The following is a 72,089-nucleotide window of genomic DNA, read 5'->3' on the forward strand; positions in this document are numbered from 1 at the left end:
CGGACGTCAAAGTATAAATATGGGAAGGGTTTGCGCCGATTGTGCGTCAAAAATTTTGACGCACATTCGGCGCAAACAGAGTATAAATATGCCCCTAAGTGAGCGCTATCAACTTCTGGAAAGACTCAACAGGATTTCCACCCCCATACCCTAAAAGAAATGGTTTTAAAAAATGTCAAACAGTATATTTTAAAGCAAACATTTAATATAAATGAGCTAAAAATCATAGACTCTGAAATGGCGCTCATTTGGGGGCATATTTATACTCTGTTTGCGCCGGAATTGCGTCGTTTTTTTTTACGCAATTCCGACGCAAAACTAACTCCATATTTATACTTTGGCGTTAGACGCGTCTAGCGCCAAAGTCCATGGAGTTTGCGTCATTTTTTAGCGTGGACACCTACTTTGCGTTAATGATATGCAAGGTAGGCGTTCCCGTCTAAAAAAGTGACTCCGAGGCATGTGCGCCGTATTTACACTCCTGGGCAAAAATGTCACCCGGGAGTGGGCGGGTCAAAAAAAATGACGTCCAGCCACTTTTGCGTAGTTTTTTTGCGCCTGGTCAGGCCAGGCTTTAAGGGACCTGTGGGCTCGGAAGGAGCCCAGAGGTGCCCTCCCATGCCCCCAGGGACCCCCCCTGTTACCCTTGCCCACCCCAGGAGGACGCCTAAGGATGGAGGGACCCATCCCAGGGAACAAAAGATAAGTTCAGTTAAGTATTATTATTTTATTTTTTTGTGGCATAGGGGGGCCTGATTTGTGCCCCCCTACATGCCACTATGCCCAATGACCATGCCCAGGGGACAGAAGTCCCCTGGGCATGGCAATTGGGCAAGGGGGCATGACTCCTGTCTTTGCTAAGACAGGAGTCATTTCAATGGGGGTTGGGAGTCGGAAAAAATGGCGCAAATCGGGTTGAGGCGATAATTTTGCATCAGCCTGACTTGCCCCATTTTTTGGCGCCCAAGCTCCATATTCCCCTATGCCGGCGCTGCCTGGTGTACGTCATTTTTTTTTACGCACACCAGGCAGCGCCGCCGGCTAACGTCATTGAATAAATACAGCACCCGCATGGCGCTTCAGAATGGCGTTAGCCGGCGTTAGATTTTTTGACGCACAACTGCGTTGGCGCAGTTGTGCGTCGAAAAGTATAAATATGGCCCTCATTTTTTTTATGATTTATTGGTTTTCCAAAACAACATAGCCAAGCACTGTTCTGAGTCTCTGTGAGACAGGAGAGAAAGACTGTCATAAATGTTCCATATCTAGGCTCTGTTTATTGAAACTTTGTGCAGAAACATTCCTGAAGGAGAGCGGCGCAGCAATAGCAAGGCCTCTTTCCAGCCCTAGGCCTGTTGCCTGTCGGGACTGAGCACCTCCGTTTGCTGCTGTGATCAGCTCCTAATTATCTCTGCCTCAACATGTCTGTAAAACTGAGGCATACAGGCTCATTTCTGTCTATTGTCCGTAGATTGTGTGGAGCGGAGGTGGTAGAAACTTTCCTTAAACTCGGGGACAGCACACCATTCATTCATCATTCAGGACCTTGACTGGAGTGACTTATGATGTATGGCTAACTAAGTCACCTACCTCTTCTAATGCCTGGTCCTCATGGGACAAAAGAGGAGGTATACATCGCGAAACCCTAAACTATAATCCATGCGTCATACGCGGTAACTATGATTCCTTTGACCAAGTTATCTCTCATGATATATTAAGTGGGTGTCGGCTGGCCACTGATATCTCATCCCACACACCAGGTACCCCCCTTACACACACACACACTGCACTTGTCCCTTTCATCCTGCACTCACTCATTCTTCGATCTATTCATACAAGCACTTAATTATTCTTTGACGGACTCAGTCACTCATCTGTTCACAAACACATTTTCTCTCTAATCAATCCAATCCACTAATTCTGTTGTTAACTTCTCTCAACTACCCATACACAGGAATCTCTTTTTACTGAGCAAACGTTACATACTGTGAGAAGCTCAAGTGCTCTGAGCACCCGGCATGTGCGGACACTGCACAGACTATGTGCACACGTTACCGCGGCATGTGAGAACACTTGCAAACACTATGAACACATGTTACGTGCTGTGATAAGCTCGAGCGCTCTGAGCATGCGACACTGAGAACACTGCACACACTATGAGCACACAGCACACACTGCAAGCGCACTCCACAGGCTTTGAGCAGTGTGTGCAGTGAGCACACTGCCAGCCAGGGCCTCACAGTCTCTGGCAGGGTATTTTGTGTGAGCCAGGTTAATTATTTAATGGTGTGGTTTTCATTTTATGGCTTATTGAAGAAGTGTTATCAACGACTGCTGATCCTGGGGCACGGGGCTTCTCTTCCTTAATGTGTTAAGCTTTTGCAGATTGGAGAAAGGTCAACTAACAGAGATCCAAAGGAATTGCAGCATTTATCAATTCTTGATACCAGCATCTGCAGGCCACGGCACCTATGCTTCAGTGTGCAGAACTGCTAATTTATATTTATTCTCCTTTGAAAATGTGCATGTGTCAGTCCTTGGGGAGATGTGGGCGTATGCATGAGGTAATCAATGTAGCAATGTCTTTAGAACTATTTGGTGTATAACTGTATTGTAACAGTGCACGCCGGCAAGAATAAAAGTCATTGTCTGTGACCAGTATTACACCCGCAGCCGTCCTCCCATTCACCACCTACACCCGCCCTCCCTTTCACCAACCCCTCCCGGTTACCACAGGCAATACTCGTCCATAAGCGACACCGACTGGCTTTGCCAATGCTTGTTCAGAGTAGCGAATAAGCGGATTTCGAAACCTGCTCTCTTTAATGGCTTCCTCTGAGAATTCATACTTCACAAATGAATCAGAAAGTTACATCATTAAACCGTAAATTACCTTAGCTAAAGGTAGCAAGCACAGCCACAATGTTGCTGCTTTTACCCCATGGACAGCTCTGCATCCACTGTAATTCACCTAGCTGATAATAATATTTTTGAAGTAATAGCAATACCTTTATCTATTGTTAGTTTCAGTGGTATGCGGTTTTTAGCTGCTATTAATTACTGCTAACATGTTTCAGTCTTTTGTTTTCAGTAACAATATTTCGAAAACAAAGCATGCTGTCGCAAGTCTAAAGCCTCAAAGTGCCCTGATATCTCTATGATGTCATCAGAGAGTTAAAAAAAAAGTCTAACTTTGAAGTTGCTATCACCATTATAAAAACAAAACTACTGTCCTGCTTAGATGCTTGCCAAAAAATAGAACTAACAAAAGAAAACGGAGGCCAACAAAAGATCAGAAAAGCCACAATCTTTCATTGGTTCTGACTAAAACAGAGCCTCAAATGAAAGACACATGTCTACCAGGGAACTAGCAGCAAGCTAAATTCCAACCATTAAAGTAAGAACAACCAAAAACAGAGACACGTTTGCAGACAACAGACCACACAGCTGCATTAACATGGAGCGAAATAATGATAGACGCAGTGGTCAGTAGTAAGACTACATGAAAGTAGGACTCTGCTACCGGTGCAGTCGGAAGCATATCTACATTTTCTATAGCTATTTTGTTGGCCTTCCACTTACAGGTAACTGAATATGAAATATAACGCACATACCTTAAATTAGAAATAAATGCAAGGGAAACTAAACTGTGAGAAAAGCGTTTCTAGTTTTCTAGTAGGAAAGCTCAGTTGGCTTCAGATGGCTGTAAGTGTGTATGACTGGAAGACCACTGATATGAATCCTGATTGGTGCACTAGCGAACAGTGACAATTCAGTTGATAGCGCTGTGAGGTTTCGGAGTATGACAGAAAGTACTGTGAGTATGTAAATCATTAGTTTGAAAATGTATTATGCAGTTATGACATAGGCTACTGCTGCAGTTTAAAATAGGCTGCACACAGTAGGATAGGCTGCTGCAAACTGTACAAAAAGATTCAGGGGATGATTTAGAACGCGGCGGACTGGTTACTCCCTCACAAAAGTGACGGATATTCCATCTGCTGAAATATAAATCCCACAGGAGAAAATGTGATTTATATTTCGGCGGACGCGATATCCGTCACAGTTGTGACAAAGTACCCTGCCTTCCGAGATCTAAATAATGCCCTCAGTTTTTAAGTCCTACCAGTGCTTTCAGAATGTTTAAGTGGTCATTTTTTATTTGAACCAATGTAAATTTATATAGATTACAATTTTCTGCATTATGTGAAAAGCATGAGATTATACCAGCTCTTGTAACTGAGCCATCATTAGTCTAAAAATTCAACTACAGGAGCACAGGAAAAATGCAAACAAGCTGAATGTAGGCAACTGTTGTTCATATCACGCTCAATTTTGTTCTTTTTGTTTTAAGTGCACAACGTGTCCTTGGGCCACTAAAAGGTAGTGCAAAATGAAAAAAGCTGGATTTTATGTAATAACATTTAATTTCATGTGATGTTTTGGACATTTTTCATAATTTCTGCGAAGGAAAGTACAAAAAGTTCATCCAGGGTTAATTTGCAGCACAACAAATTTTTTGGCAGGTTCTCATAAAAGGTCACATTTTGAACTGATATAACCCTTAAAAATCCTTTAAAAAAGAATAACTCCTTGTCACAGTCAGTTAAATCCTAAACTAGCTTCTAAGTAGTCTTTAGGTCAGCTAATTGACCAGTTGCACACATTTACATTTCTTTCAGCTAGCAGGTACCCTGGAGTGGTGACTTGTTTCTTCTTTAACTGCCTATCCCTCCTGTCCATTCACTGTACCGGATATCTCCCCTTCTTTTTTTTCAACCTCAGGCAACTCAAGGTCTGCATGTTTTTATTTTTATATATATATTTTTTTTTTTCACAGAAAGTATAGGAACTTCTTTGGTAAAAATAAAAATAAATCTTGGGAACGCCATTCACAATAGCTCCCACCCACTTTGACCTCTGGCAGTGATTCAAAGATGAAAAAGTATGCATTGTAATAATCACCCACACATGCAAACCATACATATGTCAGACAACACATCAGATGAACACAACAGAGACTTCTACACACTGTGCCAGAGTTGGCCAAGACCATCCAGTGTGCGACAAGAAACATAGCTAGAAACCTCATTAACATAAAAAATGCAAACTGCATATAAATCAGAATGAAAGAAAACAAACAAACAAGGTCAAAGCTGGACGTGTCAACAACAAGATTTGGCAAAGTCAATTGATCTTGGTTGTAAAGGTCGAGTAATTGTCTTTGCCAGTGTTCTTTTCCTTGGTATTATTGACAAAATGGCCACTACTGTGCCAAAACATATAAAAACTCAGGCTTCTTGTTGCATGCAGAAGCATGAACTGACATCTCTGAATAGGTTACTCTTTATAGTGATAAGCCTTGATATGGTAATGAAAGATGTAGAAATATTGAGGGGTTGGTCAAAGCCAAACGATGGGCAAAAACAACACTCACCAAATAAAGTGGCACCCCATCTTGTCAATATTGGGGGCCGGAAATAATGAAATCAAAGGGGAATATGTTTTCCATCCACACAAAAGTAACCAAATAAAATTTAACAGTAGCTACTCAAAAATCAGGCACAATCCATAGTTACTACTCATTTTGTGGAACAAAGACATACCATTTCCCAACAATGTTTCCAAATTTTAAATATTCTCCACACAACCTGGTATTAGCATGACAAAACGTATCTTAGAGGAAGAGATTTTTTTGATTAGACCAATGGATACTTTGCAACTGAAGGGTCTTATAGATCGATTAGAGATGTCATGACAAGGCAACTGACTCATGTACCGAGCACAATCATATCTTTCATTTCTGAGCTATAGTGTTTGATTTTCTTTATTGAGAGTGTGTTATTACACGCTGCATGGCACTTTTATAAAATGGTTGAACCAGTTAAGTTGTGCGTAACTTGCTTACAATGCGCTGCAGTTAAGCTCCGGTATGGTACAGTGGCTTATAACATAACCCAGAAGTCCATCTTCTTCACTTTGCCATTTTTGGATCACTTGAACATATTTAACAGCATGTCAATTATAATATTACCTTTCTTGATTTACCCTGATATATTGGTATATCATATCCGTTATAACATCAACTACAAGATTGTCGACCATTTAAAAATAAACTTATGACTTGTATGTGTAAAAAGCAAGCTTAAATGGCATCTTCTGCCTGTGTGTTATTCACACAGAGGGACTGCTAGAGGTCTCTGACTACGCGAAAACTGTATACGACCTTTTCCATACCTTTTGTAGTAAGCTGCACTTCCAATGTTCCTTTACTTGCTGTTTCACTTTAATTTGGAGTCAGAACGTACTGCAATTGAGGGTGTTGTACATTTGTTTGACTCTCACTACATTCCATACCAGCCTTTCTCATATTATACTGGTTTCTCAATCAAGCATTTATTGGAACTAGTGTTGTTTGGCATGCTCATTCACTTTTCCTGCTTCTGATCATAGAGCCTGAATAGCTGACACCACACACTAACATTATTTTGATCTGACTGAATGATTACTTTTTCTGTAATTGAGAGTGCTTAGGTTTTTGAATTCTCTTCTAGTGAAGGATCATGATTCCTAATGTCTCCCGTGATGAAGGATATTTCATATCTGTAATGCATTGGGTAATGGCACAAGCCCCTGAATTATCATCAAGGGCTTGTTCCCTTGCCCAATGCATTTTGGATTACAGTGCTTGAGCTTTAGCTACACAAAAGCTGTGCATCATGTTAGTATCCTTGATCGAGAGACAAGTGGCTTCTTCATTGCTATTTTATTGGTGCGCCTTAAAACATTTTACTATTTATCAATCTAGTCACTTCCTGGCACATGTTATTTTTGTAATCTTCCAAACATGCTGCAGGCCTGATTTAGATGTTGGGAGTCGCGCCACCAAACCACATCTGGTGTGGACCCAAAATTATCGTCCCAGTGACCGTTTTCCGCCCGCCGTATTTAGATGTTACAGTTCTGCTGGCAGTCTGAATGGTAGTGGTTCGCTGATGGCAGAAGATGGCGGCTTGACTCTATGGACTTTGCACAATGGCAGGAGCTATGGAGGTGAGGTAAGTGGTACACACACACTGTCTCTTAGCCATAGGTGTGCCCCCCACACTACACACATCAGAACAAAACACATCCACACAATTACCCATTGCCATTCTGACTCAACACAACCCGTACATAATGAAAACACACATTGACATACATCCATGACACATCATACACACACTATTGACACTGCACCCACACATGAAATAACCACAACACAACTACACACTCAGCTACACAAACATACTCACACACACTCGCTCCCCTATCTCAACCAGACAATCAAATCACATACACACATACACATACTGACTCACATCTACAACTTGCAGCACAACTTCACAGGTACTGGTCCCCTGGCAATGTGAACACATGGACACAGTTGGCAGGTGTGAATGCACCATCATTGTGGTGTCAGCATTCATGTGCCAATAAACACTGGCATCACAATGACAGTTGTGTATGTGCACAATATGTGTTGTGTTGCCACTATGTCCCCATCCATGTCTGCCCCACTCATGCCCCCAAAATATGCATGTCATTGTGATAAAAAAAAGTACTGTGACGTGCATGTTTCCTGTGGTCCCCACCTCCTAAGTAATGCCCACTCAAAGTACACTGGCAATGCAGCGTACCTACCTTGGAGTCCATCGATTGGGGGAGGGGTTGTGTTTTCTCTGTGGATTGGTAGCAGCAGCGATGGCAGGTGTTGTCCAGTTGTGTCCGGTCGAAGACGGCAGAGGGAGTGGAAAAAAGGGGAGTTTTTGCTCCTTTTCTTGCCCAATCTGCAAAGTTAGAAGTGAAGATCAGACCGCCACTTTTTCCTTGGCGGTAAGGCACATCTAAATCTTCACGGCGGGAAGGCTGGCAACGGTCCCACTAGCATCCCTTTTTCCTTTTACCGCCATTGATGCAGGCAGTGTTTCTTTGTGGAGACAGCTATTCCAATGTGGTCTTTCACCTACAGGACTGGCAACATCTGAATAAGTGAAGGGAGCTTGTATGAAGGGAGCTTGTGTGCTTGGGGAAAGGGGTAGTCATAGTGAGAGAAGGGTGCTTGTGTGAAGGGAGTGAAGGGAGCTTGTGTGCTTGCAGAAAGGGGTAGTCATAGTGAGAGACAGAGACACTCAATCCAGGAGGTCAGCTGATGGAAGGCCTGGCCTGGATTAGCAGCACCAGTGGAAATGGCACACTGCATTGACCAGATGTCAAGGGACTGTGAATTCCCTGCTAAAAAGTAGGAAAGTAATGAAGGCATATTTACTAAATCAAATAATTTAGGGATGTGTGCAAAGTACTGATCAACTGTGACTATCCCTCAAGGATATCAGAAATGTTCTTTAATAATTGAATAATAATGAAAGTTCTCTGCAGCACCAGTCGGAAGACACCTGCAAAAGGGGAAACCAAGGAGCAAAAGTACTAACTGATTAAAAAGTCCAAAGAGATAGGGGCTAAGGAAACTGAGGGGGAAGACTAATGACAGAGGTGCCATGCTAGAAGGCTTGGTGCAAACTTTAGCAAAAGCAAATAAGTCACAATAGCCACTCTTGCCTGGTCCCTGCTTAAGGGTGTGGGAGGTCATTATACAACTCTGCCTAGATTGTCCTTCAAGTTTTCTTCACTATGGCCTTGTCTACAGTGGCTAACATGGCATAGTAAACTAAAGTGCTCTGCAAGTATTTGTCATGCATGTTTGTAGTTTCCATTGCCCTGGTATACATCTCCTCCTCAGACAAAGACATTTAGGTCTATTCTGGATTACTGCATCTAATGACATGAAAAACTTGTACTTGCAGAGATCGGGAATCTTCTCCTTTGGCTCTTCACATGCTTAAAAAGCTCAAGCAAATGAAGACTCCATCTTGGGTGATAGTGGGGATGTTGTAATGGTTTTTAGATGAATCGGACACATGTAGTTACAGATTTTCTTAGCGTCAAGGCATCACCAAAGCTTCTAATTCTCGTATGCACTTTTCATCCATTTCAACTTCTATGGCTGCCTCTCCCAAATCTACTCATACTAGTTTTGGGGAAATCAAAAGCACTCAAATGCAAATGCAGACAGTGGGAGCAAGTTGCTTCACTCTGGGGAATGCCGCATAGAGTTCAGAGTTACAATGACATTTCAAAGAAGCCCTCAGGCCACATGAATGTTTGTCTTGTCAGTGAAGGCAAACAAATCAACAACAGAGATATATTGCAAGCTTAAGTGAGGGCAGGGGTACACACTCATGCATATACAAGAGGATATTTCCATCTCATCTTATGTGCCTCCTCAATCCATTTGTGTGAAACTTAGTCCATCATCGTAAAGACCAGGCATTGGATAGAGAAAACCACAAAGAGAATCAATCTTCATTCCCATGTTGTATCTTTACTTTGTGCTCTAAGTTGAAGTCTAGTCGCTGCAAAGAGATTAACCAGTGGAACAACCTGGGATTTTTAATGAACTAAGGGCCAGATGTAGGTAGAAACCAATTTGCGAGTTGCAAATTGCGAGTCCTTCCAAATCGCAATTTGCAACTCGCAAATTGGTATGCAGAAAGGTGTCTCAGACACCTTCTGCGACTCGCTATGGGGTCGCAAAGACCCACCTCATAAATATTTATGAGGTTGGTCGTAGTTTGCGACCCCATAGCGAGTCTAGGCACTCACGGGGATGGTGGCCTGATGGAGACAGCAGACCACCATGTCCGTGACTGCTTTTAAATAAAGCATTTTTTTTTTCTCTTTGCAGCCCGTTTTCCTTAAAGGAAAACGAGCTGCAAATAGAAAAAAATACTGAAACCTTTTGTTTCGTTTTTTTTCAGAGTAGAAAAAATATTTTTGTGAGCATTCACAAAGGGGAAGGGGTCCCCTGGGGACCCCTTCCCGTTTGCGAATGAGTTACCATCCACTTCAAGTGGATGGTAACTGCCAGTTGATTTGCGACCGCTTTCGCTGTCACAAATCAACTTACATTGCGGTGCGAGTCGCAAATAGGAAGGGAACACCCCTTCCTATTTGCGAGTCGGAAACACATTTTGCGAGTCGGTTCCGACTCGCAAAATGTGTTTCTGTATCGCGTGAGGGCTTTTGCGCCTCACAAATGGCGTTTTTCGCAGTTTGCGAGGCGCAAAAGCCTACCTACATCTGGCCCTTAGTGTGTATTTAGTGGAAGTACTATCAGAATGAAGGGAACATACCTATAAATCACGTATTGAACACTAGCATGCAACTAGCCTACACTTAACTAAAGTGAATATGGCTGTGGAATTCAATGAGTATTATAAATATGGAAATGATTGCGAGGGATTCAGAGGTGGGAGAGATAGGAAAAGAGGAGAGGAGTGACCCCTGACCTGTTTTGGCCAGGTGAACACTCCCCGCGCACACAGCACCACCGAGCCGTGCCCATGTCTCCCCCACCCCGCCCTCGCTGCTGCCAAGGGATCGAGGCCCTCCTGGACCTGATCCTCCCTGGTGTCTAGTGGTAAGCGCTAGTGTGTTTTGCTAATTTAATTTTGTTTTCACTTTTTCTTGTATTCTGCTCTCCTGTATTTGCACCTTCCTTTGTTGCGCCTTTTTCACTTTTTTACCCGTTTTTCTCACTCCGTCTCCCCTCCCACCGCTGCGTCCCTGCGGCCCGCCCCCCTCGCGCCCTCATTCGCCCACACCTCCTGCCTCCCAGCTGCTCCTCCCTTCCCTTCTTAATGGCGGTCAGTGCGCGCTGAGGTGAGTGACCCCTGACCTGTTTTGGCCAGGTGAACACTCCCTGCGCGCACAGCACCACCGAGCCGTGCTGTGTCTCCCCCACCCCGCCCTCGCTGCTGCCAAGGGATCGAGGCCCTCCTGGACCTGATCCTCCCTGGTGTCTAGTGTTAAGCACTAGTGTGTTTTGCTAATTTCTTTTCTTTTTCAATTTTTGCACCTTCCTTTGTTGCGCCTTTTTCTCTTTTTTACCTGTTTTTCTCACTCCGTCTCCACTCCTGCAGCTGTGTCCCTGCAGCCCCGCCCCCCTCACACCACCATTCGCCCACGCCTCCCACCTCCCAACTGCTCCTCCCTCCCCCCTCCCCTTCTTAATGGCGGTCGCTGTGCGACCGCGCCGCTGGCGCACCACAGGCAAGCCCATCCGGGCCTGGACCGCGCCCAGCGCCAGAACCCCTGGACCCCGCAACAGCCATACCCCCAGACTCCGTTACGACGCCAGCACCCTCCTCGCACTCAACACTGGTCGAGGCACCACCTGCTTCCAGGCCACCCCAAAACGCACTCACGGACCCTTCTCCTGCCGCACCTGTAATTTCACCTGCGACAGAGCCTCTAAACCTCCCAGGACCGGAATCAACCACCTCCACTGCATACTCCTCAACACCTGCTCCGCACGCAACCATGCCATCGAGCTCTGGGACCTGCTCGACACCACCACCCCTGACGTAGCCTTCCTGACCGAAACCTGGTGGAAAGACTCCTCGGCGCCTGACATTGTCATAGCCATCCCGGACGGCTACAAGATCTCCCGCAAGGATCACGTCAATGGAATCGGAGGAGGCATAGCCATCGTCCACAAGGCCACCCTCGAAGTCCACACCCACTTAGACAACACCCTCAAGTCCGCCGAACACCTGCACTTCCGAATCCACACTGACCCCAACACCACCCTCAGAGGAACGCTCGTCTACAGACCCACTGGACCCAGGGCACCGTTGAGCAACACCATCGCTGACCTCGCCAGCACCCAAACACTCGCCTCCACGGATTACATCCTCATTGGGGACCTAAACTTCCACCTTGAGAACAATAACGACGCCAACTCCACCACCCTAATCAGCAAACCTCGCCAACCTCGGTCTCAGACAACTTGTCACCGCACCCACCCACGCCGCCGGCCATACACTAGACCCCATCTTCTCCACAAGCGCCCACATCGCCTTCAATCACACCACCGAACTCCACTGGACCGACCGCCACTGCATCCACTTCACCTTCAAGAAACAAACAAAACACCACCACACCGATCGGCCACCCCGTCGATGCTGGAGCAAAGTCACTGAAGATCAGCTGTCCAACGCCCTAGCCCAGAGACCGCCTACTGACCCCACCGACCCTGACAACGCAGTCCACACATTCAGGCACTCGATCAACAACTGCGCCAACCACCTCACACCACTCAAAAAGCCCTCCAACAACCAAACCAGCAAAAAAGCCACCTGGTTCACCAACGACCTCCAAGCCTCCAAGCGCAACTGCCGGAAACTCAAGAAGAAATGGCTCCACGAACGCACACATGACAGCCACACAGCACTCAAGGATGCCACATGCGGACATCACCAACTCCTCAGGCTGGCCAAGTGATCCTACTTCAAAACCCGCCTTGAGAACAACACACACAACAGCAAAGAGCTCTTCAACATCGTGAAGGAACTCTCCAACCCCAGTGCCATCGTCAACAACATCCCACCCTCCCAAGAGCTGTGCGACGCACTGGCCACCTCTTTCCACCGGAAGATCACTGACATCCACGACAGCTTCAACACCCCGACCACCCCAACCACGCCAGTCTCCTCCTCCACGAACTCCACCTGCACCAACCGCCTGACTTCATGGAGCAACGTCAACGACGACGAGACACGCAAGACCATGAACTCCATCCAATCAGACCCACGCCCACACCACATATACAACAAAGCAGACACAGCCATCGCACCCCAACTACAGAAGGTCATCAACATCTCCTTCGAAACAGCGAGATTCCCGGAAAGCTGGAAGCATGCCGAAATCAACGCCCTTCTCAAAAAACCGAAGGCGGACCCCAAGGACCTCAAGAATTTACGGCCCATCTCCCTGCTCCCATTCCCAGCGAAGGTCATCGAGAAAATTGTTAACACACAACTGACCCGCCACCTCGAAGACAACAACATCCTTGACCCTTCCCAGTCTGGATTCAGACGGAACCACAGCACTGAGACCGCCCTTCTCGCCACCACAGACGACATCAGAAGCCAACTCGACAATGGTAAAACATCAGCCCTCATCCTCCTAGACCTGTCAGCCGCCTTCGACACGGTCTGCCACCACACTCTGAAAATCCGCCCCCACGAAGCTGGGATCCAAGAGAAAGCCCTCGACTGGACCACATCCTTCCTCTCTGGCAGAACCCAGAGAGTCCGCCTCCCTCCCTTCCAATCCGAAGCCACCAACATCATCTGCGGCGTACCCCAGGGTTCATCCCTCAGCCCGACGCTGTTCAATATTTACATGGCCCCCCTCGCACAAGTGGCCCGCCAACACAAACTCAACATCATCTCCTACGCCAACGACACCCAACTCATCCTCTCCCTCACCAAGGACCTGCACACTGCCAAAACCAACCTTCACAGGGGTATGAAGGCCGTCGCCGACTGGATGAGAGGCAGCCGCCTGAAACTGAACTCGGACAAGACGGAGGTCCTCATCCTAGGGCCCACCCCCTCCTCCTGGGATGACTCGTGGTGGCCAACCTCGCTGGGTACCCCACCGACACCAACCGACCACGCACGCAACCTTGGTTTCATCCTCAACGCATCCCTCTCCATGTCAAAACAGGTCAACGCCATCTCCTCCTCCTGCTACAACACCCTCCGCATGCTCCGCAGGATCTACAAGTGGATCCCAACCAAAACAAGAAAAACAGTGACACAGGCTCTCGTCAGCAGCAGGATTGACTACGGCAACGTACCTGCAACACCTCCAACGCATCCAAAACGACAACAAACTCAGCTTCTACACCCTCACCCGACAGCTCCGCTCCGCCAACCGCGCTCTCGCCGCCATCCCCCACATCCAACGAAAATCCTCCGGTGGCAGATCCTTCTCCTACCTCGCAGCCAAGACCTGGAACACCCTCCCGACCAACCTAAGAAAGATCCAAGACTTGCTCACCTTCAGAAGACACCTCAAGACCTGGCTCTTCGAGCAGTAGCAGCACCCCGCCCCCAGTGCCTTGAGACCCTCCCAGGTATGTAGTGTGCTCTACAAGTATAAGGATTGATTGATTGATTGATTGATGAAAAGGCAAATATCATAATCACAAACATTCAAAAGGAGATGTAGTGCTTAAGTTGTGGTTTGGTGCCTTTAGGGAGGAGTAAATTGATGTAGGGACAAGTGGGTGCCAGACTCTTGTAGGAAGGAGCTCACAGCCTGTTATTGGAGAGTTCAAGACTCCATCACACTGAAAATCCGCCTCTGTGGAAGAAAACAGTGTGGCTTTGGGCCACTTCTTACTGGGTAGTCAGTAATGTATTTGCAATAAAGGTCCAACCAATGTTCATTCACCAAAGGAGGTAATCACCCTCCACTGTCGACAGCTAAAAATAATGATCCAACCATTCACACAGTAGACCTGGAAAGAAGGCTAGCAGGCCAACCATCCTAAAAAGCCTGGAAGCCCCCTCCCACACACAATCACAGATGTCCAAAGCAGTCCTATGAGGCTCCAGGGTGCAAGTCATAAAACAAAAACTACAATGAACATGACAGAACATTCAGAATTAACAGCAAAACTCCTTCTCAGCTTAGGAGGGTCATTGAGTCCTACCTCTGTGGCTATTCTATGTTATGTTATGTGATGTTATGTTCTGTTCTGTTATGTTATGTTATGCTAAGCTATGTTATGTTGCGTTATGTTATGTTAAATTGTACCTGGGTGGGTTTTCTGAGACTGAAACTAGTGCAATTCTAGTCTGGCCTACGGCAAGCAGGTGGGTCTGTTTTAAGTGCTAGGTCTTCACTTTCTAGTGAAACTCACGAATTGAAACAGTGGATCTGCTGTGTGCTAGCAGGTTGTGATGTAGGAGAAGGCCCATCCACCGGTTCTTGTTCTGCATATGCATGAGACCTGTGCAAGTAGGAGCCTAACTGAGCAAAGGTGTCTGGTTGTTTTGTAAAATTAGATCATTAAGGTTGGCTTGCCCAGTGTTAAGTAATACTTTAAAGGTAAGGTGGGTGTGAGGAGTTTAAAATGGGTTTGTTTGTGTATTGGGGGCAGAGAACCTCATTACGTTGAGGTGTGTGGTGTTTGCAGTCGTGGCTCGTAGCGCTAAAAAGAGTCGGGGCAGGTGCGGCCTGGGAGGGGAGAGGGGAAGCGGGGGTACATGAAATTATTTTCAAAAACTGTAAAAAACTTACCTGATCTGCCGACCCGTGCTGCACCACTCTCCTTTACAGCGTTGCTGCAGGCACAGGCTCCCAGCCTGCCTCCGGCCAATCCTGAAGCTGCTGAGAACAGCATCAGGATTGGCTGGGAGTACCCAGCCAGGGTTCTCCCAGGCAGACTAGGAGCCTGTGGAAGCTCTCTCCAGCCCGGCAACTGTGTTGCTGGGCCGGAGACAGCCTACTCCGCATGTATGTTTGGCCTGTTCAAGACGGCCGGCCAAACACAGATGCACAGCACTCCCCCTCACTGCTCATCACCCCAATGGCCCCACCCCTTTCAGAATGAAAGGATAATAAACCATGTTTATTATCCTTTCATTCTGAAAGGTTTGCAGCTTCTGCTAGTGAAGGGGAGGGTGCAACACTCTTCCGTCCTAAACGGAGGAGCCGCCTCTGTGTGTGTGGCATCGTAGGTGGTTTCAGAAATTGGTTCAATATCTAGTGAAGAAAAGCAGCTGATTATGCAGTTTATAAATAATTACTTTATGGGAATAGGCACATGAATCCAGACAGTCCCTTCTTTATTGTGATATATTTGGTGTTCTCCGGTGCCTGATGATAGACATTTCTGACACAGCAAGCAATGTGGAAACCACACTAGTGTCTTAACCATTCAATGTCTAACCCCTTATGCAACAGAGCTAGTGTCGCCAAAGGCCTTAATGAATGAATACCCAATGACATTATTCATCAGTCACATGTCGAGGTGGGAAGGATCACCACAGAATATACAGAGTGTAAAAGATCAGATGTGTACAATGTCAGCAAGAGAAGCTAAGTCTATGCAATGAAAAGTAGTGTATCACAGTCCTTTGCAGTCCCTATGGTGTGTGGCGGGGGCTTTCTGAGGCCCTCATTTAAGGTAAAGTCTGTGGATATCTGTGATGAATGGGCGTCTCGGGGTCACCTCCACAAATTTCACGCAGACCCCATTTTTTTGTGTAACACTTCTTCAGGTGGGTTGGGGTGACACGCAAGCCCTTGAGACTCTTATGGTGTGGGCAGTTTCAGGGGCCATAATTCAAGGATGCCCCATTCACTGTAAAGCTTGTGTACATCAGTAGTGAGTGAGATTCTCTCAGGCCTCTCATCACATTCTAGAGGGTAGCCCCATCAAATTGCGTTACACCATGGAGGATGGGATGGATGGAATGCCGTACTGTAGTGAGCTACCTTAAAGTACCAAAATATCAATTTGACCATTCAGACCTTTTCCAAAAATAAACAAAAGATTAAACTAATCAGTACTCACTAGTTAGGGGGCATTGCCAGCTCGAACTGGCACATTCCTCATTTTATCTAGAAAAGAATTTGGCTATAAGTACATTGTAGAAGTGAGATATTGCCCACCCACTGACGAGTGTGGTTTTCAACTACGTGTACAACAGCCATGTTATGTGTGCCTTTCAGAAGAAGCCATTAGAGATAGAGGTACTTAAGTTACTGGGATCTGCGGTGTTTTCCGCAAACCTTGTAAGTCCAGTGTAACACTTAACTCTGTTATCACAGTCCTAATTGAGTCCTGAGTGCTGACAACTTTTCATGTCAACGTTTAGTTAGACCAATACGTCTGGGCTGTATTTTGGTGGAATCTCCAATTGCACAAACACTAAAAAATGCCTCCTGAATGCTTTAAAAGAGATCAGTGTCCAATTTTGGTTGAATTATGTATTCAGTTGAGATTTGTTTAACCTCTGCAGGAGTTCCTTTAGCAACCTGATGGGTGACCATGGATATTTACCGACTAAAATTTAGGAAAGCTTCTAGCATCAGCAGTGATAACTATGAACATGCACAACATGTAAAAGTAACCATTCTTAATTACGTTGTATCCAAGATAAGTCTGAACAAATACAATGACATAACACTGTGGCAGGGGCCATGCTACACATAAATGTTTAACCTCTGTAATTGTTCAGCAGATGTCACTTAAGTTATTTCAGTTTTGGCATAAGCTAAATAATACCAGATATACAAAGTGGATAGTACTAAATATTGAGAGAATAACGATGTACGCACATTGGTTGAGTTAGAGTAATGGCAAAGGTAGTGTTAAACTCCTTTATTGGTACAGGCCTCCTAGCTTGCATATTTGATTCAAAAGTAACCTACAAAAGGTGCAACTTGTCTGAAGTATAAATATTAAGGGCCATATTTATACTTTTTGACGCAAAACTGCGCTAACGCAGTTTTGCGCCCAAAAAATTAGCGCCGGCTAACGCCATTCTGAAGCGCCATGCGGGCGCTGTATTTAATCAATGACGTTAGCCGGCGTTAGCCGCCGGCGCTGCCTGGTGTGCGTTGAAAAAAACGACGTACACCAGGCAGCGCCGGCGTAGGGGGATATGGGGCTTGGGCGTCAAGAAATGGGGCAAGTCAGGTTGAGGCGATTTTTTCGCCTCAACCCGATTTGTGCCATTTTTTTCGACTCCCAACCCCCATAGAAATGACTCCTGTCTTAGCAAAGACAGGAGTCATGCCCCCTTGCCCAATGGCCATGCCCAGGGGACTTATGTCCCCTGGGCATGGTCATTGAGCATAGTGGCATGTAGGGGGGCACAAATCAGGCCCCCCTATGCCACAAAAAAAAAAAAAAAACACTTACCTGAACTTACCTTAATGTCCCTGGGATGGGTCCCTCCAGCCTTGGGTGTCCTCCTGGGGTGGGCAAGGGTGACAGGGGGTGTCCCTGGGGGCATGGGAGGGCACCTCTGGGCTCCTTCAGAGCCCACAGGTCCCTTAACGCCTGCCTTTTGCAGGCGCTAAAAAACGGCGCAAAAGCGGCCGTACGTCATTTTTTTTGACCCACCCACTCCCGGGCGTGAATTTTGCCCGGGAGTATAAATACGACTCACATGCCTCGGAGTCGATTTTTTAGACGTGAACGCCTACCTTGCATCTCATTAACGCAAAGTAGGTGTCCACGCTAAAAAATGACGCAAACTCCATGGACTTTGGCGCTAGACGCGTCTAACGCCAAAGTATAAATATGGAGTTAGTTTTGCGTCGGAATTGCGTAAAAAAAAATGGCGCAATTCCGGCGCAAACAGAGTATAAATATGCCCCTAAACATCTTCAAGAGAACAGACACACACATGTGCTGTTACTCACAAAGCAGTTGGTACAGTCCCATTGACTTCTATTTAAGGAGGGGCAATTTCAGGAGGGAGACAGCAAAAATAACAGGCGCAGCTCCTCCTTTAGGGCAGAGGAGTGTCGCCCCCACCAACAGCAGCCGCTGCAAATCACCTTTAACAAACTAAACAATAATAAACCAGGTTTATTATTGTTTTGTTTGTTAAAGGGGAGAGGCATTGGGGATGGCGACGATGAGGGGAGTGCACTGTGCTCTCCCCTCAGTGTGCATGTATGTTTGGCCGGTCGTCTTGGGCGGCCAAACGTACATGCGCAGTAGGCTCTCTTCAGCCCAGCAACAGAGTTGTCGGGCTGGAGAGAGCATACACAGGCTCCCAGTCTGCCTGGGAGTGCCCTGGCTCAGTGCTTCCAGCCAATCCTGACGTTGCTCTGAGTAGCATCAGGATTGGCCACAGGGCAGGCTGGGAGCCTGTGCCAGCAGTGCAGCAGAGGAGCAGTGCAGTGGCGGCGAAGAAGCAGGTGAGTGATTTTGAAAAAATTGTATTTTATTTATTTGCCCCCCACACTGCCTGCGCCACCCCGCCCCAACAAAGCCCCGCGAGCCGTTCCTGCAAAACAAAGCTATTTCTTGCTTCTAAAAGTAGGAGTCTTGTTCCTGAATCAGTCTATTGGCATGTATGATTCGATTATTTATAAGTAATACGCTACTCTGAACTTTAATGCTGCTTGAGTATATGGCTGCATAGGAAGTCAGTGGCACACCAAGATTGTAAGTGCTGCTCGGTCTGAGGTTTTGTAGCTGCACTGCCTGAACTGCACAGACATAAAAGTAGTAGAATCGAGACACTATTTTTCCCAGAGTGCCACAAGACTCTATCAACTCTTCCAGGATGGTGATTATATTAGATCCTTTGACTGTAAGTTCCTTGTAGTTCAGAGCGTTCCTTGCTAGGCATTCATAATACTTAGTTGTTGCAACTGGAATTTGTTATTGGCATTTATTGCACTTAATCAGGTGATGTCAAGAACCATTTTCGCAGACAATTATTCTGGGTAAACTTTAGAGACCATGGGTTTAGTCTATGATTTGCACTTGCGCTTTAGTATTGTGGTCATCCTTTTTTAAGATTGTGAACTCTATACACCGGAGTAATCTTTTCTTGGGTTACAAACTCTATTGCACCTATTCTCTGTAGAAGCTAATGAATCTGCTATATTCTGCAGACTTTGTTGTGTATGGTATTAAGGTATTGGCAGTGGGGTGAAGTGAATTTATGTACCTGGTAGTGAAAGCACAATATTAATGAGTATCCATTATGTTACAGCTAATGAACTATGCATATTCACAATCGTTCACGTGACAGACATTGGGGAAAATTTATTACCTTTTCATGCACCATAGCAAAGCAAAGCAACTTGCTGTGCTGCATTGCATGAAAAGGAGAGAGCAAAAGTGCACCATATTTACTAAGATATGTCTCAATTCTGCTGACTCAAAGCGCTAGCGCACTTCATACCGTCTAGCACCAATACACCAGGGACCCGCCTAACAGGCAGGATTCTTTTTGTGCAGGAAGGGATTTCACTTTCTTTTGATCTACTGCTGATTGTCATGGATAATCATTGGATTTTCATCAGTGGGTTCTGGGACGTGTGAAGTCTATCACCGTTCCTGTTGCATCTGGATTGCCAAGCTAGTGCAACCATAACAATCTGTCTGTGGTTCAGACCAGAATAATGGTGCTGCAAAAGGTGTGTTTAGTCCAGTGGTAGGTAAATACCTATTACCTTCAGTCCCTCCCTCGCCTTCCTTCTTAACCAATGAGGCCCCTTGCATCCAATATACCCCTTCCGCCTCTAAATAAAAACTCTCTCTGACCCCCTTCTTGGCCTGTTCTTTTTTGTCTCCATGTAGACTTACCTTTTTCCCTCTTCTCCCTTTAAAGCGTGGCCTGGGGTGTTTCGTTGTTAGCTTCCCCGCCATGAGTGGAGCTATGGGTGGTGATTTCCTGGCTGGGTGGCATTTCCTGTCTTCTGCGTGGCTGTGGTCGGAGCGCTGCCTGCAGGAGCCATGACAGAGTCTGGCGGTCCTGCTTTAGCTGGGGCTGAGCTTCAGGGTCAGAGCCTTGGAGGATCTTGGCGCATATCGGAAGCATGGTGAATGGGCGGTAAGACTGGGATGTGCCCATTTTTCTTTGTTGTGATGTGTGCTGGCTTCCTGGTTTGTGTTGTCACTCTGTCGCCTGCAGGTCCCGCTCCTTGTCTTGCTGAGGTCACCTATTGCCTCATGCATGGCTGCCATGATTTCAGACTGCTCTGGGTGACTTTTTCATTATTGCAGTGTACTTATGCATGTCACTCTATCGCAGGCAAAGTCTAGCAATGCAAACCAGGGTCCTCTGGTGTTCTCGTCATTTATTGAGAATCCTCCACCTCACGTTGCTCACCAGCGCTGCCTTGTGGCATTTGCTGCTGGCACTACCCAGGGCTTATTTTGCTGAGCGTGGTCCTGATACAATGTTTTTTCCGCACTTTTGAGACATTGTTCTTTTCCGTGTCTCTCTCTGGCATTGCAGTGATGTGAACCGAAGACTGGATATGCATTATTCTACTGCGAGATGTGTGTCTGTTGGCTGACCTACCTATGGTTCAGGTCTCCGTACCTCACAATGCCAGTTATGTATTCTGGTCCAGGGGTGTCTGCTGTACTTTCCCTGCTGTGCTATCTTTCAGATACCTGGCTGTTTCTTTCCTTTGTGGGGTGCTGTGTTTGGGTTCCTTTATTTTCTTTCTCTGCAGTCCTTCACGCAGCTTTGGCCTTGCTTCTACTGGGCCACCTGCTTCCTGGCTTTGCATTAGTGGTTGGCAGTTGCCTTCCCGGTGGCTGGGTTGGTTTTTGTGGCCTTTAGAAGGGGCTCTGGGGGGTCATCTGTGACCTGGGGGTTCAGGTCCTCGACCCTTGTGCTGCAGCCTGTATGTTCCTGTCCCTCCTCATGCTGCATGTTGTGGGTTTTCTTACTGGGGTCTTTGTGATCCTTTCCCTTCTTTGCGGTGTGTTGGTTGTCTGTTCTCTGCTTTTCAGTGGCGCGTACTGTCGCTGGCTTCTGGCTCTTTGGATGTTCCTATCCCCATGTCCACACTCACCCCTATCTGGTTGGATACACCTCTTCTCTGGGAGAGGTGTTGCAGGTCCTGGTCATGGTACCTGGTGCCTATTGGGCGTGGCCTGCTGGGCCTGTTGCAGAGGCCCTGTCTGGGATGGTGTGGATGTCCCTGCTTCTTCAGCTGCCGTTTTGGGGTGATCTCTACTTCTTGGGTGCAGAATTTTGTTTTTCATGTGGTGTGGTGACCTATTCTGGCACCTGTGGGGGTCTTCTTGGGGATGTTCTGTCCTTTCCTGAGGTGAGGTTCGGGGGGCTCTGTTTTTCCACTATTCTCAGCTTGGTGGGTTACCATGCCCTACTGGTTCCTGTTGGGTCCTGGTTCTGTTGGTGTGGCAGGTTGTTCCTCTACTTCCCTTCCATTGCTTTCTGCGGTTGTTGTATCCTTTGTTGTGGGGGAGGGGTGGTTGCTCCTCTGTCCTCTATTTTTGCCTCCCCTGATCGACTTGGCTGCCTTTGCCCCAGTATGCGGTGCTCTCTCTGCTGCCTCCTCTGTACTGTTCACCTCTGGTTTCTCGGTTGGTGCTGCTGGGATGCTGGCTATGTCCGATCGTCTTTGTCAGTTGCTTTTAAGTTCTACTTGGTACTGGTCTCCAATTCGCTGTCTGTGGCCTTTGGGGTGGCTGCATTGTGCTCTGCTCTGTTGGCTGGTACGGTACCACGTACGAGGTTGTTGCTGCTGTTTAGTTGTCTGGCTTACTTCTTCACTGGGGCTCTGGCTTGGGCGTACTTTTTTGGCTTGACAATCGTCGGTCATGTGGGTTGCTGCCTCGCTGTTTTTTCTGTTGTTGGTCGAGCTCTCTTGGTGAGGGATTCCTTGCCCTGTTCTCCGGGGCCTTTCCTGCATGTTTGTTTGCCTTGCCATTTAAACGTGTGTCTGGTCCTTGGGTCTGGGTCATTGTGGCCTGTGGCTGTGCTGTGGGTTTTAGTCCTGTTCCTCTTTCTTTTGGCAGTCTTCTGCCTCTGGTGGCCATGGGGGTCTGGTTGGCCCCTCGCTTAGCCTTCGGGGGTTTGTGGGCAATTGGGGCCTTCTGTGTGATGCCTGTTTCTGATCTCGAGGTCAGGGCTTTGTCCCTCACCGTTCTGTGTCTGTTGGTGTCTGAGAAGTTTTTGGTAGCCCGGGTTGGTACTTGGGTCAGTTCCTGGGGTTGTTCCTTTCTATTCTGCACCTCAGCTGGGATAGTATGCATTTTACCCCTACAATATACATATATGTCTGGTGTTGTTTACATCCGTGGGTCTCTGGCCTATCTGCCCCTTTCACTCTTCCCTGTCTGGGGGATCTCAGATTTGCATTGGAGGAGTGTGCCTTTCTGGATTTGGGTTCTACCCGGTGGCACTTGTATTTGTGTTGAGTATGGCTTTTCTTTCCGTGATGGGGATGTTCCTTAGTCCCTTTGTCTACGGTCTGTTGGGGCATTCCCCTTTTTGTGCCCCTGTTGTGGGTGCCTGCAATGGGGTCAAGCAGGGTCTTGGTTGTTAGTTGTCTTCGGGCTCTGTCTTTTTGGTTGGTCTGTTCCAGTGGGTGGCTCCAGTACACAGGTTTCTGTTGTGTCGCTGTTGGGGGCTGGTGCTGTGGCTGTTCTTTCTCCTCCACCTCTGGTGGTGGTGTTGTTGGACGCCGCTTTATCTGCGAGTGGGCCTTGTTTTGTGTTGGTGCCAGTCCTGGTGTTCTGGGTTCCTCGGACCAATCGGAGATTCTACTAGCTTTGGTTCATTTGTGGATTGGCCTGTGGGATCCGGTGGTGCTGGTTCAGATGGACGGTCTGGTGCCACGTTCTTTTATCCCCTGGCGCGGCGGAGCCCGTTTCGCCATCCTGGGCGTGCTTGCTCTGGGCTTTTTGCGTCTGTCCTCTGGGCTCGGTTCTGTCTCAGACTTCTGTTTACGTTCAGGGTGTGGACTTGCGTGGGAGGGTTTTTTGGGTGGCGCCTTTCCGCTCTCTTATATATTTCTCCCTGCACTCCAACCTGTTTGTTGTTTTGGTCGGTGATAGGGTATTCTGGTGTTGGACCTGCTTGTTTCTATTGTGTTTGAGAAGGACTTATGTTTGTTCCAGGAGCTGTTTCTCTCCAGTTTGGATGCCAGCTGCTAGCCTTGTCCCCGTCCTTGGGGTCTGTTTAGACCTTTCAGTCTTCCCTGTTGGTCTGGCTGTTTCTGGTGCTGGGCTGTATGTGGGGCTTGGTTTTTTTGTTTTGCCCCATGGTGGACCCGGGGCAACTTTCTTTTGATTCTGGCATGTTGTGGGGGTTGTCCTAGTATGGGTTTTTCCCTTCTCCAATCTCCACCCTCTTCTTTTCAGCTCTTCCTCTAGATGGCCTAGGTGCTTGCCTTTTTTCCTGGTTTGTAGCGCCCTTTCTCTGGTTGGGCTTTGCAGTTGGTGTTGGTAGCCTTTTGTTCCAGGTGCTTGATTGCCTTTGGCTCTTCTTCCTTGATTTCGATTGGCCTCTATGGTGATTGCGTTGCAGGGGGTCTCGGTAGTTGGGGTTTGTTGGGCTACACTTTGGGCTTCCCTGTATATATTTGGTTTCCCTTTTCGGATTACTGTGTGGGACCATCTGGATTTTCTGTTGGGTCCGCTGTTTGGGCTCTCTCTCTTTCCTTTGGTTCTTTTCAGCCTCAGTTGTCCATTTCTTTTTCACTTACTGCATCTCATTGGTTAAGAAGTAAGGCGAGGGAGGAATGGGAAGTAATGATTCCATTACTTACTGATAATGGCATTATTGATAGTCCTACACCCTCGCCTTCCTGTTGGCTACAGGATGAGAAGGGGGGCCAGAGGGAGATTTTATTTAGAGGAGGGAGGAGTCTATTGGAGGCATGGGGCCTCATTGGTTAAGAAGGAAGTTGAGGGCGTAGTACTAGGAGTAATGCCATTATCAGTAAGTAATGGGTGCATTATTCAAGTGACTTCCATGACTCAAATAGGCCCCTGATGCTGATATTTCGAGGTCGAAATAGCACAGAATGGAATCAGCAAGAAAAGCATATTTGTCATAACTATTACTGCAGGACCGTAGCTCTGTCAACTAGAGTATTCTTAAAATTGTACCAATTCATTGTACCTTTTTAACGGCAGCAACTCTGACATATCTAGATAAAGACAATTTTGAAGTTATTATGAGTGGCTGATTCACAATGCCATTTTTGGCTGTTAGCGTGCATTTATGGCCAAACAATGCTACATTTATGCATTTCAAATACTATAAAAAAGGAACAGCATTTACTACTTCATGATTACGTGCCATTACTGTGTACAAGAATGCAGTCGTACACCCTATGAAAGGGGGAGGAGAGGGTAGATCATGGTATGATTTGACTTGAAAGGCTGTGAACTCCTCTCTGACAATGTCCCATCCTGCAAATGTTTACAGCAAATCCCCTATCTAGGGGGAAGGAGAATGAAACACTTCCAAACTTTGTTAGGTTGTCAGGAAGGGGTCTTTACGAAGGACAAATATTTCTCCATGAAGAAAAAAATAGGCAATTGCACAGTGAGAAATGAAGAAAAAATATGTAAATGGATATTGACGCTACCTTTACCCCGTGCAGAATTTTTCTCTTCTTGTTAATCCACACTGGGGACAAAGCAATGTAAACAAGCATTTCCGCTGCAACAGATCTCGCATTTGGGACCTTATAAATATTTGGCCATGCAGCACAATAAAACTTTATCCGAAATAAACTGTGTTTGTGCTTTCCTTCATATGCTTGGCATTAAACTATATTGGTCTGAACAGCCCCTACAGAGCACCATAGCAAAAATAGCATTTGGTAGAATCATGGTCATGGAACCATATATTCAGCCCCCAGAGGGCATAATCACATAAAAAAGAATGATAAAGAGCATTGCAGTGTAATCATATAATGTGTTACACATTTTCAGGCCTAGCAGGCCTTTTAAATATCATTTAACTGTGGAGACAGTGGCACAAGGGTGCAGTGCCGCAGGTTGTTACTAGATGTCCCTTTAGAGTCAACAGCAGAAGGTGCAGTACCACTGGTCGTGGCTTGAAGTCCCTGTAAAGTCAACAGCGTGAGGTGCAGTATGACTGGTTATGGCTAGATGTCCCTACAGAGTCAACAGCTGAAGGTGCAGAACCACTGGCCATGACTAGATGTCCCTGTGAAGCCAAAAGCTCTCAGAGTACAGTGCCAGTAGACCCTCCTAGAACTTCTTCTGATGTCAGAAGCTCAGAATGCCCCCCAAACCTGGAAACAGCTGGATAACTACCAGGTCCTCAGTGAAATGGCTGAAATATGTAGCCATGCAGCACATTAAACTTTTATCAGAAATAAATGGCGTTTGTGCATTCCTTCATACACGTGGATCAGACTGTAAAGGTCAGAACAGCCCCTAGAGAGCAACACATTAAAAATAGCGTTGGGAAGAAACATGATCATGGAACCATCTAATCAGCTCCCAGTGGGCATAATCACATGAAAAAAGAATGACAAAGAACATTGCAGTGTAACCATATAATCAGCCCCTTGAGGGCATAGTGAATTACACATTTGCAGGCCTTTTCAATATTTAACTGTGGAGTCAGCGGCACAAGAGTGCAGTGCAGCAGGTCATTACTAGATGTCCCTGTAGAGTCAACAGCAGAAGGTGCAGTACCACTGGTTGTGGCTAGATGCCCAGTAGAGTCAAAAGCAGAAGGTGCAGTACCACTGGTGGTGGCTAGATGTCCAAGTACAGTCAACAGCAGAGGGTGCAGTACCACTGGCTGTGGCTAGATGTCCCTGTAGAGTCAATAGTAGAAGGTGCAGTTCCACTGGTTATGGCTAGATGTCCCTGTGGAGCCAAAAGCTCTCAGAGTACAGTGTCACAGAACACTGCCAGAACTTCTACTGACCTCAGAAGCTCAGAATGTCTCCCAAACCCGGAAACGGCTGGAGAAGTACCAGGTCCTCAGTGAAATGGCTGAAATATTTAGCCGTACTGTACATTAAACCTTTATCAGAAATAAACTGTGTTTGTGCACGCATTAAACACTTATCAGAAATAAACTGTGCAAGTGCATTAGCAGAAGTCACAATACCACTGGTAGTGGCTCAATGTCCCTGTGGAGCCAACTGAGGTCATAGGCCTTGGGGCAATTATAATCCTTCAGCCCCTGGAGAGCATAACACATTAAACATTTGCAGGCCAATCATGGCTGTCGGAATATTATTACAAACATAGCCCTTAGAACACAAATTCCTCTCAAATAGAAAGAAACAAAAGTTCTCACTAGAAGAAAGCTTAAATATGCTTTGAATGGTGGAAGAGTTTATGATTTGTGGGCCCCCTCTAACCTAGTGTGACCTACAAGATGGCCTGGACAGAAAGAGCACATTGTTCTGAACGTTTCAGTGGTGGTCCCATTACCCTAGGACCACCACATGCTGCATTATGGGCACAAATGTGTTGAGGATTCATTCCTGAGTTGATTTCCTGCTATATAAAGCCACAAAAAATTAACAAAACACACGCACGACACAACTATTTGTAATTACTGGTTATGTAAAGAAAGGACCAAGTGAAGGGCAAACACGGAAAACGAACCGTGCGTGTGAACACGAGTGCCTACTGACAAACACGAGAGGCAGGAAACAAAGAAAAATAGTCTGTCCAAGCAACAGAAAAACATTCCAGGCGTAATTAAACTATACTTGGCTGGTGCTCCTCAGCCAAGTAAAGGAAGTGACGTATTGGTTATAAAACCAGGTAGAAGGCACCAACGCAAGAGCGACACTGCCTTCAACCTTTGACAAGGGGCAGAGAGCAGCAGGCAGGAGCAAAGTCCTGTATTCCATCTAACCTGTCTTGCAAACAGCACATGTACACTGTCTAGGCTCAACCTAAAAAGGTCACATTACATTTTCAGTAGCACAGGCACCTGTGACTGGCACAACTCCTAGACCCACGCTAGCTATGTTTGTGAACTGCAAAAATTAGTAAAGCTGCACCTATTCATAGGAGAACTACTACAAATGCAAATCTAGTACGTCTTTGTGACACAAGAGGATTTCTTTTGAGACCCCATTAACACTATGTTGTCAATTTAACAACTTTAGGTTACCTCTAGCAGTGAATAGCTCGACTACCCATTTCTACTTTAAGGACAATTTCTGTGCAGCTCTTTGAAGGGTGAACGTGCAGCACACCCTTCATCCACAACTTGCTCACTCAGGCTTGTTGAAATTTAAATCTGTCAGCTTTCAGAGCACCATCCTCTTGCTGCCCGGATCAGGTTTTCCCTCCTCCAACAGCTTTATACATCACATCTTCCCTTAAGCTCCTTCTCTTCTTTCATGAGTTTATCCCTTTTTTAATTTGCTCTCTCTTGAATTTGTATTCCCTTCATGTCTTCGGTTGCTGAGAAATAACTTGTCCTTTGATTAGTGTTCTATTTTTGTGACCTGGTTGTGTTTCATTTCTGTAGAGATTAAACAGATACGCTGAAATACCTGCCAATAAGCAATCAGTGTGCACTTTGCAAAATTTCCCAAAGAACATTGGTTGACGCAGTGTGCGAAAGCTACCTAATTTCATTTTGTGAGAAATTATATGAAACCCAGCACTTAGTACTATTTGTTAGAGCAAAAAGGGACCTAAATGCAATGATCCATTTGGCTCAAAAATGGTGCTAAATTGCGCAAGAAGTGAACAGCAGTTGCCCTGGAAGACGATGGCCACGCAAGAACAATCTGGCAAACTCATTTGTAGATCCCAATCATGTATGCCAAATTATAAAATATTTATTAATAAGCATCAATATTCTTTGAGTGCAACAAACACTAGCGGCAGATACTACTTTTAACTGTTTGCAAAAGGATATCTGCTTGGTATACGCATACGATATTAAAAATTATATGCACCATCTGAAATTAATTAAGTTGGTATAAATAGAAGATTTGTTTGGCTATACAAACATTGCACAGATGGTGTGAGTGTTAACTAGCAACAAAGCTTACCCTTGTTCTGCAGGGGAGCCATTTGGGTGAGAAATACTATTTGACTGCCCAGCAGTTGTACAATGAAAGCTATGAGGGTGAGGATTTTCACAAACTCTTAAACTACCCTCTCTCACCGTGGATATGTTTGAAAAGTTACTCCAGCAAAGAGTTGGGAGTAACTCTGCTTCCAGAATGACAAGGGGGAAGATCACCCTGAGATTTGCTGAGAATGTAGCTCCACAGCGGTAGCAAATGTACATTTGTACAGTTGGAACCGTCACTAATGTAGTATATTTCAGCACAAGGGGAGTAGGGGCCTACTGGAATTATCGCATGCCATTCCAAGTAGTATGCCTGGAAAAGTGCGTATGGTGCAGCTTTCCAGGTATTCTATCAGGAATTATGAATGTGTAAAATTCACACAGTTTGCATTTGCATTTGAAATTTTGGAAACATTACAATATTTCGAGCAATTACACTGTATTGTAGTGCAAAATACATCCTTGCGCTCCACATTGCAAGTGAGAATGCATTTCTAAGGGGAAAAAAATGGAGAAAAAAAACATTGCGATTGAAAGCCGCGGACATTATTCCGGTGCCTTCTTGCATTATATTGGGATTTTGTTTTGCAGTAAATGTCTAAGCAACATGGGGTACCAGAGAAAATTCCTAAATGTCGGGTAATAAAAGTAATGCAAAATTACACAAATTATACTCAAATACTCCAATGCAACAAACATTTTGCCTGTATCTCTTAGGAATGTTCGTAAATTGAAAAAATGTAACATAGTACATTCCAACAGAGATTTAATTATCTGCACATAATTTTGTGCTTCTTTTCGTGAATTGCGCCCATAGACTATGGCGAGTCTGCACTGTGTGAAGTTCACAGGACCACACCGCAAGACTCACTGATCAGCTGAAATTTGAATCCAAGGGATTTGCATCTTTATCTTTCTGCAATAACAAGAATCCACGCAGCCATCACCACAGTTCACCTTGAAAAACATCTGCCTGTTAAAATAAGCAGACCTCTGGAACGCAATGCCAAACGCAGTAGCAGTGTCAGAAGAGGCAGAACTTGTTGATCAGATGAGGAATGCAAATGATTTAAAAGTGAGGATCAGCTCCTGCAGCCTTTGTGGTGTCAATATGTGTGTGTATATTATTGGGGTGGCTGGTGGCCTTTCATCTTCACTCCGGTGGCAGCTGGTAATTTTACGTGGGAGGGGGTAAGGGAGGTTACACCTGCACACATACTCCTCACTCACACCCATTCATTCTCACACACACTCACACACCCATTCACAACACTTACTGACAAATACCCATGCATTCATACACGCACGCATGCACCAAACATAAAAAAAAATACCTAAAGAGCAGCAGCTCCAAAGAGAAGCCTTGGATGTCCCAGTAGGGTTGGGACTGCTGGCTTTCCTAATCAGCTGACATAAGGTCAGCAAATGATGAAAGGCAGTAGTCCCAAGCCTCGGAGGTCCCTGGAAGGTTGGGACTTCTACATCCAGGTCAGCCAATGTGGGAAAGCAGCAGTCTCAATCTTGTCAGAGCGGATGAGGTGTCCCTTATTGACACGCGGCCCATGTCACTTCAGGACTTAAAACAGAAGTGCCCAGGTCTGGAGCAATTGGATATGCTCCCCCTCATCATGAGGGGGATGGCCTTCAGGAACCTTTGCCAGGCTGAAGAGGTAACGCCCACAGGAGCCGTGACTCCTTCAGCCCAGCAAAGTTTACCTCAGGCAGCCATGAGTCTGGGCATTTAGCACATGTTCAGATCCTGGCTGCCTGACCTGACCCACAAGAGTATTTCTCCGGCTGACTTTTGTTCAGCCTGACAGAAGCTCTTCACGTCAGGAAAAAGGTAGGGGGGCGTGACCCCTCAGTCCATACAGACAGGCCACTGCTGCTTCACTCCACCCGCTCTTCAAAGTCTAACTGATTAGGTTTCATGTACTGCAATATAATGACCTGTCCAAAATGACACTCAAGGAATAATACAAATGAGAGAATGGTGAGTGCACATGGTATGCCAACCCCACCTCATTTTTACCATAAGAGAGCCATTTAGGTAATTTTACAGAATGTGTCAGAAGATAGTTAGCAAAAATATTGTTTGATGAAATAAATATGTCCTAAATATCAGTTACAAAAATATGGTTCCATTGGGTGCAGATTTTCTTTTATTAACTTCAATGGACAGTCATTTTGTAAACATTGTTTAGAACTCAATTGTCCTGTAAGACAATATTTTGATTGCATCATTCTGGCAGCATATCTTGGCCTGTGTTGTTCCAAAGTCAGTAGAGGCTGCCGTTTAATAGCACAAATCCGATCACCAAAAATGTTTGCAATTTGGTTAGATCATTCTGAAATATAGTAGTGAGTGTCAAATTGGGATATTAAATCAAACACACAAAAGGTGATAGGAGGATGCTTGCAATAAGTTTAACCACTGGCAATTGCTCGGTGTAGCATTCCAACCCATCATTCTTTTGCCCAAAATGCCACCTCAGATCAGATCCAGCCATATGTAAATTGGTTTCGAATCTGCTCTAACAGGAATAGTCCAGCCAAAACTGCCAAGCCAGGTCCTCTTAGAGCCAGTACACAAACAGTCTAAGACTGGTTTCGTCCTGATTGGGGCTCTTCAGTCTGTATAGCTTGGTTCCAGTGGTAGAGTGAGCAAGGGATCCATGTCAGGGCATAGCTTTGGTCACTGAAATGCAACCCAGTGGTTTGAGTTGTTTTGGGTATCCTCCCACCACCTTTTATGAGTTTGATTTCAAATAAGGGTTGACACGCACAGCTGTTGCTACCCCTGGCTTTCCCTCTGTTATACCTTTGCACAGCTCAGGTTGCCTCTGATTTTAAGGGTCATGAATGAAGCTGTAGAAAGTAAATAGGGGTGTTCAGTTATACTTAAGGTCTTCATTTCCACTCCTTGTCCTCTCACATCCCGTCAACCCTAAATAGGTGGTTGTTGAGTGCCTAAGGGTGAGGCAAGAGTTTAGTCCTGTGATGTCATGAAGGTTTAAAGAGAGGTTAATATCATTTCCACTACCCCTGGCATAGATGGTGCTTTCATGGAATTCACCAAGAAAGTGTCCTGGAACTTAGACACACATACAAACATGCTCTCCACTGGGCCCTTTGGGGCCTGATGAGGCCTATCCCCTCTAGTGAAATAATACCAAGATTATTATTAGAAAGATGCTTTGAATTAGAGGCATATTAAACACTGTCAATATGAGATCCAAGGCTCTCTGTCTATGGAGCAAGGATGGTTTGCAGAATCCGAAACGTGTGGGATTATATTTAATCCAAGGTGAAGGAAATTGGTTTTTATTGTCAAATTGAATTTGTCCAATATTTTCCCTCCTGAAATACTTTTTCTTTGAAAATACATAGCTTTTATATTTCCTTCCAATGTCTGCTTTCATGCAGCCCTCTTCAACTGGCCTCTAACTCTTCCACCTTTTCTGACTGTTTTATATTTTTATTTTTATTGGGGGACGCTACACAGCTACACTTTTTCTTCCATTCTCCTCTGACTTTATACCTTACTCACCCTATCCCTACATTTTCCCTTTCCTTGAATTTCCCACAAACCTACCCACTTTTTCCCTACTCTGTTTTCGCTTTCTTATAATCCTTTTGCCCAAGATTAGTTGGCTCTGCAGCCTATTTTTGATCAATGCTATTGATTTGATAGTTTCCTGCTTCTTGTGTTTGTCCTATCAAGGAGCAACTGTGTCTCACAGTGATTTGATTGGATGAGCCTTCCAGTGCTGATATCAATGGACTAGTTGCATGGCCATTCTTATATGAGCATAGTATAAAACAAAACTACTCAAAGCCACACTCTAGACCAGAGGTCTCCAAACTTTTTAATGCTGTGCCCCCCCAGTTCAAAAATAAAAATCATTGGGCCCCCCTCAGAATTTTTCACAATTATTTTATAAACATGGCAATGTTTGAATATGTCTAAACCTATTTAAACATTGCAGTTAAGGACTGTTACCTTTCTAAAACTGCAATAACACGCTTCTGGTTAAAACAAAGGCCTGTTATCTGTATAATATTTATTTTGGCCAGAGTCTGGAGCCCCCCCTGGGATCACTTCAGGCCCCCCTAGGGGGGCCCGCCCCCCAGTTTGAAGATCTCTGCTCTAGACTATAACACTAAAGAAGTCAGATTGTTTTTTCTTACAAATAACTCGTATTGGGTGAGAATATTAATGAGTCTTCTTCCAGAATATATATCAGAATCTATTTAAAGGCATGATAATGACTTGTATCATTGGAACACAACATTACAATATTTATTATGGAAATAGGAGATTAGTAAAAATTCATAGACATGCAAAAGTGAGCGAGCAAATTTATTTTGAAGCCACACCCTCTGTGTGATCTGGCCTGCTGAAAACAAAAGCACACTCAACCTTTTGCCATTGTTTCTTTCAACTTTCAGCTGAATAAAGTCAAGGTTATCTGGTCTAGTCATAATGTTCTGGCATCCTCCGACTGAAGGGGTAGTGGTGGGTCTTTGTGCATAAGGTACTGCAGCCTGAATACAGGTTGAACCTATGTCTGAATCCAGGGAACTCTTGTTACAAACAAAAGTACTGTAGCTTGCTAGGAAAAGATTTGTGTTTGATCTCAAGGACCCCTAGTATTATCCTAAGGTACCACCAACTGCTATGGAAAAGGAATTGTGCATGATGGCTGGATGAATTACATCTTTCTACTATGAGTTAGTAAATACTGTATTTCAGCCTTAGGCCATAGAAGTTGTAAAAACAGAATACAACATAACACAATAGCGTCATGGATTCACAATGCAGTACTCATAGATGTTACATGAAGTACTTCTCTAATGTTCTAGTAGACAGAGAAAGAGAGCACAAACACAAATCGTAAACAAAAAACATAAAACGGTCCGCCATATCAGGGGTAGGGTTTCTGCAGAAGAAAAACATAATATAATGATACTTTTTTTACTATCATAGACCTAGCAGTTTTAGAGAAAAAGGAAAGTACATCAATGCAATTCATCAGTGAACCCTAGGAGTTGGGAATGAGAGCTCATAAACGCAATTATATACTTAAAATGAAGCAACGTAACCCTCCCATGTGCTGACAGATATCAGTGGCAACTCTCAAATCTCTCTCTTAACACATGCATACTGTGCATTGATCCTCAGGTCGGCCAAGTTGAGTAAAAGTGCAAATGCTCTAGTACTATGACAATAGGCTAAATCGCTTCCTTGTCATACCCACTGCCAAAATGAATGAAGTGCAAAAATGCTTTAGTGCTAAAGCAAGAGGCCAAGTCGCTTCCGGGTCGACCCACTGCCACTAAAAATCTGCTCACACAAAAACAGTTAATCTGCTCATGCCTGTGCTCAGAATTTGGAGGGTAGATAAATAGTACTGGAGCCCCAAATGCTGATAAAAGGGTTTCAGCCATCTTGCCCTAGCAGACGAATACAATGGACAGCAGTTCAAAATGTGTTCTGTGGTTTCCACCCAATCCAGTCCTATGGTGCAAAATTGCTTACTGCTCATGTTGGGGCTCACCTTAGACCATTTATGTGTATAACAATTCAGAGCTAGGGTGCAAATCCTGAATTTAATTAAAAGAGTTTTGTCCCACTGTGGCGTAAACTCATCACGATACAATTCAATCTGTGGGGAGGGTTTGAAATCTGCCAGTAAGACTATCACTGTCAGCTTTCTGTGTGCACTCTGTCCTTATATGCCCCGAGAATGCCTTTTCCACAAGAAGAGTTAACAGTAGAAGGTTTGAGGCACAAGGCTTCTAGCCCCAAAGTAAAAAGGCATGTTTTGATGTGAGATAGCCAAGGAACAGTCCTGTTCCTTTTCACTTGGATGAGTTTGCGAAGCCCTTGCCTATATAATTAAAACTCAGTGCATGACCAAATTCTAACCTAGGAAACCAAGGGTCCCAACATGACAAAGTAGCTGATCTGCTTTAAAGCTAGATCAAAGTACAGAGGGACTAATGGCGTAAGTTAAGGGAGAGAAAGTAGAGACCTCATGAAATGATTTTACATAACTGTAAGTATGTTCAAGGGACCTGTACCCCAGGCCTTTGCCCCGTAAAGTACAGCCAACTGAACAACAACCTTGTAGGCATCAGCTGCTTGGGATACTGCCCTCTGAGTGGAATCCCTATGCATCCTTCCAATAGCTTCTGATTTGTGTAGTGGGATAGCCCTCGACCTTTTGGTGTGGGGTAACCATGACATAGAGCTGCAAATTCCTGTGCCCAGGAAATTAAAATGCTAGACTTCCTCAAGTACCTTTATCCCCAATGTGAGGTTTCTGTGAAAGAATCTACGTGGCATTGAGGTCATAAATTTGATTTTCCAAACATTTATCTCTAGCACCCTGTGATTACAAAAGTTGTAGAATTTATTTAGTAGATTAGGAATTCCAACAGGAGTCCTTGATGTAAGCAGCGTGTTGTCTGCAAACAACATGCCGGAAATGAAAGCACCACAAAGTTTAGGAGCATTGAGCATACAGTCATTGAGGTATTTCAACACATTGTTGATATAAAGGGAGAACAGCAATGGTGCAAGAACACAACCCTGTCGCACCCCCCATGTAACATTGATCCTCTCTGTTAATGCCCCGTCTTTACCCCACCACACGTGGGCATAATTATTCTGGTGCAGACTCACCAGGATCCCCACCAAGGATGGAGGAACCCCCCATTGATCTGAGGGAGTCCCAGAAACAAGTTTTGGGAACCAGGTAAAAAGCTGCTCTCAGGTCAATGAAGGCAACTAAGAGATAGTCCTTCAAGATCTTTATATACTTCCAAAGTATCAACATAAATCTAAAGATTTGGTCCACGGTTCCCACCTTAGATCTAAACCCAGCCTGGAGCGGGGAAATGAGATCAAAATTGGTATCCCAAGCCTGTAGTTTGGCCAGAGCCTGTCAACAGAACACCTTTTGTAAAATGTCAATAAGACTAATAGGCCTGTGCAGGAAAGTACCATCTTGCCTGGCATGTTACCCCCTTATTTCACTGGATATATGTTGTTTTAGTCTATGTGTCACTGGGACCCTGCCAGGCAGGGCCCCAGTGCTCATAAGTATGTGCCCTGTATGTGTTCCCTGTGTGATGCCTAACTGTCTCACTGAGGCTCTGCTAACCAGAACCTCAGTGGTTATGCTCTCTCTGCTTTCCAAATTTGTCACTAACAGGCTAGTGACCAATTTCACCAATTTACATTGCCATACTGGTACACCCATATAATTCCCTAGTATATGGTACTGAGGTACCCAGGGTATTGGGGTTCCAGGAGATCCCTGTGGGCTGCAGCATTTCTTTTGCCACCCATACGGAGATCTGACAATTCTTACACAGGCCTGCCAGTGCAGCCTGAGTGAAATAACGTCCACGTTATTTCACAGCCATTTACCACTGCACTTAAGTAACTTATAAGTCACCTATATGTCTAACCTTCACCTGGTGAAGGTTGGGTGCAAAGTTACTTAGTGTGTGGGCACCCTGGCACTTTGTGAGTGCGGGGACACCATTACACGCGTGCACTGTACATAGGTCACTACCTATGTACAGCGTCACAATGGTAACTCCGAACATGGCCATGTAACATGTCTAAGATCATGAAATTGTCACCCCAATGCCATTCTGGCGTTGGGGGGACAATTCCATGATCCCCTGGGTCTCTAGCACAGAACCCGGGTACTGCCAAACTGCCTTTCCAGGGTTTCCACTGCAGCTGCTGCCAACCCCTCAGACAGGTTTCTACCCTCCTGGGGTCCAGGCAGCCCTGGCCCAGGAAGGCAGAACAAAGGATTTCCTCTGAGAGAGGGTGTAACACCCTCTCCCTTTGGAAATAGGTGTGAAGGCTGGGGAGGAGTAGACTCCCCCAGCCTCTGGAAATGCTTTGATGGGCACAGATGGTGCCCATCTCTGCATAAGCCAGTCTACACCGGTTTAGGGATCCCCCAGCCCTGCTCTGGCACGAAACTGGACAAAGGAAAGGGGAGTGACCACTGGTGCCCAGAGCTCCTCCAGTGTGTCCCAGACCTCTGCCATCTTGGAAACAGAGGTGTCTGTGGCACACTGGACTGCTCTGAGTGGCCAGTTCCAGCAGGTGACGTCAGAGACTCCTCCTGATAGGCTCTTGCCTCTCTTGGTAGCCAATCCTCATTCCTAGGTAGCCAAACCTCCTTTTCTGGCTATTTAGGGTCTCTGCTCTGGGGATCTCACCAGATAACGAATGCAAGAGCTCACCAGAGTTCCTCTGCATCTCCCTCTTCACCTTCTGCCAAAGGATTGACCGCTGACTGCTCCGGATGTCTGCAAAACCGCAACAAAGTAGCCAGACGACTACTAGCTACCTTGTATCGCTTCATCCTGCTGACTTTCTCGACTGTTTCCAGGTGGTGCATGCTCTGGGGGTAGCCTATCTCCTTTCTGCACCAGGAGCTCTGAAGAAATCTCCCGTGGGTCGACGGAATCTTCCCCCTGCAACCGTAGGCAACAAAAGACTACCTCACCGGTCCTCTGGGTCCCCTCTCAGCACGATGAGCATGGTCTCTGGAACTCAGCAACTCTGTCCAAGTGACTCCCACAGTCCAGTGACTCTTCAGTCCAAGTTTGGTGGAGGTAAGTCCTTGCCTCCCCACGCTAGACTGCATTGCTGGGCACCGCGTGATTTGCAGCTGCTCCGGCTCCTGTGCACTCTTCCAGGATTTCCTTCGTGCACAGCCTAGCCTGGGTCCCTGACTCTCTAACCTGCAGTGCACAACCTTCTGAGTTGTCCTCCAGCATCGTGGGACTCCCTTTTGTGACTTTGGGTGGACTCCGGTTCACTTTTCTTCTAAGTGCCTGTTCAGGTACGTCTGCGGGTTCTGCCTGCTTTTGTGAGGGCTCCCTGACTTGCTGGGCGCCCCCTCTGTCTCCTCATCCAAGTGGCGACATCCTGGTCCCTCATGGGCCACAGCAGCATCCAAAAACCCTAACTGTGATCCTTGCAGCTAGCAAGGCTTGTTTGTGGTCTTTCTGCATGGGAACACCTCTTCAAGCTTCTTCACGACGTGGGACAGCCATCCTCCAAAGGGGAAGTTCCTAGTCCTCTTCGTTCTTGCAGAACAGCAAGCTTCTTCCATCCGGTGGCAGCTTCCTTGCACCCTCAGCTGGCATTTCCTGGGCTCCTGCCCACTCTCGACACTGTCACGACTCTTGGACTTGGTCCCCTTGTCTTACAGGTACTCAGGTCCGGAAATCCACTGTTGTTGCATTGCTGGTGTTGGTTGTCCTTGCAGAATTCCCCTATCGCGACTTCTGTGCTCTCTGGGGGTTGTAGGTGCACTTTACACCTACCTTTCATGGTCTTGGGGTGGGCTATTTTTCTAACCCTCACTGTTTTCTTACAGTCCCAGCGGCCCTCTACAAGCTCACATAGGTTTGGGGTCCATTCGTGGTTCGCTTTCCACTTTTGGAGTATGTGGTTTATGTTGCCCCTATACCTAAGTGCTCCTATTGCAATCTATTGTAACTTTACACTGCTTGCATTACTTTTCTTGCTATAACCTGCATAATTTTTGGTTTGTTTACATGTATCTTGTGTATATTTCTTATCCTCATACTGAGGGTACTCACTGAGATACTTTTGGCATATTGTCATAAAAATAAAGTACTTTTATTTTTAGTATATCTGTGTATTGTGTTTTCTTATGATATTGTGCATATGACACCAGTGGTATAGTAGGAGCTTTACATGTCTCCTAGTTCAGCCTAAGCTGCTTTGCCGTAGCTACCTTCTATCAGCCTAAGCTGCTAGAAAACACCTCTTCTACACTAATAAGGGATAACTGGACCTGGCACAAGGTGTAAGTACCTCTGGTACCCACTACAAGCCAGGCCAGCCTCCTACAGCTTATACTTACTTGGATCTAATCTGTCACCCTATTTAGAGATTGGAATATGCACCGTTCTTCTCCATGAATTGGGGAGAGGAGTGCCTGACATTATGGGTGGGCATAGTTCATAGAGTTCCGCTATATGGAATTTTTCAGTGTGAAAAAAAGTCTGCAAACTCCGCCTAACTCGGCATGAATGGGCGGAGATGTGTTCAGCCTCCCATTCACATTGATTGGTGCGAGTACTGTGCTCCACATTACACCACAAGCGCAAATGGCACCACACAGTCGCCTGCGTGTATGGTCATCTTGTTTTCCCTATTCTGTACATGGCGCTAGGCCTACTTTTCAAACTCTACTATATCCTAGCCATCCTTACATTATCCTACTTATCCTCCGCTGTATTAGATTTATTTCCTTAGTGTGTGTATTTGTATTGCTGTATTTTCCGTTTCTGCCTCTTTTTTTTATTTTCTGTGACTTTTTGTACCTTTATTAGTTTTCCCCTAACTGCCCCTAACTTCCTAATTTCTCCCCCTCTATTCCTTCTCTTCCTCCTGTCTTTTTTTCGTTTCCACCCAGCACCACAGCAGAGTGCGGGAAAGGCTGTGCCAGTGCAGGGCTTGTAACAAAAAGTACACCCTGTGGCGGCTGCCAGGGGGTTCAGCCTTGCGCAATGTTTATCATGGAGGAAATGACTGCACTTGTTTTTTTCTGCTGTGCTACTTACCTTCCATGTTGGCAGCAGGTGGCAGACCCGGGAGTGGGTAGTGCCTGTGGGAGCGTCGGCTGCTGTGGGGTAGGGAGCGCCATTGCATTCTCTGACGTACTGGGTTTGGCACACCCAGCAGCAGCTGATGCACTGTTAGGCCCATAACCTGGACTGGAAAAGTGACATGCTTGTCCTGCTGGGAGTCCAGGTTGCGGGGCTTGGTGAGTACTAATAATTAATTACTACTAATTTTGCTATGTCCTATCCTATAATGCTAGATAGCATGCTGCTCACACTCAGAGGTAAATTAAGTTCACATAACGAAACATTGTGAATACTATGTGATCCAATTTGAGTGAGCTAGGTGCTCGGTGATGCTACCTAGTTCTCCTTGCTGCTGTTGGTGCTCACTTTGGCTGATTATTAATAAGTTATCCTGACTCCTCTCTTCTCCTGTCACTAAGACAGTGGTACTGTGGTAGTAGTATTAATATATAAATGAGTTTGTGCTTTCTGTGTCTTTCATTTTACATAGCTTGTACAGTCCCAAGCAATCTTCCAGTGATGTAGTACGCAGTATGCATGTATGCATTGAAAGGGGAAACTGACTGAGATGGCCGATCAAAGGGGGTATCATTTGTTTCAATGCATTATTGTTTCCAAATGTAGTTTAGGAAATTCAGAATAGGGCTTAGGTAAGGTTTTTAGAAATTAGGAATAGGTAAAATCGATATTATAGGCAATCTGATTTTTAAAAGTACAATGTTACTATGTTACTGCATTTGCCTTTGCCCATCAAAATATTTTCTAGTAGATTAACTGTACCACTAATCTATGTTTGTTATCTTCTTTATTTCTTACATCAGCACCCAAGAGCAAGAAGAGGGCATCAGAGTGTCGGCCGAAGACGGTGCCACCACCAATGCTGCCTCGAGTGGAAGTTCCACTGCCACTACCAGTTCTGCAGTTGTGGCAGATGGCTCTGCTGGCCCCAGTATTTTCTTCTTAATAATATTAATTTCTCTAACTTTTATCTGACCGTATTAGATTACTTTTTCCTCCTTTCTCCCCCTTTGTTCTATTTAATGTTTATTCTTGTTATCCTCCCTGCATTATCCTTTCTGCTATGACTTCCTCTGGTGTCTGTACTAATCTTTAGCTTAAGCATTCTTTTGCTTGGTCATGCTATTCCACTCCCCTAACTGTTGTACCCTGTGGACTGGTACTGTAAGACTAATACGCTAGATTAGGTAGTCTACTGTGAAGACTGAAGAGTTTGCAGACCCAAGCAAGCTCTTCTATGCTTATTTGTTGAGAAGGCCTTCTGTTTGGTGCTCTTCCTCAAATAATGAGAGAGTGGCCATGAGGTGACCCCCGCCCCATGCAGTGTTGCATGTATTATTATTCAGCATCCCAGCAGTTTCAATGACAGTGCAGCATGGCAGGAAAGTAGTTTGAGGATGGTCCCATTGCAGTTGCCTACCAAAACCATATGTCCTTCATTTACCAATTTATTCTACCCCTTCATTGCGCTTCAAATGACTCACAGTCATCATCATATCTCTATCCTTCTAAAACAGTTGGCTTGACTACTAACTTTTCTAACAATGTCAACCAGCAAAATGCCCAAGGTGATATTTTAGATGGAAGAGGAGATACTATGAACTGAACTGTAGTATTGTGTAGCGGGGGTGTATCTGGCATCTAAAAGTGCAATGTTTTTTCGAACTGTACAGACCACCAGTTTCGGGGCCAGCACCATCTGAAGGGGGAGTCTCTGCGGCAGCAGGGACCTGCAATAGTAAATCATGTTGCTCGGTTATTGACAATTACTAGTATACCCACTGTATTTGTTAAGTGAAGCAGATCCCACCCATCATCATTCATGACCTCCCTGGCTGTGGCATTTCACAAGTCGCAACCCATGGCCCATGACCACACCCAAATGTAGCATGGTTCAATCCGGCACTACAGTGTTGGCTGTGCAATGTGTGCCTGCTTCTGTTAATGTAGCATTTACAATGCTTTCAATGGATTACAAACCGAAAGGAAAACAAGGTGTCTTTCTCTTCTCTCCCAGTGCCCACTCAGTGGCCTTCTAGTGCCGTACTGCTTTATTCATTACTACGTTCTGTCCCAGCCTACCAAAAAAATTGAAAAATAAACATTTTTGACATGTGCAACATGTTATGGGACAAGTGGTTCATGTGGCTTCCATAATGGATTTATGCCTGTTCAAATTTGACATTCGTCAACTCCTAGTTTAAACTACAGTACCTGAATAAGCCTAAACTACATCATCCATGAACCACCCCTCAAGCAATTCTATAGCAATACCTTTACTGTGCCTACCTGGCCTTCTCCCTGTACCTTACTCTGCTGCAGCAGACCAAGGGCCTGATTTAGAGTTTGGCAGAGGGGGGTTACTCCATCACAAACATGACAAACATCCATTCTGCCATATTGTGAATTGTAATACAGCAGTAACCCCTCTGCCAAACTCTAGTCTAAATGAGTCCCTAAGTCAAATTTCCTTCCCTTACTGCCAAGTGAATGTATTTCATTCAAATAATTTTAGTTTGAGGGTGGCGCCAGATAGTAAAGTGGGATTAAATGTCTGTGATTTTGTGTTTTGTGAATGGGATACTCTGTGACAAACGTAAACATAAAATCTATGTATGCCGTTCCTTTCCCTGTACTGCAGTGCATCGTTTTTTTCTCCATCTGCATATGCAGACAGGATATCTGTTATCTGCATGTTATACATGACGTGTGTGACATTTTAATTATCTGCCTCTTTGGAGTCCGGGTAGAGTTGAAAGGCATTTGGAGAAGACCAGGGACGTACAGATCAAAGGTAATTTTGTGTCCATTGCAGCTGCCCCAGCTGCAGGCTGCAGGGAGTAGCAAGTTTGTACCTGATGCACTTGCTAGTACACTTCCAGTCATTTGCTACAAAAAAATAGATTACTTGTACTCCATAGTGATGATGCCTTACTCATTAAACAGAGTTATATTTCTTTTTTCCACACAAGTTGTCTTTGTGGTTTAATTTTTTTAGGAAATCATTTAAAAGAAAAAAAATACTCTATCTTTTTAATGTAATGCTGCCTCCTTTCAGCCAGTCAGTGCTTTTAAGTGAGGCATGTGTTGTTAAAAGCATGTCCATGTTACTGACTTTCTTAATCACATCAAATATTCCAATGGTCCTAGGGGACCAGCAATGTACTCATAATTTGCCACTAAATAATAAAAAAAAGCAAGTGTGTGCAAAGAGCATTCTTTACAATTTGTCTTTTCTATTTTTTTCTTTCTTGATATAGCTACTCCTGCTTGTCCACCATCATCACTGACTTGAAAGGAGATCGTGGCATGGCGGCAGAGGTTGGAGGCCACCAGGGCACACTACTAGCAGCTGGTGAACAAGGCGGGCCAAGTACATGCCCCTGCTCCTGGGCCCAGTTCCACCAGCCAACCACCTGTGCATCCAGCCTCCAGGCCACACCAGCGCCACTGGCAGCTTGAGCTTTCTGCCTCCATGCCACCTCCAGTTTCAGACCGGCTCCCCCATTGTCACATGCTGTGCGAGCTAGCATACTTGGATGATGGGATGGCACACCTTGAGATGCAGATTTAGCACCTGGAGACCCTCATAGAGAATGCCCTCTACTAGCCTTTTTTGGTTTTGGTGGGAGGGAGTTGTTGTGGGTGGAATGGATAGGAATTTGGGCTGGGCATTTTTTCTTCTTTATGGACATGGACATTTATATTTATTTTGGACATTTTTGGGGGATGGGGAAAGATGTGAGAGAGGGTTGGGCCTGTTGTTGGTGGAGAGGGTGGGTTTTATATTTTATAATGTATGTGTTAGTAAAGGGGAAATCATTATAATCCACTTTGTTTGAAAAAAAATTGTGTGTTTTACTTTCACTTTGCACTGCTGCCTTTTAGCACAGACTGTCATTTTAAATTAATTTCTCAAAGTATATGCCAGTTAGGAGAGTATGCTGCCATCCCCTTTATTGCCTACAGAAACATAGATAAACAATTACTTATCTCATCTGCAGTAGAAGGTAGTAACGTGTTCTGAAAAGTGGTTCACTTTGCCCCGTAGTTCTCTTATCTGAATAGATGAAGTGATGGCTGACAACTGCTCCCTCTGTCAATCTTCCAACAACTTACTGGAGGGTTTCCCAAGGTGCCTTCTTTATGGTAGTTGTAGTGCACTAACAGGGAAAGTATCACAGCAAGGTCCTACTACCACCTAGGTTATGTCCAACTGTAGGATTAATCAAAATGATGGCAGGCATCTAAATTGACAGAAGAACAGAGAGTTATTTGACAATACATGTATATTTATATTATAGCTTTAAAAAGACTGACAGACTACTACTACAATGACACATCAAAGAATACCACATATAATAACAAAAACTAGCAATGGTAAAATATTCTGAGCAAAGGTGAGCATGGAATTTGAAAACCAAGTTATGAAATCCTCAAGTAAAATGTACTCAAAGTCTTTACTCTGTAATCAACAAGATTAGGGGGTCATTCTGACCCTGGCGGTAAAAACCGCCAGGGCCAACGACCGCGGGAGCACTGCCAACAGGCTGGCGGTGCTCCCATGGGCATTCTGACCGCGGCGGTACAGCCGCGGTCAGAAACGGAAAACCGGCGGTGTACCGCCGGTTTCCCGCTGCCCTGGGGAATCCTCCATGGCGGCTCAGCTTGCTGCGCCGCCATGGGGATTCCGAGCCCCATACCGCCATCCTGTTCCCGGCGGTTTTGGCCGCCAGGAAGAGAATGGCGGTATGGGGTGTCGTGGGGCCCCTGGGGGCCCCTGCAGTGCCCATGCCAATGGCATGGGCACTGCAGGGGCCCCCGTAACAGGGCCCCACAAAGATTTTCAGTGTCTGCCATGCAGACACTGAAAATCGCGACGGGTGCAACTGCACCCGTCGCACCCCTTCCACTCCGCAGGCTCCATTCGGAGCCGGCATCCTCATGGAAGGGTGCTTCCCGCTGGGCTGGCGGGCGGGCTTCTGGCGGTCGCCCGCCAGCCCAGCGGGAAACCCAGAATACCCGCGGCGGTCTTTTGACCGCGCGGCGGTATTCTGGCAGGCACCGCCAGGCTGGCGGCTACCGCCGCCGGCCGGGGTCAGAATGAGGCCCTAAGTGTTTTATTTACGCATAACAAAGGCCTGAATGATGATTTTGAGATTGAGGAATGTCATTCTTACTTATCCATAGTTCAGTAAGTGGGGCTGATGTGGGCTGTTGCTTAGGTTATAGAAGTTCCCACATTGAGTTGGTTTCGCATTTAACCACATCCGCCTCACAAAGTGTGTGATCTATTTGGTGTAATTTAAGACACACCTCCAAAACAATCACACATCCCAGAGGATGCGGGTTCGGGGTTTGATGAATGGATGGGAAAGGGGATCTGGGAAAATGTGTGGCAAAGACAAACAAAACACAAGAACAATATTTATCCGGATGATGAGCAGCACATCATCATCATCAGTCTATGGTGGAAGGAAACGACGGAAAGAGTATGACATAGTTCATTTAAATACATTGCAAGCAGTCCTTCTGCCCCAGAGACCCAGACATTAGATATCTAAATGTTCTGTCTTCTAGGTTTGAAACCATCAAATTATGGAGGTGTGAATTGAACCCATCCAGTTCTAAAAATATGATTGTTAAAAGAAAAATGATGCTATAGTGCCAAATAGGGCAGTGCTTCTGCTTTTTCATCTGGAATGTCCATCACTCTTGGTGTCTGTCTGAACTGGTCCAATGAGTAAGCAGGCGTGTTGAGCTCAGCTTTTTCCTTTTGTTCCTGCAGAAGAGGAGAAAGCCTGCAGATTGTAAAACAGAATCTGTATTGTAGAGTCAAGGAGAAGGATCAAAGGAAGGTAAGCTTCATGAGGAGTGTACCAAGAGACTCAGGGGCAGAGCAAAAAGCAAGAGAACTCAGAGCTTCACTTTCACCACCAGTGCAACACACACACTCAGCTGCATTTCCCTAATCAACCCACCTCTCTCCATTACACATAGCTGAGTACCAGGTCTCAGAGCCACGGTTTCCCTTTGAAGTCTATAACTTACTTCTTCTAGTTGTTATAGATGAGGTAGTCCCACCCTGAGTCCTTCCATCCTCCTCCTGACTCTGAGCAACTCCATTCCTGCCCCATCCTGAGTGAGATAGACCTGTATCTGCTATTTAAGAATAAGTAGAGAAACAGAATTGCAGTTTTTTGTTTAGATTTGTTTTTGTTAACTTAAGTGACTGGTCTGGTCTCTGAAAAACCAGATAAAAGGAGTGGACCGTACAGATACATTTTTGCTTAGTAGGTTTGTAAAGGTCAATCACCTTCAGGAAAAATTATCACCCATCAGGCACCAAACATTGTAATTCATCAAAATCAAGTGCACTATTAATGAAAACCCCCCCCTCACTGTCTGCCACTGCATAAATCATCAATCATCACTTACAATCACTCACTCATTGTTGCAATAGTTTTAGGTATAATTTTCAATCCATGCATGGGTAGGTTAGGTATATAATTGTACTTTTGATGCAGGAAACACATTTGAATTTGGTTTTGCGTACTCTTCTAAATCAATAATGCTAAGTGATGCACAAAAAGGATAGGCATGTGAGGGAGGCAGGCATTGTCTCAAATATCATGAAGGAATTGTGGAGGCTTCCCTGCTGCACATTGGTCAAACTCCAATCCGGCCATTTATGTGACTAAAAGATGGTAGTGCAGCATAAATCTGACACAAACCTAACTTTCCAATAGCTATTTTGTATTTTTTGCAAATAAATAATTAAAAAGTTCTATGGTGGCACTGGCATACTAATTCCAGAAAGTAGAGTTTGTCTGCAAACTCAGGTGGTTCACCCAGAAATTGATCAGCTAACATAATTGATTCTGACCAATCATCCTTCTCCTCCTGAGCTGTTTCAGGAATGGTGTAATTGTGTGGTATGAAATGTTGGTTCATTTTGATCATGGTCAACCTCTCCAAGTATTGAGGTGAGAGACGGGTCCTTTTCACTGTAGCAACCGCACCAGGTGCACTGAACACATGATCAGTAGTCAAGCTGGATACAGGACAGGCCAGAGACTTTATTGCTAGCCTTCAGAGCTCTGCCCATTGGTGGATCTCCCCATACCAACACATCAATGTTTTTTGATCCACACATACCTCTTTTGGGTAATCCAGGCACACCTGGAACATCCTGTGAATGGTCTATGGTGCGGTCACTTGCTCAACCACTTTTGCCTTTGCTTCTGCACTGAAATTATGACCTGCCACTTCAAACCAAGTTAATGCAGAAGTTGGCTCAGATTTTTCTTTCGCTGTTGTTGCTGGTTTTCTTGTTGCCGGCTTCTGTGATGAGACTAGACTGCCCTCTCTGGAAGTTAAAGGTGGCACCCCAGAACTGTTGAGAGGACTGTCCCGGTGTCCTGACACTTCTCTTAATTTTAAATAAATGTCCAGTTTTTTTGGACAAAGGTCAGATCATCTAGGGAAGCATAAGTTAAAGACACCTACAAAGTATGAAATAATTAAAGTAATGTATATGTTACTTTCAGGCACCACAGTCCCCTGTCTGCTCACAGCAGAGAGATGGAGTGGGGCGCAGAGAGAGGTTGGTGGGGGGAGGTTGGGGGTGCAGGGTGGGATGTCAAGCCGTAGCTAATTTTATATATCTAGTCTTGTAAATGTGTGTAGGTATGTGTGTGTGGCTAAATATATATATATATATATATATATATACACACACACACATGTATAGGCACACATTCACAAAGCTATGCTAAAAAACGGGACAGGCCAGATATAAAAGTGACAGTAAAGTCTTTAGTTCTTCTTTTATGTCTGACCTGTCCTGGTTTTTGCTCCTCGAAATCTGGTCACCCTATCAACAATCTCTTGTATTTTGAAACATCCCCTTCAGAAAAAGGAATGGAAGTGGGCAGAATTTTGTTGTAGTGTGCATCAAGTAGGGTTGTACAGATGTACTCTTTGGATGAGATGATGTAATTTTGCAACTTTGCATTACAGGCCAAGCGAAAGATTGAGCTCTCAACCAAAACATGAACATCTGGGTTTTCGCATCACACCTGTGACTGCAAACCTTTTAGACACCTTCTTTAGCTGGTCCTGTAGCAGATGCAACAACGGGATAGCTTGACCATCATGCTGTCCTCCTTGCTACCTTCCCATGTGAAAACCTCAAAAGGGAGCAGTATCTGTGTCAGGCATTTCACTAGGCCCCATTTTTCTGCATTCATGGTCATAGCTTTTCCAATTGCAACACCTCCTCCTTGAGTGACATAGTCATTGACCTGTCTGAACTGCTCAAAAAGACGTTGCAACATGTAAGAGGTCCTGTTCCAACGTGTTCCCACCTCCTGGATCAGGGCTTCAACTGGTACTCTGTTAGCACACTGAATGACCTGCAATTGCTTCCAGGCTTTAAATGAATGGCTGAAATGAATGTAGATTCTTCTGCAGGTGGTCTGTATGTTGCTGACTATGTCTTATTTTTTTTTAAAGTTTAGCACAACCAGGATGATGCAGTGCACCAAACACAGGACTCTGAAATAGTCACCATCTTCCATGGCCTTGACTATGTTATTGCCATTGTCCTTGGCAACAAATCCAATTCAGAAACCTCTGGGTTGCAGCCATTCAGACATCTTGCTTGTAAATTTGTTCAAGATGTTTGCAGCTATATATGATTTTTCCATGGCGAATAAGGCTACTGTTGCATGCCGCCGAATGCTCTTAAAACCAAGACCCTCACAAAAGAGATCCAGTGTGAAGTGATGCACAACTAATCAGTCACCTGACAACTGGTCCACGTGTCAGTCGTCAGGTGGATAGTGTGGACAGCACTTTGCTGCAAAGCTTGTTCAACCACTTGCAGTACATCGTGATGCAGTGCTGGAACAGCAACTCTGGCAAAATTGGTCAGACTTGAAACCTTCCATTTTGGGCAGATGGCTGCTCGGAGGAATGGAATTATACCTATGGTGGATGAATTGATGGAGGCAAAATGCAAAAAAATGAAATAAATTAATTTAAAAAAACTAAAAATTTAAACAAAATCTAAAATAAAAAAATAACAAATGAAAATTACAATGAAATTAAAAATTAAAATAAAAAATAATAATAATTGTCGATGTTTGTATAGGAGGATGAGAAGAAACCTACTGTGATGCAAGGAGATGCGAAATAAAAAATGCAGAGAAATGCATGTAATATAAGCACTGTTCTTCAAAATCATATTCATCATATACATATACTACAATGATCTTCAAGTCTATTAATAAACTGATATCACATTCATCCATGCAACCCTATGGCAAAGGGACACTATGGGTGCACAAAATGGCCACCAATCACATGGTCAAACAACAACAGCGAACAAGGAGGCACGGGGAACAAAGAACACAGGCAACCCCATGGCAAAGGAACACACTGGATAGATGCACAAAATGGCTGTCAGCCACATAGTCAAACAACATCGAGTAAGGAGGCATGGGCATCAAAGAACACATGCAAGCCTATTGCAAAAACACAATGGCTGGGTGCACAAAATAGCTTCCAGCTAAATGGTCAAACAACAACAGTGAGCAAGGTGACATGGGGAACAAAGAACACATACAAGTCTGTGGAAAAAAACACACTGGCTGGGTACACAAAATGGCCACCAGACACATGGTCAAACTACAACCGCAAGCAAGGAGGTATGGGTAACAAAAAACATGGGCAAGCCTAAGGCAAAATCATTGTGGCTGGATGCACAAACTGGCCACCAGCCACATGGTCAAACAACAACAAAGAGCAAGGAGGCATGGGGAATAAAGAAACAGATGCAAGCCCATGGCAAATTTGGTGCAAAGCTAACTCTATATTTATACTTTGGCGCCAGACCTGTCTAGCGCCAAATTTACGGAGTTAAAGTCATTTTTTGGACGTGGAAACCTACCTTGCGTCAATGAGATGCAAAGTAGGCATTCCTGTGCAAAAAATGAGTCGAAGGCCCTAGAGCCTTATTTATCCTCCTGTCCAAAGATCACGCACGGGGGGAAGGAAGGGTTAAAATTGGTGCAAAGCTTACTTTGCACCATTTTTAACACCTGGGTCAGGGCAGGCATTAGGGGAGCTGTGGGCCTATTTCCATGGTGGAACACCATGGAATAAGCCCACAAGTGCCCTCCCCAGGCCCCAGGTGACCCACACCCACACCAGAGGGACAGTGGAGGATGGGGGACCCCATTCCAGGTAATTATAGGTAAGTACAGGTAAGTTGTTATTTTTTTAAGTGCCAATGGGGGCCCTGAAATGGCCCCCCTACATAGTAATGGGTGCAATGGCCATGCCCAGGGGACCCTAGTCCCCTGTGCTGGCCATAGGGGTGGGGGCATGACTCCTGCCTTTTCTAAGACAGGAGTCATGTTGTATTGATGGTTTTGCATCAGAAAATGACTCTAGGCAGGTTAGAGTCATTTTTTTTTTACTCTAACCTGCCTAATGGCATTTTTTGGTGCAAAATCCCCTTCTTCCATACTGCCAGCCCCACCCGACTAATGTAATTTTTTTTTATGCTAGCCTACCCTTTGCACAGGCTTGCACCATTCCATAAATATGGTGCCCGGCTGGTGCACAGAAATGATGCAACCCGGTGCTAAACTTTTTGGTACAAAACTGAGTTAGTGCAGTTTTTTGTTATCCGTTTCTCCCAATGCATCAATGAAATCATTAAAAGTTTCTATCCAGGCAATCCATCTGTCACCAATATTTAGCTTTTTGGTGGTATTATATGGAAGTGGTGGTTTCAAAAAGGAAGCAGCATTATTTTTTTTTTTTTTTTTTTTTTTTTTAAGTTTCAAAAGTTTTATTAAGAATATATAAGGCGGTACATACAGCATATAAACAAACTGTTTAGCTTTCAAAACATTGTTTTTGTTCGTTTACCACAATTATTTCCATTGTAAGCATATATACATGTACTGTCAGGTAAGTAAAAATTCCCAGTTGCATAGTTGAGTTGTGTACCCTTATTTTGAAGAAGAGTGGAAAACAGGTGGGGGGGGGGTAAGGGGAGGGGGAGCGAGGATAGGGTTGTGTAGGAGGGGTTGGTATTGGTATAGGGGAGAGACAAAATAGTCATATGAAATGGGGAGGGGGAGAGAAGGGAAAGAAAGAGGGAGAAAGAGGAAGGGTAATCACGGGGGAGTGTAGAATGAAGAGACTCGAGGTAGGCAGGGGGTCTTTGTATCCTGAGACTAGCTTGTTCAGGCCTAAGAGTAGATCGTTCTGTACTTCTCCGTCTGTAGCAAGTTATTATCTAGGGGTAGATGATATGTATGATAGATATGGTAAGGTCGGTTAGAGAGTGTCTACGTCTTATATGAGTTGATTTCTCAGTCCTTGTTTGTGTTAGGAAGCGACTTGTATTACTATGTTGGGTAGTTCAGGGTCTCGGGCATGTGACAAAATTAGAGGCCTGTGGATTGATAGAGAGAGAGAAAAAAGAGAGAGAGAAGAGAGGATAGCGTAGCTAGGGAGAGAGAGAGGGGGCAGTAGGAGATTAAATGTGTTTCCGGAGTCTAGGATTCTCAGAGGGTGATTGGTAATTACTATTCCCTAATCATTGATCATTGAACATTGATCATCCGTTGGTCATCCACCAGCCGCTTCATGGTCTCTTCAAGAATGGGCGCCAGACCTCCTCAAATTGTTCTGCTTGGTCCTGTAGGTTATAAATCACTCGTTCATGGGTAGCCGTTTGATACATGGCCGTCATCCATTCCATGGGTGTGGGGGCAATGCTAGATCTCCAGTGCCGGAGTATGCATATTTTGGCCGTGGCTAGCGCCGTGTGGATTAATCGTTTATGTGCCCGCGATAGGGAGGGATACGGGCGAATGTCATGTAGGATGATAAATGCTGGTGGGGTCGGTTTTGGTATCTGTATGAAGTCCGATAAGGCGAGGCGTACCGCGTCCCATAGTGACTGTACCGTGGGGCAGTGGCATAAAATATGAAGTTGATCGCAATATGGCTCTGTGCATCTCCAACAGTTCGCGTGAGGTATCAGCCCTGCCCTGAAGAGTTTAACAGGGGTCCAGTACCATCCCTGAAGGATTTTAAATAGGCAAAATTTCAGGCGTGCTTCACGTACGCCCCTGTCGAGGGCTTCTAGTATGTCTGGCCATTCTTTGTCCGTGTAGGTTATCTCTAGTATGTCCTTGCACTTTAAGCGTAGTCGTTCAAGTAAAGGCTGAGAGTAAAGGTGGTTAGTTAATTCGGCATAGAGGCCAGCCAAGACGCCTTTTTGTCGGCCCCATTTCTGAAGATAGGTGACGATGGGTGAGGTTTTGAGCAGCCACGGGGGGGTTCCTAATGTTCTCCGCATACAGTGTTTGAGCTGTAGATATCGCCACTCCTGGTTACTTTGGATACCGAATTCTTCCTGGAGGGAGGCGAATGTGCGGAAGCTATCTCCATCTATTATGTGAGATATATTGTGGATACCTGCCTCGGATCATTGGGGCCATCTGAGAATAGTCCCTCCTATTTTAATGCTTTTATTCCCTGCTATGGGAGCCTGAGTATGCAGGGAGGGGTGTACTCGATGGGCTCTGCACCACGCTGTGTTTGTAGCCTTGAGGATGGGGTTAGTTAAGGGAACGTGGTCGGCGTATGTTCCTCCCATCTCCGTATACTGTCCATATAGGAGTTTCTCTGTGATCACCCATTGCGGTGGATCGGCTATATCCGGAAGCGTATATATTAGCTGTGAGAGTTGTAGGGCCAGAGAGTATTGTTCTACCGAGGGTAGTCCTAATCCTCCGTAGAGCCGTCGTGCCAGTATTATTGCAGGTTTCAGTCTTGGGCGTGAGGAGCCCCAGACGAAGGCCCTTATGGATGCGTCTATTAATCGGAGTGAGGAAAGAGGTATCTGTAGGGGAAGCATGCCTAACACGTATGTGAAGCGTGGTAAGGTGACCATTCTGACCGCCTGTGTCCTGCCCCACATGGACAGGCCTAGTAGGGACCATTTGGCAAAGTCTTGTTTCATTTTAGATATAAGGGGGTCTATGTTGTCCCTGACCATATGTTCTAGACCTCTGTTAATAAACGTTCCTAAATATTTAAGGCGGGTCGGGGTCCATTTGAATTGAAGGCCATGTATCGCTGCCCTCGTCGTTATGCGGGATAATGGGAGTGCCTCACTTTTATCCCAGTTTACCCGATATCCGGATAGGGATGCAAAGTCTTCTATAGTGGAAAGTAGTGCTGGGAGCGAGGTTTCTAGATCGGACATTGTTAACAGAATGTCGTCTGTGTAGAGATATATTTTGGATATGCCCCCGGTGATATGGATCCCTTTTATTTGGTGAGAATTTCGTATGGTGGCAGCTAGGGGTTCCATGGCCAATAAAAATAGAAGTTGCGACAAAGGACATCCCTGGCGTGTGCCCCTTCCGATAGGGAATGGGTCTGACATGATGCCCCCACAGTTAACCTGTGCTGTGGGGTGGTCATATAATAAACGTACTTTAGAGATAAATTGTTCCCCCAGGCCAAAATGCTTCATGGTTGTGAATAGGTAGGGCCACTCAATGCGGTCGAATGCTTTCTCCGCGTCTAGGGACAGGGCTAGGGCTTCGTCAGGTAATTGTATGGATTCTAACAACGTATGGCAAAGAGTTTGCATATGATTTCTGGAGGTACGGCCTGGTACAAATCCTACTTGGGTATTGTGAATCAATGATGGTATCACCTTGCGGAGCCGCGCTGCTAGAACACTGGCTAGGAGTTTGACATCCCCATTCAAAAGAGAGATAGGACGGTAACTGCCGCAAAGAAGGGGGTCTCTCCCTGGCTTAGGCAAGATGACAATCGTGGCTTTATTGGATAGAGCGCCCAGGGAGCCTTCTTGACATGCTTCCGTCAGTGCTTCATGTACTGCGGTTATTGCCTCCTGCCCAGCCCATTTATAGAATTCCGCAGGGAATCCGTCCTCTCCTGGTGATTTATGGTAGGGGAGGCTTGTTATAACTTGGGTTATCTCTTCTTTGCTTATGTTACCGTCCAAGAGGGCCCTGCCTGCCTCAGACAGACGGGGTAGATTGGCCGCGGCAAGGAATGTCTCCATTTGTGTTTGATTTGTTGTTGTTTCAGGAGTGTACAAATGTCGGTAGTACTTGGCGAACTCGTTTACAATGTCTTGTGGGCGAGTTAGCACTGCTCCTGAAGAAGATGTTATGGCCGCAATGGCAGAGGCTGCCTCTCTTTGTCGGAGCTGCGCCGCTAGGAGGCGACCTGCTTTTTCCCCTTGTTCGTAATGGCGGCCTCGCAATTTTTGCAGTGCGTATTCCGCCTGAGATGTATAGAGTTCATTGTGTGCCATGCGGGCCTGTTCTAAGGCGTGTCGCAGCCTAGGGGATGGTTAGGCGGTATATTGTTTAGTGAGGTCCTGTATCGTGGTCTCTAAGGTGGTTTGGCGGGCTATTCTGTCTTTGTTGGCCAGTGCTGCATCTCGCATCATATTCCCTCTTAGGGTTGCTTTTGCTGCCGCCCATAGGATCCTTTTTGGGGATACAGTGCCTGAATTCTCGGCCATGTATGTGGTTACATGAGCTTTTAATTGTTCCTTCCCTTGTGGAGAGCGATATCTGTGTACAGCCAGTCGCCATGGTTTACGACCAGAGAAGGAGAGTCCCACCTGGATCCGGATTAGTATTGGGGAGTGATCTGAGAGCCCGCTGTCTAGGATACAGGTGTCTTGTATATGAGGGATTACAGTGTGTGATACTAAGAAATAATCCAGACGCGATTGGGTGCCATGGACGGTGGATAAGAAAGTATATTCCTTATCTTTCGGGTGTTGTATTCTCCAGCAGTCCACCAGACCGACGTCAGTGGTCAGGTCTGTCAGAAGCGCTCTGTCGTGATTGTTACATACATCGACAGGGCCTGTCCTATCCATTATGGCGTCTTGGACGAGATTCCAGTCTCCCCCAATTATGTATCGAGTAGTTCCGATTTCTGTCAGGAGGTGATTTAGCTGTAGAAGGAATGGGCGTTTTGGGCCGGTTGGTGCGTAAACAGATCCCACGCATAAAACAGTGTCCCCTAGTTTTAATTTAGCAAATATATACCTTCCTTCCGTATCATTCCAGGTTTTAATGATAGTGACCGGGAGGGATTTACGCACTAGTATCGCCACTCCACATTTGCGGGGTCCGTTACTTCCAGATTCCTGACTCGTTGGACGGCAGCTGAAGGCAACCCTCCCTACCCAATCCCGTTTAAGTTTACTGGATTCCAGAGTGTCAAGGTGAGTCTCTTGAATCAGAGCTATATCTGTTTTTTTGGATTGAAGATAGGACAGTATCTTTTTCCGCTTAACATAGCTCGTCATGCCGTGTACATTCCAAGAGAGTATGCGTAATGGTCGCGTCGCTTGAGGGTGGGGCTTCGACATATTGGATAATTGTGAGTAAGTAAGCACCCTCGATCCGGGGTTGGTGTTGGTGGGGGGGGGAGGGAGGGTGGGAGATATTGACTTAGTAGTTAGAGTGGGAGTTGTGTTTCGATATGATACAGTGTTTTATTTTATTTTATTTTATACGGGGGTTAGTAGCTGGTGGAGGCCAAGTGAATCCTCTGGAGAAGAAAGAGAAGAGAGAGGAGAGGGTGAAGGAAGAGAGGTAATGTAAGTAGGACGAGAGCCAGATGGAGGGGAAATATGAGGGAAAAAGAAGGCAAGGAGAAATGAGAGGGAGAAGAAAAGAGGGAGAAGGGGGGGAAGGGATGGATGCGTGTGCTGAAGTTGAGATTGAGAGTATAGCAAGAGAGCGTGCAATTTGGGGGAAGAAGTGGAGAAGGGTAGGGATGAGGGAGGTTAGGAGTCCAACCTCCTTCGTTCGTTAGGTCTGTAAACGGCGGGACCGATTTTTCTCGGAGCTCTCGTGCCGTCGGGCGGTCTCGATCGGGGGGGGCGAAGGGGGGAAACAGCAGACAGCCAGTCATCGATATGTCGGTGATAAGGAGGGGTGGGGGGGGGCACACAGCAGTGCTTATGTTTATGTATCGGGAAGTGGGTCTGTTCATCGGTGGTTAGTGGCTAGTGTATTAGTTATATAACTAAAGTGTATATTGGCAGAAGTAATGATCGGTTAATAACTATAGTACCTGAGCGGCGCTGGAGAGGAGGGAGGGGGTGTCGGGTGTTGATGGGGTATGGTGTTTAGGATGTTGTGCCTAGTACTTGATGTTGTATGGTATCGTAGGGTGTTTAGGAGTTCATAAGATAGGGTCGTAAATTAAAGTAGGGACTGTGCAGACAGAAAGACCGAGACCGGCTGGCGAGGGGAGGGGGGGGCAGGGCAGAGGAGGGGGGGGAGAGAGCTCAAACAGAGTATTATAGTTCTCGCGTATGCATGGGTACATAAAGATACCAATATACAGTATAATATAATACTTCCTGAGCATTTCTTTTCAACTATAACACTGCCTCGTCTCGTCTCGCCTTACAACTGTTCAATGACATATTAGGTTGATCGACATAACATATCCTGGCATCTTATCACATTATCATGTTAGGAGCCATTATGCCAAACGTCTCTCTATTAATCGTAGGATAGGTAATGAGTGTAGCTGAGCCCCGGGTTACGCGAGGATAGTGCGTTTCTCATCCTATTACTAGCTCCTTGCCGTGTATTATTACATCATAATACTGACCTACTAAGGTCTTACTTGGTATGTGCCACCATCATAGTCGTTCTGTTGTTGATGATAATTTAAGATAGTAATAATGATTAGGATGGGGGTAGGTACGAACATCTGGGGAAAAGAATAGCTAATAGTTTATAATTTACATTGTGATGTTATAATGTGGTGTGGAGTGGCAGTGTAGAATGTCATAATATTTCGCTTTGTTATGCGGTATTATGTTGTATTATGTCCTCGTGTTCTATTTTTTTTTTTTTTTTTTTTCCAGTTTCTTATTGTAGAATAAGGTAAAGTCAAGTAGTGGGAGCTTTGATATGTTTCAGGTTATATCGTATTGTGTGTCCCTGTATTGGAATTAATTTATCTTTGCGTGGTCTAGTCCCATCCCTTGGGGTGATAATGGGGGCTAAACGGTTCTAATGTCGGCGCTGGTCGAGTGTGGTGTGTATTAGGAAAGTTTCACATACTTTGTTGTTTACTACCATGAGATACTTTGTAGTGTGTGGAATGTAAGGTAAGTTCCATGATAGTTAATTAGTGTTTATTTTTTGTTATCTGTTTAATGCCCCTGTTACCTTGTTACCTTGTTATAGGGTTATAGGGTCGGGACCGGGCCCTTATTCAACATACAGTGAGTTGGTGGGGTCTGATCCCTGTTCTAGTAATCATCATCTGTTGTGTACTGAGGGCAAATAACGATTTACTGGTAGTTTCCATTATAGGGTCTCGGCTCTAGTCATAAAGAGCATAGATTTTTCATGTATCTGGTTTTAACATTGATACTAGCAGTCTTAGACAATTACAATAGTAATACACATATGATCTGGAAAGGTACTCATCCTTCCGCTGAGTCTATAGTTGTTATTTTCGACTCTCTGGCGATAGTCCCATAAGTCGTCTTGTCGCGTTACCTTCTCAAGAAGACCCAGTTGTAGGCTTTAAAGGAGAGCGGGATTTGTCTCTTTCCGATAATTGGGTGTGGGTTACTACTGCGTGTAAAATCTGACCCCTGTCATCATATGATCTAGTTAGTCTCTCCATGTCTCTACCTCTATGACTGGCTCCGGTGTCGTGTAGAGCCGTCTTCACCTTTTCTATTCCCGAGTGGGGGGTTTCGGCCCTATCACTGCCTCCTACAATGTCATGCTCACTGTCTGTGTTGTAAGAGTCCATAGGCTGGGATTGGAAAGAGTCAAGGAAGAGTCTCAATTCGTCGGGGTTATAAAAGTCCTTGGATACTCCATTTTTTGTAACCCACATTCTTGCAGGGTCAAAGAGACCGTATTTCATCTCTAGTTTGCGAAGCCGGGGTCGTAGGGCTAGGAAAGCCTTTCTACGTTCGTTGGTTTCCTTGGAGTAATCGGCGGTTATTCGGATCTCGTGCTGGTCTATTCGGAAAGGGCCGTGGTTGCGTGCTACTTGGAGTATTTGTCGGGTTTGATTATGCCGCAGCAAGCATGAGATGATTGGGCGGGGCCTTGAGGAGTTGTCAGAGCGTTTTGGGCCCATCCTGTGTGCCCGTTGGAATTCTAGCGGCGGGTCAAAGTCCAATGAAATCATTTTTGGAAGAGTGGAGGTCAGAAAAGTCTGTATATCCGAGCCTTCTTCGTTTTCCGGGATCCCAAGTATGCGGATATTGTCTCTCCGGCTCCTGTCCTCCATGTCCGTTAGTTTGCTCCTGAGGTAGATGAAGTCTTGTTCTCGCACCTGAGACGTGTTGATCTGCGTCTCTAGTGATCCCATGCGTTGTTCTAGCCCTGTCACTCTAGATTGAAAGCCGGCAATGTCAGATCGCATGGATTTGGTTTCTAGTGTCAATGAAGTTATAGAGGCGTCCATCCCCTCTATGCGGCGGCTGACGGTGGTGATCTCTTGTAGTATCCTGTCCATAGTCGTGGATTGATCTTTATCAGGCATCGTGGTGGACTCGTTTAAAGGTGGCGATGTTTGAGGGTTTATCTTCGTGGGGGTTAGGCGTTTGTGTTGTAGCGCTTCTGAGAATAATAGTTGTCGTGCAGGCTTGCTGACAGGTTTATGGTTCGGTTTGTTGCCGGGCATCGCCTCAATTGTCTACAGAGTCTGACCACGTGGGGCCCGAGATTCCCTCCGTAGATTCCGATAAGGATATAGATGTTCGGTGGCTTACACTGGTGTCAGTCCACTCCCTTCTCCTGTATCTCTGTTCTCTTGGCTCCCTCTGGCTCTCCTCATCTCCGGTGCCCCCCCAGTCGCTCACCCCTCTCGTCCCCTCGCCTCCACGTGCCTCCCGTCGTGCCCCTCTGCCCTCCTCAGTATTAGTTGTCTGGAGGGGGGGGGAGAAAGTTTATTATCTCAGCGGGAGGGTTTTTGTTGTCCCTCTGTGATGGAAAAGAGGGGAAAAGTCGTGCCTCTGCCTCCGGCGATGCCGGCGATGCCGTTCTTATTTTGAAGAGATTCGATCCTACCTCTCTTTGGGTTTCTCTCCCGGCTGTCGAAGGGGCCGCACCCCTTTGCTGCGTCTTCCCGTCTCCCTGTGGGGGGGGGAAGGTCCACGGGTGTTTGTTGGCGTTGTAGGGAGATGGATGCGGGTCGTCACGGCTCCCGCAGTCCCTGCGGCCTGTTCAGCTTGCTCCTTGCCGCTACAGGCACGCCGTCCGCGGTCTGCCTTGCGTCCTGCTCCTACGGGGTCCCCGGACATGGTTCCGTGTCGCCGCTGTTGTAGGGGTGGAGGGGCACCGAACCCGGTGTGTTGTCCGGCTGTCTTCTCGCCCCCGTCGCCCCTCCGGGACCGCCTCGGCGCGGAGCTCTCGCTCTAAGCGGCCATCTTGTTTCGTGGCCCGGCCACGCCCCAAGGAAGCAGCATTATAACCATTGATGGATCTTACTGACTTTGAAAGCAGGCTTCTCTCCAGCACCATCTGCTCTTCGCTGGGACCTGCTTCATTCACATTATCTCAGAGGTCCTGCAACGTGCTAGCATCAGGGTTGTTACAAACAATTTGAAGTTTTGTGGCCTCTTTCTTCATGGCCATTGGCACCCTTCAACTTCTCTAAGAATTTTTGAGTTGTACTGAGTCCCACCTGACAACTTTGGTGGTGTGCCACTTGAAGGATTGACTGATCTGTAAGCACAACCCCCAGGCTTTCATTTGGGTTGTGGCACCTTGTGCTGAGGTTGGATGGCTCTCTTTGCTCAGGTCCTGATAAGCATGATAGTGTTCTCTATACGCCTGTATAGCACCACTTCTAATGCTTCTCTGCGTTTAGCAGCTTCCACTAATAGCGTTCTCTTGCACCCGTCTGTCATTGCTCATTGTGTTTTCCATATCTGACTGTTATTACCTTTAGCATTTCTTTGCACTCAACTACTGCTGTCTCTAGCACTTCTCTGCACCTGGTGATCACTGCCTTTAGCATTATTACTCTGTATATCTTGTAGTTCTGTGTTGTGGTGTGGCGCTGTACCACTTTCATGGCCTCATCAGCACGTTCCTGGTCAATAATGCACAAATGTCTTTGTAGGGCTTTCGACTTCTTTGAAAGGTTGGCATCGGCTGGAGTGGCGCCTTGCCTATACATCACCAAATGTCAATCTTCACTTGGACTGAGCTGCATGTGGCACGCAGGAGCAGTCTGTTGTACCACGGCAAACTCTCTGGGACAGCACTGTCTGTTCTTTGGGTTACAAATACCCTATCTCATCACCAGTTGTAGCAACTTCCCCAGCCTGGGTACTTCTAAATGAATACACCACACACAGAGCTCGGCCTTACATGTCTTTATTCTTCCGCATGCAAGCATGAACTCATCATTTTAAACATGAAATCTATTCACCACACCCTGGCACTTATGTCATAGTTATACAGAGGCCATCAAGATCAAAAAGGATCCCGTCATCGCAAACTTACAAGGCAATTCAGTACTGGCATCAAAATATTATTTTGCTTGTTATAAATTACAGTTTCACTTCATTTTCAGCAAACAGCAAAGCACGGTTTGAATATTCTTTCTTTCAACCTCTCTGTTGTCTGTTTTCTCACTTTTACTTCAATAATAATTTCTTCATGTCTATCTTCAGGGAGTGCGACTTTTTACCAGAACCTATGGTAATAAATTTAGAATCATTATCAGAACAATTATTACAATAAAGCACTTTAGCATATGTACTTAGGGTATGGAAAACAAGCAAATCAAAACCATACACTTTTGAAAGTGATTATGAAAAGGAATTTGAACCCACACTCCTCTGATTTGGCTGTGCTGAAAAAATAAAAGCACAGTCAACCTTTTGTCATTGTTTCTTTCCACATTCTTGGACATTGCTTTAGTATTCTGGGATTGGAGGGGCAGTAGTTGACACTAGTGGTGGGGAAATATTCCAGTCAGTTTGCAGAATGGGTGCTTTTTTTGCCAATGCCACGTATCACTTGAAATATGGAGTTTGGGCAAAATTCCATCAATCTCCGCAAGGCAGAATTGTTTCTTGCACACTGCTCCAAAATAGTATGTTAGCAAGTGCAAACGTGATTTGGTATCTCCTAGAGCAATTTTCAGTGCTAGGAGGACATCCGCTGAGATTTTTCCAATGCGGGCAGTTACGACCTTACATGGCGAGAAGGCTGCTGCTCGAGTAGAAAAGCTTCTCAAGTGGCAGCAAAATCAACTTGAATAGCTGTGTCATCTGGCATACCTGGTGGTGCAGTTCAGGTGGATTATTCAGTTTGGAATGAGCTTCTGACGCTAAATCACAGCACAAGCAGCATATTTCCACCAATTGGCATGTAACTCCATGGTATTCAGCAGGGTCAAATCCTGCGAGTTCCACCTACACCTAGTAGATGCCTGTGGGGACTCAAATTGTTGTATAATGTACTGCAGCCTGATTACAGAAAGGACCTATGTCTGACTCTAGAGACTTCTAGTAGTGATCTCAGGTACTGCAGCTTGCTATGAAATCATTTGTTTCTAGCTTCAGGGATCTCTTGTAGCAGTCAAAAACACTGCATCCTAATTACAGCCAGATCTTCAGTTTGACTCTAGGGACCTCTAGTTATGACATAACCTGCAAGGAAAAAAGTGCATCTTACTCAAGGGTCACCTAGTAACTAGCCACAGCTCTTCCGCAATGGTTAAGGAACGTCGCCCCACTGGCTCAGTGCCAGCAGCTGAACAATAAAACAATATTTTATTATTGTTTTATGTTTCAGTTGCTGGCTAAGCTAGAGTGTGACGGGCAGGATAGGGCTGGGACATGAGAGGCAGGAGGAAGAGTGGAATGGAGTTCACTTAAGTGTGCATGTCAGTTAGGCCAGCCGTCTTAGGCCAGCCAAACAGACATACACACTTAGGTTTCACCAACCCAGCTGTATTTGACAGCCAGTTTGGAGAAACAGCATAAACTCACTGTGCCTGAGCGACCGGTAATCCAGCCCACTCAGGCCAATCCCCATGCTGCTCTCATGCTTGGTAATAGCATGAGAGCAGCACCAGGATTGGACAGGGGATCCCTGAAGCTGCTGGGCCTGCTGGGACCTGAAAGAGGAGCACCATGCGGCTGGCAGCACAAGGTAAGGTTTTTTATGATTAAACCCCCATACCCTCTTGCGTGAGTCCCCCACGTGCTCCCCCTGAACACTCCCCTCACCCCACTGCTTTTAAATTGCATTGTCCACTACTGCTAGTAACAAAATCAGGTACTGTAATCTGCTAGGGAAAAGGATTTGGATTGGATGCTAGCAGAAAATGACTTTACTTTTGAAAAACAGCAATACATTCAACTGTTATATATATTGCTAACATCAGAGATTTTTCTTCACAATTTACTTTATTTTACTTTTGAATTAGAACAATAGATGTAACTGGTTTTATCACACCGTCTCTGTTTTACTTTCTCATATTTTTTCTCCATTTCAAAGGCTGATGGTGTCTAGCTATAGTAGTCTGATATAAGGCTAGAATATCAGGGTAGCTTTCTCCAGTACATAGGGGAATGCATTTGAAGCCATTGTAAAAATGATTATCATCTTCCCAGTATAAGCAAATTTAGAGCGTGGTAAATCAAGCAAAAATAATTAATAGACCTGCAAAAGTGAATTTGCAGATTTATTTTGAAACTGATTTCTGTGGAACCCAATACCCTGTGCTTGCTCTGGCCTTCTGGAAACAAAAGCTTTGCATAGCCTTGCCATTGTCTCATTCACCAAAAGACAATGAAGGGCATTTGCTCTTATCATAGTTCTCTGATATTTTGAGATTGACAAGTCAGTACTGGGGTAACGTACTTCACAGGAAATTACAGGAAGGAAGTAGGGTTATAGATGTCTTTGACTCCAGGGACCTCTACAAACACCCATAGATTCTGTAGCTTCACTACAGGAAGGCCATATGTCTGAGTCCACAGATCTTCATAGAGTCATAAGGTACTGAAGTCTGCTAAGAAAATATTTTTTTTCTGTATCCATGGACCTCTAGTAATGACCAAAGATGCCACAACATATTACAGAAAATATTTGTGTTTGAATCCAGTGACAGTGTTTTTGAGTTGTAATCTTCTACTGCTGACCTCAGAGAATTGTTTTCTTTGTGCAAATCACTGTGTCATTCTCCTTTAAGGACATGGAGGTACGCATGTAGGGGCAGGTTTAAAAGCCCCTACAGACACCAGAGCATCACTTTTCGTGATGTTTCCGTGGCCATAAGCACTGTTCCATATTTACAAGGACGTGCAACACCACTTTTTGTGGCGTTACGCCTCCTTGTAAATAAGGGCCCCTCCAACGCAGTTTTCTGTGTCAGAGGAGCATGCAATGAGCATTTCATTGGGCCTTCCATCTCAACATCCATTACTTTTGACACTGCCCCAGATTTACGAGTAATCATAAACCTGTGGCAGCTCCAAAAATCTACCACCACCCCACGGGTGGTGTTAGCATGGCAAAACAAGGAGGAATGCTTTTTTCGTCCTCGTTTTTTGCTTTTTCCATGTGTGCTACATTCTGCAGGACACACAGAAAGAGCAAAATGCCATGGGTGATTTTTTATGTGCAGGAAGGTGTCTCTTCCTGCACATAAACAACCATTCCAAAATGATGCTTTGGTGCTTCTATGTGTGCCAAATTGCCATTATAGTGTGTTTGTGTGCAGGAAGGGACACCTTCCTGCACATAAGCAGTCTATCCCCTCAATGCAGACACCCTTGCACTATGGTGCAAGGATGCCTGTGTTGGTGAAGGCAGCTTAATTCAGCGCCAGCGCAGGGGGAAACGCAGATGTGTGCTGTATTCCTGTAGATATGGCACATCTCTGAATTTCAAAAGTGGTGCAGAGCGGTGCTGCGCCACTTTTGAACAAATCAGGGCCATAGGTGTTCCGCATCACTTCCTCACTCCCTGTGCTCTGCTCCCTTGCATTATCTCGATTGCCCTCTTTCCTGTTTCTACATACCAGTAAGTGGCACTAGGTAAGAATGTTAATGTAAAAATCAATCTAAGAAAATGCCTCTGGGTCAGAACGGGATTGTTTCTGACTACTGGGATTTCTTCTTCTATCTAATAGAGAAAATGATTTGTGTCTTAGTCCAGTGATGATATAACAGAAGGGATTTTTATCTGACCCCTGAGACCTCTAGTGACTACCCTAGGTAATTATCACCTGATCAGCAACGACTTATGCATAATTAGAGAGATTTCTACTAACAAGTATGCACAAAGTAGACAGATCTGAATTACTTTTCAAGTTACAGGTCAGTCCTGTTTGCTTTGGTAATGCTTCTTTCAAAAAAGCTAGAAATACTCGCTTTGCCAATGTTTGTCAAGTTGGACTGCTTTTGTCTCTCATATACCCATATTTTTTATGACCCTTCCATTTCTCCTGCCCTGATCACGTGTTCCTTTTGTTTTGCTGGTTCAACCTGTCATGTCTCAGGAGTCCCCTACCAATAAAGGTCACATAGAAATAGTTTAATGTTACTTATTATTTATGCTCTTTAAATCCTCTTTCTGACCCCTTTTCCTTTTTCAATGATTATTCTTTTAATTCCTAATAGCATAGTAATTGTCATAAAGTTTTAAAGCTTTTCTTACCTCCAGACTTGGAACCAAACCTTCCCATACCTCTTCCAACTCCTCCTCATTATAAATGGGACAGATAATCGCATGGCTAATGATATGTATCCAGGAAAGCAGAGTTGGCTAGAACTAGATTTGACACTTCCCTGTTGCCAAATTAGTTAAGTTGCCGAGCTTAAGGAAAACCGTAAGCAACGGCTGATACCATTGCTTAAAAACTTTGGTATTTAGGATACTGACGTGCCTTCTGTTTATAGAAAGGTGGCACGCTATTGCTCGGGACTTTTTCAGTGTCTAAAGTTTCTTAAACCTGCTGGGTATTATCACATCATCATTCACCTACAGTTAATTAACTAACTTTAAGTTTAATGTTGGCAAACTGACTTGCAAATCCTACTTTACTAGAACTTATGAAATAGGAGATCAGAACGTTTATGGTAGAAATGATTGATATGTAAATTTAGGATTGAAAATATTTACTTGTATTATATGCATGAACTTTTGCTATTGTGTAATAAATTATTGACACTGCTTTGATAAATGTATTTTACAAGGTGTTATGTTTTTTAACCAAAAATGAATGTTGGTACACTTCTACATGTACTTACTCTCTAGGCACCCTAGAAGCCAGCAGGGATGACACAGAACACAAAAGGACCATGAAATAATAGATGTGTGATTTTATGTGACCAGAGTGGAAGGTGTACCTTACTAGAAGATTCTAATATATGAGAGACCAAGAAACTCTGAAACCTTTTATGATTCTCCAGAAGGCTTTAGTATGGGAAATGTTGGTTGCATGATGCCCAGAGGGTCATGCTCTTGTGTCTAACATATCATTGTAATCTAAGAAAGAGGAATTAACACCAGACTGCTGTTTTAACAACAAAACTCTACATTAGGATTATGGCCTCCCTATACCTCTAACAGCCCATTGGGCCTGTGCTTCAGTAACCCAATGATAGTTTCAATTGTGTCTGATTTCTGGACTACAAAAACAATTGAGCCCAAAGAAATGTCTAGTAATTCTACAAGAATTAAAATGTTTGGGCTTCCTGTACAGAGCAACATCTTCATCATCCCAATCGCAGCAACTTGATGCTAATTGGGATTCTGGTTTCTGCTTTCTAAACAATGTCCCGCCATTTTTATGATTCGTGTATCCCTCCAATGTAGGAAAAACATGAAGATCCCCATAGTAATACTCGTTATTCTGGCTAGCTCAGGAATTAACTTTGTGACGAGACCCTGCATCCTAGAACACCCTTTGTGTAATTCCATTACACTTTACCCCTTAACAACTTAATCTGCATTGGAATCTTTTTGTATACCACGTCTATAAAACTCCTTTACTGTATTTGGTGCCTTTGAGCACTGGTACATCAATGTCGCTAGTGATAGATAATTTATGTGGTTTCCCTGTCCTCCCACTAACAGATTACTGGTTAATTTGGTCAGCTAGTATTCATTTGGATGGTGTGTTTGGAGTGAACGCCTCATTGAGCTACATTTATTGAATCTCAGACTGTGCACAAACTATCTCAAAGGGCATACATATCATAGTCCTCTGGTATACAATAGTAAAATAGAAGCCTTATCGAATTTTAAAGGCCCTTCCCCAAAGGATAACATTGAAAATTTACTTTAATGTTAAAAGAACTATATTACTGATTACGCTCAGGCCCATTTTCTAGTTTCTCTATTTTCAACAGAGCTTTTAAGGGGTTCTGAGGGGTAAAGGAAGTTAAAATCAACACTTCAAATCACTTAACAGTGTAGCCTATCTAGTCACACATTAAATCTCAGAGTCGGAGATTACGATTCAAAGGTTTAATAAAATTTAAGGCCAGACTTCTATAAATGTGTCTCAGAAAAATACTGTATGAGTACAGAATCACCAAAGGTGAAGTAAAGCATTGAATCAAATTAAATCCTACAAGCAAAAGGCATACAAGATTCTTGGTTGCAACAATGCAGAAGATAAGAAATTGATTTTGGTGATCACTATACAAGCCAAAGTCCTCTTGCCTAAGTATTTGAAAATGATCTAATCTAAACATTCTAACTAAACTATAGGTGAATCCCAATTATCTCGCAGAAAATATAAAGAATGATAAAAAATATTAGGAAAGTGTCAGCATACCAGAAACCCCAGTAGAAATTCTGATATAGAGGTGTGAGTAGCATGAAGCCACTCAATCAGATTAGGAATACAGAGGTCTGTACCTGTTACACACTGACCTGGTTCCAACCTCAGGGATGACAATGGAGCCGTTGGTGTACACATTACAGGTTTCTTCATATTCATAACATAAGAGCAGAACAACAGGTACCTGGAGGAAAGTCTTCTGGAAATCTCGAAGAAGAACTTCAAATACATTTCACTTGTAATATTTCACATCATGTATAGTAAATTGAGGCAGTGTTTTATGCAAACACCTTTTGCCATGGTGTTGTGCATATTTGTTGTGTGGCATTTTGTTGAGGTGGCGGTGTGTTCTGTTATGATTAATAATGCTGTGTCTTTGTGCCGCAATATGGCAACATGATGTTGTTTTGTACTGTGCTCTCTGTGTTGCAGTTCTTTTTTTCTGTTTTGTTCTGTTGTGTCCTGCCATATTTTAATTGTGTTGTATTACTTTCTGTATTTTATTGTGTTACGTTATCTTCCTTACTTCAGATGTGTGAACAAATGCTGCTTCATTTTTAACCAACAATAACAGATGCATTTAAAGTTCGTGTGCCAAGCAACCATTTACCACTGTCCAAGGTGAAAAAATACCCTCTTCCAGCTCTTTGGCTAATTTACACATTTGTCAGCCCAAAACTGTGTTAGAGATGGTTTCCTAAATTAGCACTTGCAGTGTTCATTATGGTCTGGCAAGCTGTCAACAGACAATAATGTAAGAATCATAGGAAGGGAGGCTTTGGCTCCACTCACAGGTTGGGAACCAAGAGTACACGTTTTGATTGGGCAGAAGTTGTGTGCTTCCACAATCAAAGTGCTTACCTTAACCACAGCTTTGATCATTTTGTGTATTTTTTCAGCTGCTTGCGCTTAAACTTTCAGGGGCACACACCTGACACTATTGCTATTAAAGTGTCTCAGATAACTAGATAATTTGTGGCGTTTTTCTCTGGCAGCAGCACAGATGATAGGAGGGCAGTCATGAACCTATTTGGATTTTTAGGTCAGGCTTGACAGTGCAACTGGCACCTGAACTTTTAACTTACACCTACATTATTCTACAGTTCTTTGCTTCCACCTAACTAAATATCTCTACCCATGCCATCTACTTGTAAGGCTTCACATTATCACACAACATTCCTGTAAAGGAAAATCTATTGGCATTGTCAATGCTTGTTTTAGATGATACGTCAACATGTCTTCAGGCACTCACTAAGTTAATCCTCCCAGCTACTGTAAAACGAACATAGGAGTCAGAAGGGCTAGATGTTTGCGTTTTCAATTACTAATATAGATACTGCCCCACAAACAAGTTTAGCAGAAACAGTAGCTGAAGATATCAGAGAAAGGAATTATTTTAAAAAAAGTAAACATGCAGCCAAAGTACTTCATTTGAGTGGTTAGTTTGAATACAACAAGAGGTTTTCACTTTTATATTTCTTTCATTATAACTTCACCCATTCTTTTCTTATTCCTCAGATTTCGTAATTCCTTTCTTATTTCCCACCAGCTTCTATTTGTGCTTGCCAATGTCCTCAAATAACCCTGTCAACAATCCTTCATGATCCGGTTCTGCTGCATTTACCAATTTACTATGGCTCCAAATGCAGTAGCATGAAAGTGGAAAAGGTTTTTGTGCTATGACCTGTACAAAAGTGTATTTTGTGTATTTTGTTTTTGCCCTATGAAGGTCTCAATTAATACAACAACTACTACTACTATTGCTACTACCACTACTACTGCTTCTACTACTACTACTAATAATAATAATGATAATAATAACCAGACTATCATGTATCTATGCAGGCACATTTTGCTAATTACTTAGCTAATTTAGGCCATGATTTATACTTTTTGATGCAAAACTGCACCAACGCAGTTTTGCACCAAAATGTTTAGCATCGGCTTGCACCATTTCTGAGCACCAGCCGGACAACATATTTATGGAATGGTGCAAGCCTGTGCAAAGGGTAGGCTAGCATAAAAAAAATGACGTTAGCTGGGTGGGGCAGGCAGTATGGAATAGGGGGTTAGTGTAAAAAATAAAGACTCTAACCAGCCTAGCGTAATTTTCTGACGGAAAACCATCCATACCACATGACTTCTGTCTTAGAAAAGATAGGAGTCATGCCCACCGCCCCAATGGCCAGCACAGGAGACCAGGGAGCCCTAGGCATGGCCATTGCACCCAGTGCCATGTAGGGGGGCCCACTTCAGGGCCACCAATGGCACTTAAAAAAATAAATACAATACTTACCTGTACTTACCTATACTTACCTGGGATAGGGTCCCCCATCCTCCACTGTCCCTTGTGTGTGGGTGGGGGTGTCCCTGGGGCCTGGGGAGGGCAACTGTGGGCTTATTCCATGGTGTTCCTGACCCAGGCGTTAAATAATGGTGCAAAGCAAGCTTTGTACCATTATTTGACCCCTCCTCCCCCCTGTGCCTGATTTTAGCACAGGGGGATAAATATGGTGCTAAGGCCATTTTTTGCACGGGAACGCCTACTTTGCATTTTATTGACGCAAAGTAGGTTTCCATGCCAAAAAATGATGTTAACTCCATAAATTTGGTGCTAGACGGGTCTAGTGCCAAAGTATAAATATGGAGTTAGTTTTGCACTGAATTTGCGTAAAAAAAATGACTCAAATTTGGCGCAAAACAAGTATAAATATGTCCCTTATTATTGATAAAGATGTGGATTGCTCCCTGATATTATACTGCCCAAAATCCACTAATTTGCAGGGTTGGCTCTTCCGCCGATTCTTCCATTCCTCTTCAAAATGTAAGCAGTGGAATTACCATGTGTCACTAGGAGTAACATTTGTGAGCCTAGTTTTTGGCAATCTCTATTTTTCTTTCAAATGTGGGGCATTTAGCATTTGCAGGGCATGTTGGGATGGAGATACATGTAATTCTGTGTAACACAACTTCTCAGAGGAACCAGCAAGAAACTAATATTTTACTTGAGCTGCACAGTATCTAATTTGAGTCAATGGTTGCAGGTGGGGCCCACTAGCACTCTTTTTTGGGAAGCAGCACTTCTTTTTCCTCATCAGACTCTGACCCGGCAAGAGAGAGAGGGATAGAGATACACAAAAGAGGGAAAGAAGCAGAAATAAAAAGACAGAAAGTCAGAGAAAAAGAAAGAAAGCAGAAATGACAAAGAACTTTAAAGAGACAGAAAAACGGACAGGGGTTGTCTGTTGATGGATGCAAGAGGCATCAGGTAAAATCAAGTTTACGCAGCCTTGGTGCATCTGCACCCCTGGCATTTGATGGCCCCAGCAGCGTGCTACTGAGCAAAATGCTGGTATCCGGAATGTATTATTTTACAAATTATGCAGAGGCCAAGCATTCTGTGACACAGTCACTTATGTCAATGTCGTAATTTAGGATCATCAGGGTTGGCTGTTGTGACCCATAGTCTGTCAGCACAGTCAATGGTTATGTTATATCACCTTGGATAATGTCATCGGGTGAAACATTTTGATGTCTCTTTCTCAATCCCAGGGGTGGCTGATGACATTTGAAAGTGGTGGGGCATAAAAGTTGGTAATTAATTTTATGCAGCGAGTAAAGTGAGCAAGCTTAATGGAAATCGTGGGGTTCAGTGTGTGTCCTCCTCCCAAGAAAAAATCGAAAAAAGATTGGAAAAATTGTGCATTTGAAAGTAAATGAATTTAGTGAGAAAACAGGGTTTCTAATATACAGTCTTGAACACATTAAACCTGTCCCATATCTTCCTGCATTAATATGTTTGACAGTTACTTTAATGTACAAATTGTACAGCACAACTGCTGCTCTTTAAAGTGTGCGCTTGCCCAGTGTCTTGCACTGCATGTGACATCAACTTCTGAAGAAAATTCTCTAACCATGCCACAGTAAGCACACACAACTGCTGGCTGCAATCCGTCATACAGAAATGCAGACATGCCTTTAAGTAGGATGAAAAAAGTGTGGGCTCTCTAAAAGGGACATGTAAAGTAAATTTCTGTGATTCCTATAGTGTGCCACCTGACCTGTATTTTGGTTTCTCTCTGAGGTGTTATTGCATCCAGAAATATAACACAACTGACATACACCTAAAACCTGTCAGTACTATTACTATTGGGAGCACTGGTTGTTGGCTGTTTAGGATAAATGAGTAAAAACAATGATTTGTTATAAATAATTAAGATTTGAAATGTTTAAATTCTGAAATTTTGCGACTGTGAATTAAATATTATTGAGGCCTGTGGAAGGAGTATGGCCTTCTGTTATGTGTGCTTTATGTTAGATATGTATGCCCTTTCCACACATCATCTTATGTGCATAGCATAGTTTGATTTAAAAACTGTATGCCTGTGCAAATGTAATGGTCATTTCAATCTATGTCACTCTATGACGCAGCCCCACTCTACATTGCTGCACTCTCTGCCTCTTTATTGTATGCCACTCTACTCCACTGCACTCTATGCTATTCTACCCCACGCCACTTTATGCCACTGCACTCTGACCAGTACGCTCTAAACAATTGCACTGTACGCCACTGCCCTCTACTCTGCACCACTGTACTCTACTCCACTGCTTTCTGTGCCACTGTACTCCACTCTACATCACTGCACTGACACTCTACTCTGCAACATTGCATGCAACACTGCACTCTATGCCACTGTACTCTACACCAATCTACTCTGTACTACTGCATTCTATGTCACTTCACTCTATGCCACTGCACTCTATGCCACTCTACTCTGCATCGCTCCACTCTATGCAACCGCACTCTCCAGCACTATACTCTACTCTGCACTACACCACTCTACACTACTCCACTCTACGCCACTGCACTCTCTACCACGCGAGTCTACTCTGCACTCTATGCCACTGCACCACTCTACACTACTGCACTCTCTGCCACTCTATTGTATGTCACTCTATTCCACTGCACTCTATGCCACTCTACTCTGCCCCATGCCTCTCCATGCCACTGCACTCTAAACCACTGGATTCCACACCAATGCACTCTAAACAACTGCACTTTACCCCAATACACTGCACTCTGCACCACTACGGCCCTGCTCCTATGCCACTCTACTCCACTCCACACCACCATGTCACTAACGTTTAGCCATGAACAGCAGCCACTCTGGTGTATAACATGGCTAAAACACATTGTCAAAACCAATAACTCTTGTGTAGACGAGACCTATTGGCTTTGCCAATGTTTGTTCGTGCTATGAGGTACCGAGGTCCCTGAAAGAACTGTGAATGTGTAGGTCCTTATTTTAAACATGCTTTGATGCCTCGTCAGAGGTAGTAAGCGGTATATAAATACATTTACATCATAATATAGGCTGCTACAAAATGCGCAAATACATTTCGGTTAAATAAAAAAGTGCTTCTCAAACACAGATTTTAATAATATACAGTTTATACTTACTAAAAAAAATTCAAACACTCCATTAAAACCCCACACTCTACAGCTTACCTTGGAACACCATTACAGTACCTCTCTAAAAGAAAATATCTTCAGATGTCCTCAGAAAGCTTCAAGTGACTCCTTTGATTAAAGTCAATGCAGGTTTTCAAGCCCCTTTGCATTTGCAGATTTACCAGTTGCACACATCTGCATTTCTTTAGGGAACGAGATACCCTGGCAAGAAGGCCTTTTCTTATCTGTCTGCCCCTCCCTCTCCGAGCACAGGAGACTCCCTGCCTTTCAATCCAGCTTGGGAAACTAATCTGCCCGTAATTTCGCCCTGCCGTCCGTTGACCTCTTGGTGAAAGGCTAAAATTACAGACAAATGCCGTCCGTTAAGCCTTTCATCACGGACAACGGATGGCAGGGCGAAATTACGGGCAGTCCGTGAAATTTGCGGACGGGTGGTCACCCTAACTGGAATACATGACCATTGTTCCTTGTGCTGTGCAGAGGTACCAACCATTGACAGGCACTTTGATTTGCCTTCAGCCTCAGTGCCAGCGCTCTCAATCAAAGCTCCTCAT

This window comes from Pleurodeles waltl, chromosome 4_2 (genome assembly GCF_031143425.1).
Source record: "Pleurodeles waltl isolate 20211129_DDA chromosome 4_2, aPleWal1.hap1.20221129, whole genome shotgun sequence".
NCBI lineage: Eukaryota > Metazoa > Chordata > Amphibia > Caudata > Salamandridae > Pleurodeles > Pleurodeles waltl.